Below are 72,089 nucleotides of genomic sequence, written 5' to 3'. Positions count from 1 at the left end.
TGCTTCCAGGGACTCTTTACCCCATCAAGATCATTTCAGGTAGTTAGAACACCATCAGAGGTCTGGAGACGCAGAAGACCTTGGTGTCTTCAGAGATGGGTGTAGCTGGACAGATTCATTTTAGGAGCTGAGATCCTTTCCCAATCTGAGATTCTGTATGTCAGTGACTGTCTCTATAGGTCAACCTTGGATAGAGCTCCAAAGGAATGAAGAGACATAATTGAAGTGAAGAGGAGAAAGATCCTAGATCCAGGCCCATACTCTTTATTCAGGTTTGCCTTAGGAATGAAATAAGGCACTTGTATGTCAATCAACAGTTAATACAAGGTTTAAACTGCCAGTAATAAAAAGGCTATTCAATGAGGATACTTGGTACTTAGCTTGTGTAAACTCTCCCTCCCTCATAGGGACAAGTATCTGGTCAGAAGGCATTTGCCAAATCTAAGGGCCCCAACTCCATGTGGGTGAGTCTTTTATGTCCTTAGGTGACCAGGAAGCCCAGACTGTATGGCCAGAGGCTACCAGGAAATTTCATCAGGGGAGGAACAGTTTGAATCTTAACTCTCTAGGCCAATCAAATTCCAGGGACATCTTTGTAAGTTTGTAAATCTAATATGAATAGGGAAGAGTTTAAGAAAATTTTCTCATTACAAAGGATTAGGTAATTTTCTGCAATATTTTGATTAAAGTCAAGTGAAAAAAGTTTTTTGGGGGGGAAAGACAGAGTAAGGAAGGATGGAGGTAAAGATGGTTAATTTTTATTGCATACATTATAAAGATTTTGAAAAATAAAAGCAATACAATTCAAATTAGAAGAAAAGTAAAATACTGGGGAAAATGTTTTCAGCGATTTTTTCTGATAAAAACCCAATCTCTCCTAATACAGAGACAATTGAGCTCAATGTACAAAAAATAAGAGTCATTCCCCAAATGATAAATGGTCAAGGTACAGAAACAGAAAATCTCAGATGAAGTTATAAAAATCATCTACAGTCACATGAAAAAACCCTCCAAATCACCAACAATTAGAGAAATGCAAATAAAAACAACTCCCAAGCACTCTTGTTGAAGTTAGGGGCACAGACTCCCCCAGACTGGGACACCAAAATGATGGGGTACATACAGATGATATCCCAAAAGTATATTGAGGTTACAGGTTATTGTCACAGGTTGATTCAAAAGAATCATAAGCTTAGATATCCTTTAAATCAAGGCACAAAGATTTTATCACATTGCTAAGAACAGGCTAAATCCATAAGTGTTTGTAGAAAGAAAGGGGTTTTAGTAATTATAGAGGAGAAAGACAAGTTCCCTGATGGAGATAACATTAAGGCTTGACTCCTAAAAGGAGTTTAGAGTCCTAATAGGTGTTAGCTATTGTGACACTTAGCAAGCAGACTAATCCCATAAAAGTTAGCTGGGGAGGGGAATTATGCCATTGACAGCATGACTAACCTAAAAGGGATTTTAATGTCTTAAAAAGGTGTTAGTGGGACTTCCGGCCAAGATGGCAGCGTGGAGGCAGACAGCTGCTTGAGCTCCTCGTTTTCTCTCAGAACTTACTTCATGACAAGCCTCTGACTTAATGCTTGACCCAGAAAGAAATCCACAAATTATCACCAAGAGAAGACATCCTTGAAAGTCGCCAGAAAAGGTCTGTGTTTGCTCGGGGGAGGGTCAATCAGACTGGGCGCAGACTGAGGGCAGACAGCCAGAGCAAGACAGGCAGCTCACACAGCTCAGACTGGAGGGGGAGGGGTGTGATCTCTGCTGTTTCTGTGAAAGGGCTTTTGCCCCAGTGTGGATGCTCTGTCTTGGCAGCAAGCCAGGAGCGGTGGAGAGGGTGTAAACACCGGAGGTGAAGATTAAAACCCCAGAAAGCCAGCGTCTCTCAGAGCCTGGCCACCCCCAACCCCCACCTGGACTGACTCGGTGCGTTCTCGGAGCCTCAGAGCGCAGACTCAGTACAGTCATTGCTGTTCTGTTAGTGCCTCTCTGCTGCCCTACCCCCAGTCTGTAGAGGAAGCCCATTAACACCATCCAGCCCAATCCCCCCAAAAACAGACCAATTGTTTCTCTTGTCACTTTGTTTTCTATGATTCCTAGTCTGACAAAATGAACAAAAAATTCAAAAGGGCTCTAACCATTGACAGCTTCTGTGTGGAGAGGGAGCAGACTTCAAATGCTGAGGAGACTAGGAACAGACTGTCCCCAGATGTATCCCCTGGGAGGGATATAAGCTGCTCCTCAATACAAAAGAACCTCATAGAGGAAATCAAAAAGGCTCTCACAAGAGAGCTGGAAGAGAAATGGGAAAAGGAAAGGGAAGCTTGGCAAGAGAGCCTGGAGAAGTCATCCCATGCATTCAAAGACAGAGTGCATAAAGAAATCAAATCATTGAGAAACAAGATTAGTGAGCTGGAAAAAGAAATCAGCTCTCTTAAAAATAAAATGGATAAAATGGAAAAAAATTCCATAGAAGATAAAAACTCAATTGGACAATTACAAAGAGATATAAAAAAAGTGAGTGAAGAAAATACATCATTGAAAATTAGACTGGAACAAGTAGAAAGGAATGACTCAAGGAGAAACCAAGAGGGAGTCAAGCAAAACCAGAGAAATGAAACAATTGAAAAGACGGTCAAGTACCTTACCAGAAAGACAACAGACCTGGAAAACAGATCCAGGAGAGACAATTTGAGAATAATCGGACTCCCTGAAAAATGGGAGGAAAAAAAGAGCTTGGACACCATTTTCGAGGAAATTATCAAAGAGAACTGCCCAGACGTTTTGGAAACAGAGGGTAAAATAGACATTGAAAAAATTCATCGATCACCTACTGAAAGGGACCCTAAAATCAAAACGCCAAGAAATATAGTGGCCAAGTTCAAGAACCATCAGACAAAGGAAAAGATATTGGAAGCTGCTAGAAAAAAACAATTCAGATATGGAGGATCCACAATAAGGATAACCCAGGATCTAGCAGCGTCCACATTAAAAGAACGCAGGGCCTGGAACATGATATTCCGAAAGGCTAAGGAACTTGGTATGCAGCCAAGAATAACTTACCCAGCAAGAATGAGCATCGTTTTCCAGGGAAGAAGATGGACATTTAACGAAATAAATGAATTCCATCTATTTTTGATGAAAAAACCAGACCTACATAAAAGGTTTGATCTTCAAATACAGAACTCAAGAGATTTCTAAAAAGGTAAAAAGAAATCTTGAGAACTATACTTCTGTCAAAAAAATATGTAAAGAACATATGTACAATTTGTCTTAGAAACTAGAGGTGGAAAGGAGATTATATCATAAAAAAGTGTAAAGTGGTGGTACTACATCTCATGAAGAGGCAAAGGTAACCTATTATATCTGAGAGAAAGAAAGGAGGGAGATGAACATAGCGTGTATCAATAGACATATTCGATTTATGGTGAAACTTCTTCCACTTCATTGAAAAGTGAAAGGGAAGGAGTAAGCTAAGGGGAAGGGAATACAGTAATTTTGAGGAAAAGGGGTAAAATAAGGGGAGGATCTTTAAGGTGGGGGAGGGATCCTAAAAAGGGAGGGCTGTGAAAAGCAAGTGGTGTTCACCAGTTTAATACTGGACAGGAGGGTAAAAGGGAAGGAAAGGGGAAAAGCATAAGCAGGGGTTAATAGGATGGCAAGCAATATAGAATTAGTCCTTCTAACCATAAAAGTGAATGGGGCAAACTGCCTCATAAAGAGGAAGCAGTTAGCAGACTGGATTAAAAGTCACAATCCTCCTATATGTTGTTTACAGGAAACACACCTGAAACAGGATGAGACATTCAAACTAAAAGTAAAAGGGTGGAGCAGAATCTATTATGCTTCAGGCAAAACCAAAAAAGCAGGAGTAGCCATCCTCATCTCAGATCAAGCAAAAACAAAAATTGATCTAATTAAAAGAGATAAGGAAGGGCATTATATCCTGCTAAAGGGAAGCATCAATAGTGAAGCAGTATCAATATTAAACATCTATGCACCAAGTGGTGCAGCATCTAAATTCTTAAAAGAGAAATTAAGAGAGCTGCAAGAGGAAATAGATAGCAAAACTATAATAGCGGGAGATCTCAACCTTGCACTCTCAGAATTAGATAAATCAAACCACAAAATAAATAAGAAAGAAGTCAAAGAGGTAAATAGAATACTAGAAAAGTTTGATATGATAGATCTGTGGCGAAAGCTAAATGGAGACAGAAAGGAATATACTTTCTTCTCAGCAGTTCATGGAACCTATACAAAAATTGATCATATACTAGGGCATAAAAACCTCAAAATCAAATGCAGTAAGGCAGAAATAGTAAATGCATCTTTTTCAGACCATAATGCAATCAAAATAACATTTAATAAAAAGCCAGGGGAAAATAGACCAAAAAATAATTGGAAACTAAATAATCTTATACTAAAGAATGATTGGGTAAAACAGCAAATCATAGACATAATTAATAACTTCACCCAAGAAAATGACAATAATGAGACATCATACCAAAATGTGTGGGATACAGCCAAAGCAGTAATAAGGGGAAGTTTTATATCTCTACAGGCCTACTTGCATAAAATAGAGAAAGAGAGGGCCAACGAATTGGGCTTACAACTAAAATTGCTAGAAAAGGAACAAATTAAAAACCCCCAGACAAACACAAAACTTGAAATTCTAAAAATAAAAGGTGAGATTAATAAAATTGAAAGTAAAAAAACTATTGAATTAATTAATAAAACTAAGAGTTGGTTTTATGAAAAAACCAACAAAATAGACAAACCCTTAGTAAACCTGATTAAAAAAAGGAAAGAGAAAAAGCAAATTGATAGTCTTGAAAATGAAAAGGGTGAACTCACCACTAATGAAGAGGAAATTAGAACAATAGTTAGGAACTACTTTGCTCAACTTTATGCCGATAAATTCGATAACTTAAATGAAATGGAAGAATACCTTCAAAAATATAGCTTGCCCAGATTAACAGAGGAAGAAGTAAGTAGTCTAAATAGTCCCATCTCAGAAAAAGAAATAGACCAAGCTATTAACCAACTTCCTAAGAAAAAGTCCCCAGGACCAGATGGATTTACAGGTGAATTCTACCAAACATTGAAAGAACAACTAACTCCAATGCTATGAAAACTATTTGAAAAAATAGGGATTGAAGGAGTCCTACCAAATTCCTTCTATGACACAGACATGGTACTGATACCTAAACCAGGTAGATCGAAAACTGAGAAAGAAAACTATAGACCAATTTCCTTAATGAATATTGATGCTAAAATCTTAAATAAGATATTAGCAAATAGACTTCAGAAAATCATCCCCAGGATAATACACTATGACCAAGTGGGATTTATACCAGGAATGCAGGGCTGGTTTAATATTAGGAAAACTATTAGTATAATTGACCATATTAATAATCAAATTAATAAAAACCATATGATCATCTCAATAGATGCAGAAAAGGCATTTGATAAAATCCAACATCCATTCCTACTAAAAACGCTTGAGAGTATAGGAATAAATGGACTATTCCTTAAAATAATAAGGAGCATATATTTAAAACCTTCAGTAAACATCATATGTAATGGTGATAAACTAGAACCTTTCCCTGTAAGATCAGGAGTGAAACAAGGTTGCCCACTATCACCATTACTATTCAATATAGTACTAGAAACTCTAGCCTTGGCAATAAGAGCCGAGAAAGAGATCCAAGGAATTAGAGTAGGAAATGAAGAAATCAAATAGTCACTTTTCGCAGATGACATGATGGTATACTTAGAGAACCCCAAAGACTCTGCTAAAAAGCTATTAGAAATAATTCAGAATTTTAGCAAAGTCGCAGGATACAAAATAAATCCACATAAATCCTCAGCATTTTTATACATTACCAACACAATCCAACAGCAAGAGATACAAAGAGAAATTCCATTCAAAATAACAGTCGATAGTATAAAATATTTGGGAATATATCTACCAAAGGAGAGTCAGGAATTATATGAGCAAAATTACAAAACACTTGCCACAAAAATAAAGTCAGATTTAAATAATTGGAAAGACATTCAGTGTTCTTGGATAGGCCGAGCGAATATAATAAAGATGACAATACTCCCCAAACTAATCTATTTATTTAGTGCTATACCAATCAGACTCCCAAGAAACTATTTTAATGACCTAGAAAAAATAACAACAAAATTCATATGGAAGAATAAAAGGTCGAGAATTGCAAGGGAACTAATGAAAAAAAAGTCAGAGGAAGGTGGTCTAAGTGTACCTGATTTAAAGCTATATTATAAAGCAACAGTCACCAAAACCATTTGGTATTGGCTAAGAAATAGACTAGGTGATCAGTGGCATAGGTTAGGTTCACAGGGCAAGATAGTGAATAAAAATAGCAATCTAATCTTTGACAAACCCAAAGATCCCAAATTTTGGGATAAGAATTCATTATTTGACAAAAACTGCTGGGAAAACTGGAAATTAGTATGGCAGAAACTAGGCATGGACCCACATTTAACACCACATACTAAGATTAGATCAAAATGGGTCCAAGATTTAGGCATAAAGAATGAAATCATAAATAAATTGGAGGAACATGGGATGGTTTACCTCTCAGACTTGTGGAGGAGGAAGGAGTTTGTGTCCAAGGGAGAACTAGAGACCATTATTGATCACAAAATAGAACATTTTGATTACACCAAATTAAAAAGTTTCTGCACAAACAAAACTAATGCAAACAAGATTAGAAGGGAAGTAACAAATTGGGAAAACATTTTTACAGTTAAAGGTTCTGATAAAGGCCTCATCTCCAAAATATACAGAGAATTGACTTTAATTTATAAGAAATCAAGCCATTCTCCAATTGATAAATGGTCAAAGGATATGAACAGACAATTTTCAGATGATGAAATTAAAACGATTTCCACTCATATGAGAGAGTGTTCCAAATCACTATTGATCAGAGAAATGCAAATTAAGACAACTGTGAGGTATCATTACACACCTGTCAGATTGGCTAAGATGACAGGAACAAATAACGATGAATGTTGGAGGGGCTGTGGGAAAACTGGGACACTGATGCATTGTTGGTGGAGTTGTGAAAGAATCCAACCATTCTGGAGAGCAATCTGGAATTATGCCCAAAAAGTTATCAAAATGTGCATACCCTTTGATTTAGCCATACTACTACTGGGCTTATACCCCAAGGAACTACTAAAGAAGGGAAAGGGTCCTGTATGTGCCAAAATGTTTGTGGCAGCCCTTTTCATAGTGGCTAGAAGCTGGAAGATGAATGGATGTCCATCAATTGGAGAATGGTTGGGTAAACTATGGTATATGAATGTTATGGAATATTATTGTTCTATAAGAAATGACCAACAGGAGAAATACAGAGAGGCTTGGAGAGACGTACATCAACTGATGCTGAGTGAAACGAGCAGAACCAGAAGATCATTATACACTTCAACAATGATACTGTACGAGGATGTATGCTGATGGAAGTGGATTTCTTCAACATAGAGAAGAGCTAATCCAATTCCAATTGATTAATGATGGACAGAACCAGCTACATCCAGAAAAGGAACACTGGGAAATGAATGTAAACTGTTATTTTTACCTTCTGAATCCAATTCTTCCTGTGCAACAAAAAATTCGGTTCTACACACATATATTGTATCTAGAATATACTGTAATATATTTAACATATATAAGACTGCTTGCCATCTGGGGGAGGGGGTTGGGGGAGGAAGGGAAAAAATCTGAATAGAAGTAAGTGCAAGGGATAATGTTGTAAAAAATTACCCATGTATATGTACTGTCAAAAAAATGTTATAATTATAAAAAAAAAAAAAATTAAAAAAAAAAAAAGGTGTTAGTAAGAGAATTACTGTGGAGTAAGTCTTTTAAAGGGGAAATATAACCTCAGGGGCTTGACATCATAATTAGGCTTTCTAATTAGATACTGTAACTGTGGAGTTTTGTTGGTGGTGTCTATGCAAGGTATTTAGGTTAGAATTCTGCCAGAGACCTCCATCTGGGATGGGGCCATAATAAAGGTCCTATTTAACAAAAGACCTAATCAAAATTAAAAAGTCCACTTATAATCTCATTAGCCCTCTTTGGAACTGGAAGCCTGTAGTATCTAGGCTTCCAGATTATTTACTGTAATTCTGGCTCTTTTGGTCAACACCCATGCCCATCTAGCTACCTAGAACCTTATTACTACCTCACATCATTAGATTGGCCAGTTTAATAGAAAAGGAAAATGACAAATATGTGAAAAAATAAGTGCACCAATTCACTCCTGTTGGAACCAGGAACCATTTCAGTCACTCTGGATAGCAATCTGGAACCATGCCCCAAAAGCCACCAAACTGCACATACCTTTCCACCCAATAATAAAAGACAAAAAAGAGACTCTTCCATAAGAGAAAGTAGGCCAGCTGGGGTGGAAATGAACATTATGAAGAGTATAATGAAGTGATAAGGAAGATTGGAACAGATTGTAAAAGGTTTTAAAAACCAGAGAACTCTGTTATTTTTCTTAGAGGCAATAGGAAGCCATAGGAGTTTTTATTGTGTGTGTGTGTGTGTGTGTGTGTGTGTGTGTGTGTGTGTGTGTGTGTGTGTTTGTGTGTGTGTAACAAACAGAGAGTCTGATCAAATCGGTGCTTCAGGAATTTGGCAGCACCAAATAAGGTAGTCAGGGAGGTCTTCATTGGATTTTTTCAAGCTAAACTAGGTATTGTAACTATTTCTCAAAGATGATATAACAAGGGATTTCTTTCTGGGAATGGGATAGATTAAATGGTTCATCCAACTCTGAAATTCTTTAATTCTGTAATGTGTAACGAGCTGTCGTCTCTAGAAGCTGCCAGATCGCTCTCTGGGAAGAGATATGCTGTGTCTACTCAAATCTTTCAGACAGATTCTTCTTCCTGTAGTGAACCGTTGTCTTCAGGCAGTTGCTGTTAACTCTTGTCCTTAGAGGTGACTTCCCTTCCTGCAGAGAGCCCCGTCAGGGCTGATGTAATGCAGAGTCTCTTTCTTGAATCCTGGCTCTGAATCTCCTCCAGCTCTTATCTTTCTCCAGGCCGATCTGCTCTCTGCGCCCAGTGCTGTCTCTTTTATCCTCCCAGAGAATGGGCGTGGGATAATGCAAGGGCTTCTGGGAAGAACCACCCCAGCCAATGAGCTTGCCCCCTCTATCAAGTCAACCTGAGTTCTCACCTTGTAATTGTCCAGAAAACCTGAATTCTCACCTTGTCACTATCCAAACAACCTCAGTTCTCACTTAGTAATCCTAACAGTAATGAATGTAATTAAATGAATAAAATTAATTTCTGAATGAAAAGATACAATTGGGCTAGTAACATGTTAGAATAAATTATGAGATTCCTTAACAGGGCCTTGAAGGAAAAATCCAGATCATTTTTGATGTGGGTACAAGGTATTTCATTGCAGCTAAGTAGTTCAAGCTCAGTAGATGAATGTTAGGTGTAGAATCAGGAAGTCCTCTTCCTGAGTTCAAATCTGACCTTAGGTACTTATTAGCTGTGTGATCCTGTACAAGTCACGTAACCCTGTTTATCTCAGTTTCTCCTCTACAAAATGAGCTGGAGAAGGAAATATCAAACTACTTCAGTATCTTTGTCAAGAAAAATCCAAATGGGGTCAGGAAGAGTCAGAGATAACTGAAAGATGTAGCATGCCCTCCTTACAGTTACAATTACTAGTCTGTCCTAGGCCAACAGAGTACCTTTGACCACTAACCTTTGCAGTGTCAACTCTACCCGGCTCGCCTCCTCTGAGGCCTTCAAAGGTCTCTGGCCACAATCTCTTAAATCTCTATAGTTAATAACCAGTAGCATGCTCAAGAACAGCCACGTGTAATCTTAAAGCTAGCCTTTATTATACCTACTCACATAATGCCCTGACTTGATGCTCTGACTTGTTGGTTCCCTAGTGAACACCTGGTCAGAAGACCCACCATGTTCACTACCAAACTCCTTACCTCTCTGGGCTATCCATCTGCTTGGCTCAGGGAACCAGGTTAAAGAGCGCCAGGTTAAAGAAAGAGCAACTGCTGTCTGCAGTGGGCTTATATAGGGCCTGTGAGGTCACACACACAGCCAATCAGCAAGAGAGTCACCCATTACGAAGCTATCTCAATGTGGCCAAGATCCCACCTACTGGGCAGTCCTAATATCCACAGAGAATACTTCAGGGTCTCAATCTCCCCTTGCACTGTGGCACTGCCCATTTAAAAGGCCCTTACAATTCCTTTCTCTTGTTTTGCAGGAACCGCATCCTTACAGAGAGTGACTGAATAACATTATTTATGTTTCACTATTTTATTTTCATGGAGAATTTTGGGTCCCAGAAGTTACCCAAGAGAAAGATAGAATTAACACAATTTGTGACATACTGTAAAAGGAGACTTCCTTGACTCTCTAAGACAATGCAGGCCCCCCCCCCCATCCAATTTGCAACACAAGGCAACTGAGGTAGACCTCCTTTTGTTAGGAAGACTTGTGGGCTTTTAGCAACTGAATTTAAAATTTTCTTGATCAAGGACTTTCTGTTTGGACTCCAACTCTTTTTATAGACATTGAGAAATCACTAAAAATAGAATCACTAAAAAATAGAAGAGGTACAATTTATGATTGGTCTATTCCGTGATATAGTCAGCAGATTCAGATGATTGGTTAAGGGGGAGAAATGGAGGAAATTCATCCCATTTTTGGTCAAAGGAAAAAAAAAAATCCTATATTTTGTCAAGGGAGATGTCCACCAATCATTACTGGTTTATCTGCAGTATTCTTGGGCCTCAACAATCCATCTTTGCAGGGGCCTTCTACAGGACAAACATCAGTTATCAATATCCTGTGGAAGGATAATTGACAGGGACTTTCTACAGGCTGTTAAGAACATTAGGTGTAAAAGAACAGAAGAATAAGGAAACTGTGTTTTTTTGTTTTTTGTTTTTTTTTTGTTTAACTTTGTTCTCAAAAGAGTTGGGGGAGGACAGTATAGCAAAACTCTATATTAATATAGGCCCAGTTTATAAACTATAAATCTATAAGTATAAATTTATTCCTTAATCCAAATATAAATAGCATAACCATCATCAACACATAGTAAATGAATTAATTCTAACCTATTATAACTCTTATTCTTACTAAATCAAATAATTCTATTCTATTTTAGTCACTGATACCCAAATCCCAATGAACTGACTAAATACTGATTAAATTGAGTAGGAGTATCAAAATTACCTTCACCACAGAAAGAAAACAAGGAAGCTACACTGCCCCAAAAGTGTTTGGGGACCGAAAGTGACATCTGTAGTTAGCTGCTTCTTTCTCCTTTGCTGAGAGTAGGACTTCCTGATTGCCTAGAAGGCAGCTGCTACTACTGCTATGACTAAAGACTCTCAGTCACTGACTTGGTTGCTGGAGATGAACACTGAAAAAGACATTCTGATTCTGAAAAGTTAGAGGAAGGAACTGAGACAATGACCCATTCTGAGTGCTCAGACTGCCATCTATTACAGATCTGGTTAGGCTGGTGAGCTGCAGGGGAAAAGTGTTTTTTTTGGGTTTTTTTTTTTTTTAAAGTTCTCCTCTACTATTTTCTCCTATTATAAACTGTGAGCATAAGATGAGATCAGAGACATTATAAAATCCTTTCTGTTATTCCTTTCCATGAGCAGTATTTGGATATTCCTTCCCCTTATTACCAGGTAAGTAGGTAATAAGCATTGCAAGTACTTTCTACATGCTGGAAACTATGATTAAAAACTAATGATCAAATAGAAACACAAAGAAATTCAGTCTGCATAGTCAAGGAATAAATATTCTAAAGAAGGAAGATGACACATTAAAGTGGAGAGGAGGGAAAGAGGAGAGAGGATAAAAGGATACTTAGATGGGAGCATAACAAAGCCATTAGAATCAAAAGCACATTTTAGAAGGAAATGAAACCTAGCTGGACTAGGCCTAAAATGGGGGTCTCTAAAAGGAACTATCATGGTAAGAAGAAGGTTGTTGTAGAGAGAGACAGTTCTGGGCAAGTAGGGGGAGAATTTTAAGTGAAGACTGCATGCAGATGGCTCTGTATAGGAGAATAGATCCTATCTCCTCTCATTTTCACTATATTCAATAACCTATGTTAATCATCTGAGTCTTGTGGATGTGAAGCAAATTATATCTAGAGAGGAGTTTAGAAATGTACAGGAGCAATTATATGAGTTGTATACATATCATAGATTTAATATTTTAATATGTTGAATAATAGTCCATTTTTCACTTATTAGAATGAAAACTTTTTGAAGGCAAGATGTATTTCCTTTTTGTCTTTGTGCCTCCAACACTCTTCACAATTCTTAGCATAAAGTGCTTAATGCTAATTGATGTTATTGCTTGCAGTCTAGGATGTAATGGCAGGGGGAGTAATTTAACTGAGCATCCTCTGGTGGCTGGTAGGGATATTGCAATCTTTTGAGAATGAGCCCCAAGGAAGAATCCACTAGGATCATAGGTATTACTAATATTATTTTTTATAAATGTAAACTTTTTTAAAATAGTATTTTATTATTCCAATTATGTGTAAAGATATTTTAAACATTGATTTTTGTAAGATTTTTGAGTTCCAAATTTTTTTTCTTCCCTTTTTTCCCTTCCCCCTCCCTGACAGGAAACAATCTGACATACATAGGTACACATTTTCCATGCCAGAAATTTCTGCTTCTATGACACAAACATTTATGTTGTCAAATTTAGTTACATTTAATCCTTAGAATCTGTGAGAGAAAACAATATACAAGGACTGTACTTTCCAGTCTTGCCTAGGGGCATACAAATATGTTGTTCAGGCTCTGAGGAAACCACGTTGGGAAGAGGAAGGAAAGCCAAAAAAAAAAAAAAAAAAAAAAAAATTTAGATAGGACATATGGCAAGGGGAAGCTAAAGTTCCACTTTCTGCCCTTTCCAATCCTCCTGAATCTTAGTGCCTTCTGACTGAGATCACTTCCAATTAATCCTGTCTTTTTCTCTCAGTCTTGTTTGTACATAGTTATTAGTGTATTATCTTCCTCATTAGACTGTCAGCAACTTCAGAGCATATTAAGTCTCCTTCAAATGCCTCTTAAATCTAGAGGGTCTTCTATTTATATCATATTTATCCTGTATAGATCTTGCTTTAGATTTGTTATTTTCCCCAGTAGACATGACTATTTGACCAATTGTTCAGTTCTTCAATCTTGTCCAATTCTTTTTTTTTTTTAATTAATAGTATTTTATTTTTTCCAAATACATGCAAAGATCATTTTCAACAATCATCTTTGCAAAACCTTATGTTCTTCCTCTCCTCTTTTGTTCAACTCTTTATGACCCCATAGACCATAGACACCAGGACCTTTTATCTTCTAGTGTCTCTCTCTTTTTATTTTTTTCCTGAGGCTGGGGTTAAGTGACTTGCCCAGGGTCACAGAGCTAGTTAGTGTTAAGTGAGATCAGATTTGAACTCCAGTCCTCCTGAATTCAAGGCTGGTGCTCTATCCATTGCGCCATCTAGCTGCCCCCTATTCTAGTGTCTCTCAAAGTCTGACCAAGTTCAAGTTCACATTTGTTGTTTCCAAGATACTTTTTATTCATCACAACCTCTGCCATTTCCTTTTTCCTTTGCCTTCATTTCCTAACACCAGGGTCTTTTCCAATGAACCCTGACTTCTCATCATGTGGCCAAAGTATTTAAATTTTAGCTTCTGTCTGAATTAATTTCTTTAAGTATTGATTGATTTTACCTTATTGCTATACAAGGGACTCTTAAAAATGGTCTCTAGCACAATTAGAAAGCACATGTTCTTTGGAGCTTAGTTGTCTTTATAATCCAACTCTCACTGCCATACATTGCTACTAGTAAAACCACAGCTTTGATTACATGGACTTTTGTTGGCAGGGTGGCATCTTCAGTGATCTTTGAGTCCAAGAACATAAAATCTGTCAAGGCTTCCATTTCTTTTCTCTCTATTTGTCAGGAAGTGATGGGACCAATTGTTGGGATCCTGGTTTTTTTGTTTTTTTATGTTAAACTTTTATACTTTTCTTTCACACTTATCAAGAGGCTTCTTAATTTCTTCAGCACTTTATTATCAGAGTGGTATCAACTATGTATCTGATACTGTTGATAGATGAAGGGATTAGTTTATGACTTTTTGTATACTTAATGCTTTAGTACAGTACAAACTATTTAATAAATGTTTACTGATTGATCCACAATTTTTCATTTGGCTTATTTTTGTTCTTGAATTTTCTTTATGCCCCTAGTTCTTAGCATAATGCGCAGCACATAGTAGGCATTTAATATTTATCTTTTTAACCCATAGTAGGTATTTAATAAATGTTTCTTTTAGCTTTTTAGTACATAGTATTTAAGAAATGTTTATCTTTTAGCTTTTTAGCCCATAGTAGGTATTTAATAAATGTTTATCTTTTAGCTTTTTAGCCCATAGTAGGTATTTAATACATATTTATCTTTTAGCTTTTTAGCCCATAGTAGGTATTTAATACATATTTATCTTTATCCCCAGTTCTTAGCACACACACAGAGGAGATTAATCAGTGCCTGTTGGCCTGACTTGAGAGAAAGGAGAAGAAATGACTGCAGTAAGGAGTGAGGGACAGAGGGGCAACGGAAGGGAGAAAAATGAAGGAATGTGAGAAGCAAATAAAGAAGGAAGAGAGAAGCAGAGAAACCGACGGAGGTGGGTAGATGGGATTAAAGGAAGGAGACAGAAAATCCACAGAAAGGAAAGGACAAAAGGAGGAGATGAGGCGGAAAGAGATTCAGAAGGGAAAGAAATGGAGAATGAGAGACTGGGCAGAAAAGGGGGATGAGATGAAAACAGAAAGAAAAAGGAAGAGGAGGTAAGAGAAAAAGAGAAGGCAGCCTTAGGGCGGGGCCACGCAGGCGCGCTGGGGCGGTGTGAAAGGTAAAAGGTTAGAGGTGCCCGGTGTCATGGCGGCCTCCGCTCTTGCTGTGGGTATGGGCCCGCTCCGCCTCGGCTCCAGCTGCAGCTTTCGTGGTCGAGTTGTGCCTCGGGGGCTGAGCGCCCACGGGTGGGGGCTTCCGGCACCCGTGGTCTTGGGACGAAGCGCGACCGCGTCCAGTCGGACGGAAGCCCCCGGCAGTGACCTGTATTGCGTGGAGTTGCTCCGGTGAGCTCCGGTCCGAGGCCGCCGCCCCCAGATTCCGGCAGTGTCCGGGTTCGCGGAGAGGGAGGGCAGGGAGAGACCGGCCCCGGGGGAGGGATGAGCGGGGCCGCAGAAGTGACTCTCTAGCCGCCCCGCCTGTGACCTTGGTCTCTGCTTCACTTCAGTGCCACAAACATTCACTTATTTGTTTTAAAATAAGTTCTTATTGCTGCCTTTTGCCATTCACGTCGCCCTGGTTCCCCACAGTGTCCTTCCCTTTCCTCTACTCAGACACTAAAGAAAAAGAGCATAACTGATTCCCTGACAGAACGTCCGAGAACACACGGGGGCCTCTGCTCCGCCCAGGAAGGCTCGGAGGAGAGCGAGCCTTCTTTGAGCCCTTGTTTCTTCTAAGTCTGCCGAGCTCGCTTGGCGTTTTGTGGGTGGTCCCTTCTGTCTGCATTTTGGTCATCACTAAATGTATTTTCCCATGTCTCGGCTTACGACAGCATCGGTTTCTCATTTCCGTCCGTGCTTCTCTTCATTCCTCCTATTGGGCCTTTCTTACGGCACAGCCACGTTGGATTATAGCCATTTGCCGAAATGGGTTAGGCAATCAGTGGGCATCTTATTTTAATAAGCATCCTTTAACAAGCACTTATTAAGTGCCCAATGTGTGCCTCTCTTCAGGGTAGCTCTTGGGAATATAGAAGTAAGAAACCAAACAAATAGGTGCTGCGCTCCCTAAACTTCCTTTTTAATAGAGGACTTTGGCAAAGGGTCACAGGAACAAGCAAATGTAAAATATTTACAAAGGGGACGGAGATCTGGAAAAGGCTTAGTTTGAGCTCAACTTCGGAGGAACTAGGGATTCTAAGAGGGTTGATGGGAGAAGCAATGCATTCTAGGTCTGGAGGCAGGAGCACGCAGTGGTAGGGAGAGAATTGTTCAAAGACTTGGAGATACTAATTGTAATAATTGCCTGCATTTATATTTTTTTACCTGGCATCTGAAACATGCTAGATTGTGATAAGTGATTTACAGATTTGAACATCATAACATCCATGCAAGCTAAATGCTGTTATCTCCATTTTTACAGTTGGGGAAACTGAGGCAGGCCTCCGTTAAGCGACTTGCCTGGAATTACAACAGCTAGTAAGTAGACAAGACCATCCCGTTTAGTCCCAATTTGAGGGGGAGTAACACATTATCATCTTGAAAAGACAGGTTGAACTCATTGTAAAGGGTTTTTAATGATGAAGTTTCTATTTTTTCCTAGAGATATAGTCGCTGTATCTTTTTCAATAGGAGAGTGACTCGGTCACTTTCATACTTTGGGAATACCCTTTTTGGTAGCTATGATGAATTGGAGAGGGACTGTTCCTGCAGGATTATGAGGGGTGGAATTAGACTGTTTTTGTAGAGTAACTGGAGAGAAAGGTGAGATATGAGGGTTCATGTAGAAATAGAATTTAGAAGATATAGCATTTGTGGCAATGTCTTCCATTCATTTAAGCAGGACTGTTTGCTACTACCAGGTTATCCACATTAAGACCCTACTTTACTATGATCAATTTTGGGGAAGGAAGGGCTAAATCAAGCAGTCAGTGAACACTTCTAAAACCTACTATGTACCAGGCACTGTGCTAAGGACTGGGGATACAGAAAAAAGGCAAAAGACAGCTCTCATAGAATTCACAATTTAATGGAGATCATAATCAAATGAAAAGTCACAAACCAGCAAGATATATACAGGATAAATAGAAAATAATTAACAGAGGAAAGGCACAAGAATTAAGAAGAGTTAGGAAAGACTTCCTGAAGATGATGAGATTTTAATTGGGACTTGAGGAGGGCCTTCAATCTCATCATGCAATTGAAGCTGCTCTAGCCAAAATTATTAATAATTTCTTAATTGTTAAATATACTAGCCTTTTTCTAATCATCATCCTTGTTGACTTCTCTGCTTGTTAATCACCATTTCCTCTTGGATATTTTCTCCTAAATTTTTATGGCTTTGTTCTATCTTGGTTGTTCTCTCACCTGACTTTAATGCTTTTCATTTTTTTTTGCTGACTCCTCATTCAGATCATATCTATTGGCTTTGGTGTCCTTATAGGCTCTGCCCTATGCCTTTTCATTTCTCTTCATACTGTCTTGCTTGATGATCTCATCAATAGCACTGGGTTCAACCATCATCTCTGCAGATGATTCCCAGATCTATATATCCAGTCCCTACTTCTCTCCTGATTGATAGTCACAATCAACTGACATTTAGATGTTTTAAATTACATGTTCTAAAGGCATCTCAAATATAACATATCTATCCCCTCTCAAAATTTCTTAATGAGTCAACACCACCCTTCCAGTCACCTAGGTTTATAACTTCAATGTGATCTATGATTCTATGCTTTCACTCCATATAGCCAATCTGTTGCCAGATTTTGTTGTTTTTACCTTTACAACATCTTTTGTTTATGTTCCTTCTCTTCAGTTAAGCAGGGCCCTAATGTGGGCCCTCATCTTGTCATACCTAGATTATCCCTGTAGCCTTCTGATTAGTCTCCCTGCTTCAGATCTCTCCCCATTCCAATTCATCTTCCATTCAGCAGCCATAAAAATATTCCTGAAATGCAGCCTTCATAATGTTATCTACCTGATTGATAAACTCCATTGGCTTCCAATTACATACAAGGTTAAATATAAACTCCTTTCTTTGGTGCTTAAAGCCTTTTGCGACGCTTTTGGTCCCTTCTTTGATTTAGTTAAGACACTATATTTCCTAAATTTGTGTCTTTCTGGTTGTCCTGATTGAATTGAATGAACTCCCATCCTTAATACTTTTTCCACTTTCTCATGCTTCTTTCAAGATTCAAGATTTCAATTCTTCTAAACATTTCCACATTTATTATGCTGCACAAGAAAAATCAGATCAAAAAGAAAAAAAAAACAAGGAAAAAAAAAAAGCAAGCAAACAATGAAAAATTGAAAATATATGTTGTGATCCACATTCAGTCCCCATAGTTCTCTTTCTGGATTTAGATGGCTCTCTCCATCACAAGTCTATTGGAATTGACCCGAATCACCTCATTGTTGAAAAGAGCCAAATCCATCAGAATTGGTCATTGTATAATCTTGCTGTTACCATGTACAATGTTCTCCTGGTTCTACTTTATTTAGCATCAGTTTATGTAAGTCTCTCCAGGCTTTTCTGAAATTATCTTGCTGATCATTTCTTAAAGAACAATAATATTCCATTATATTGATAAACCATAATCTGTTTAAGCCTTCCCTAACTGATGGGAATCCATGCAGTTTCCATTTCTTTGTCACTACAAAAAGAGTTGCTGTAAACATTTTTGCACATTGGATCCTTTTCCCTTTTTTATAATCTGTTTAAGATACAGGCCTAGTAGAGACACTGCTGGATCAAAGGGTATATACAGTTTGATAGTCCTTTGGGTAGAGTTACAAATTGCTTTGAGATTATTTTCCATTTAAATTGTTATGTACATGGTTATTTGCATGTTGTTTCTATCATTAGAATAAGAAACATCCAGGAAAGGGACCATAGTTTTGTATTTCTTTGTATACCCCAGTACTTAGGGCAGTGTTTGGCAAATAGGAAGTTTTTTGACTTATTATAACATACTATCCTTTTTTAAATGAAAGCCTTTTGATAGGGACTTATATTATAACAAGGTTAATTTAAGCAAAAATCAATACTTTTGAGTATTGCTGAGATAATTGAAGTTAAGTGACTTGCCCATCTAGGAAGTATTAAGTAACTAAGGCCAGACTAGAACTCAGGTCCTTCTGACTAGGTCCTTCTGACTTTAGGGCTGGCACTCTATCCACTGCACCATCTAGCTGCTCCCCCAAACCAATACTTAAACACTACTGCATGCTCTTATCTTAGACATATTTTTCCCTGTGTTTTTAAAAAAATATTTATTGAATACATTTTTTATTATTATTTTATTGACTGTTACTAAGTGTAGTTCAGTGTGCTAGCTACTGGGGTAAGTAAGTATTAGGATGAGTTGACCCCTGCCTTTATAGAGTTCATAATCTGATTCAGCAGACATTTATTAAAAAACATTTTTATATAAAACTTTTTGATTTCCTAATTTTTTTCTTGCATCTCTCCTTCTCTTCTGCCCTCCTTGAGATGGTAAGCAGTCTGATAAAGGTTATACAAATGCAATTATGTAACCCTATTATCCAGTCTATCACCAAATCTTGTCATCCTACTTTATACATTCTCTCATATTAGTTTTGGTAGGATTTTTTTTCTGTCTATTCAATTAATTAATTAATCAGGCTATCCTTTTACTTTTTCGTTTCCTTTCACTTGAACTACTTAATGCTCTTCTAGTCAAATTAATATTCATAAAGCATAGATCTGACCATTTCATTCCCCTAGTTCAGTGACAACCTTTTGCCTCTAGAATATTATATTCATCTTAATTTAACAAACATTTAATAAGTGTCTCCTACACAATCCTGCCTCCACTGATTTATTTACTATATATACTTTGAACTTGACTTACTCTTTTTTTCTTCCCTTCACTCCTCTATGTAAGTTCCATTTTTTTTTACTTTGTATTCCCAATACATATTGCAATTCATAGTAGGTTTATTGAATTGGATTGAACAAAGAAGTAGATTGAAGCGATACTTTTTTTATTGTTCAGTCATTTTTCAGTCATGTGCTACTTTTCATGACCACTTTGGGGATTTCTTTGGCAAAGATACAGGAGTGGTTGGCCATTTCCTTCTCCAGCTCATTTTATAGATGAGGAAACTGAGGCAAACAGGGTTAAGTAACTAAACAGAGTCACAAAACTAATAAGTATCTGAGACTGCATTTGAACCCAGGAAGAAGAATCTTCCTCTCCTGAGACTGCATTTGAACTCAGGAAGAAAAATCTTCTTCTCCGCAGGTCTGATACTATTCATTGTGCCACATTGCTGCCTGAGATACTTACACACATAATTATAATACTAAATAGAAACTCAGAGAATAATTCAATAAGTGACATTCAAGCTAGTTTTTGAAAGATAAATATTTCAACAGGCAAGGGGTAAGATGTGTTAAAGGGCATTCCAAGTTCAGGAAACAGCTTGAGCAAAAACCATCTAATTATATTTTTACAAATTACAAGTAATTTAATCTAGTTGTGGTGATGTTCAGAAGAGCCAAGAAATTTGAAGAGAGGATCAGCTTTTGTAACTACTAGAAATCCCAGTCCAGTTAAACTATTAAGTGGATACCATGTGTGAAGTCCTAACTTCATACAACAAGTATGCTTAGGGGTGGTGGTGGGGAGGCAAATTTGAGATTGTAATGGCACTTGGACTAAGTAGGTGGAATATGATCTAACATATAAATAGGCAAGTATTTCCCTGAAAATTTGAAGAGGGAGAAAGTTCTAACAGTTGTAGGAATCAAAAAAAGCTTTATTTCAGAGATTGCATGTAAACTGAACTTTTAAGAAATTCAGGGATTCTCTTGCATTCCGGGCAAGGACATGAATAACTGAGAAAAGACACAAAGGTGCAAAATATAATTCCATGTTCAGGAAACTGCAGATGTCCAGTTTGAGACATAAGAGTATGTGAAGATTGGGGGGAGGGGGAGGATAAAATAAAGCTAGAGAGGTAAACTAGAACCAAATTTTGAAGAGCTTTAAATTCCAAACGAAGGAATTTGTATTTTATCCTTCATCAGGAGACTTACATAGATTTGTGCTTTAAGAAGATTATTTTTATAGCTGTGTGGAGGATAGTGAAGAAAGACACTGGAAGCCAGGAGTCCAATTAGGAGACTGCTTTAATAGTCACAGGATCACAGATCATAGAATCATAGATTTGAATGATTGAATCTTGGAAATCACTTGAGTCTCCTCATTTTACAAATGAGGTCAAGAAAAGTTAATCAACTTACCCAGGATCATATAGCTAGTATATCTGGGGTGGTGCTCAAAGATTTTCTGACTACATGTTTACTGCTATTTTCACTTCACCATGCTGCCCAGATGAGATGGGGCCTCAAAAAGGTGATAATATTAGTAGAGGGAAGTGAACCAGTGGGAGAGAGATTGTGAAGTAGAATCATCCAGACTTGTTAGATGATTGAGTATTGGAGCGAAGGGAGAAGGAAAGAAGGCTGAGAATTTTGGAGAATAGAAATATCTTGTGCCTTTAACAGAAAGAGTCAAGATTGGAGGAGGGAATGGATTTTTACAGAGGAAGAACTAGAGTTCTTTTTGGTCATGTTGAGTTTGAGATACCTGTGAGATATTCAGGAGATAGTTGGTGATGTGAGAATGAAACTTGAAAGAGAGACTAGAACTAGATATATAAATGATATTTGAGCACATGGGAAGTAGTAGCAACAAGAGAATATAGGAAGAAAAGAAAAGAATAACCAGCGTAAAGCTCTGGAGGACTCCAGTGGTTAGGAGATGAGATGTGAATGATGGTCTACCAGAAGAGGCTGAGGAGTTCTGAAAGGTAGGGAGAAGACACAGGAGAGAGTAGTTTCTCAAGAGAGAAGAGAGTAGAGAACAGTTCACATTGTTACGTGGTATGGAGAGATTAAGAAGGATGAAGCCTGAGAGGCCATTGGATTGAGCAGTTATGATTGTTGATAACATTATAGAGATCATTTTCTTTTCTTTTTTCTTTTCTTTTCTTTTCTTTTTTTTAGAATAAAGCAAGAGATCATTTTTCTTGAAAAGTGATGTCCATAGCCAGAATTCAATGGTTTGGGAAGTAAGTGGGAGAAGAGGAAATGAAGAAAGACAAAGAAGATAGATGACAATATTTGGAATTTGGCTGTGATGAGAGAAATGTAGATGCTGGTCTGAGGGAGTGGTGGGTTTTAAAAAGTAGAGCTTTTAAAAATGTAATGAAGGTAGAGCATACTCATAGGTCCTGGAACTGAGCAGCATACACTCTGCCATATGTAGGCAGCCACTATAGCTACATTTCCCTGCTTCCCTTCTCCCAAGAAGTTCCAGAAAGAGTTTCATGCCACACTTTATGGAGAAGAGAGAGAGAGGGGCGGGATCTCTTCACCCTTTAAAATTTCCTGACTGGCTGGTTCTTCCTGACTTAGTGGCCATTCCTCTTTGATAAAGTCCCCTCCCTGCTGCCATCACTGGATTTTGTTTCATCCCAGAGTCCTTTATTGCTAAGCCTGTGTCCCTGAAAGTTATTAGGATGTTATAGAACACCCCAAGAATGTTCTATAAGAGTGCATTCTATCCTCATTGCATAAGAGAGTAGGAAGAAGATCTGGGCATCATTGAGTTTTTAGGTTACATTGGAATTCATAGGTTATATAGAGAAAGAACGAACTAGCAAATCAAGGCAACATTGGCTCCAGGAGAGAAGGCACAGAGGCAACTTTAACATGACATGGAAAAATTGGATTTGTCAACAAATTCATTCTGTTGAGCCTTAAATGAAAAAATAAGCCTTAATAAAAGGCTGGGAGCAGTCACTAATTTCTTCTGTCACTCAGCAGGTTTGTTGGGATGATACTAAGAAAGAGATAGGAATTGAAATTCGTTAGAGTAGCTTGAGTTAATAAAATGCGAGGTAGCCAAAAAGAATTACTAGATTTGAAGCAGAGACCTCTTGATCTTGTCAGATACTGTACATCTTTGTAAACATTCAGCCATATAAAATGTTTAAAAGATAAGCAGGACAGTAGTGCAACAATGATATGGATTCATGCAATGTTTTCCTTTGAGAAACTTGAAGTATTTCACATGTACCATTAATCTTCTGGAGAACAAGAACAAATAACAGTTCTTATTTGATAACACAAAAGATGTGTGTGATCAGCCAAGCTGGGGGCAAGATTTCAGTCTTCAATTTTCAATTCCTGACACACTGTTTTTGGTTTTGTTTTTTACACCAGATCATTCTGCATCTCAAGTGCCTTAAAAACATTTTTAAAATTCAGAGTCCATGTAAGGGACTACTTCAAATTGAGGCTTAAAGATCAGGAAGTTTTTAGAATATCATAAGAAAAGCCCATAAACTGAAAACATGATTCCCTCGAATCAGTTTAATTCAATTCAGAATTGAATACAGGAGTTTTTTGATTATTTGTATTTGTATCCTCAGTGCAGTGTCTATATATAGTACATGATTAAAAAATGTTTGTTGATTGATTGAACAAATATGTATTAAAGAACTACAAAATATTATTCACAAAATACAAAAAATGAAAAACAATCCTTGTTCTCAAGGATCTTATAATCAAATGGGAATTAAATCCTATACAATGATGAATTGAGCAAAGGAACAACAAAAACACCATTCACAAAATATTCTATAAGAAATTTGTAGAGGAAAATATCACTGGAGGCATTTAGGGTATAAGACATAAATAGGCATTCATTCTCTGTCTCTCCGTCTTCTCTGTCCTGTCTCTTTCTTTGTCCTAATTCTGTCTCTTTCTCTTCTTCCTTCCTTTTTTCCTTCCTTCTTTTCTTCCTCCTTTCTCTCTGGTCTGTCTGTTTAGATCTTTTTCTTTCTCTTTCTCTCTCTTTATCCCCCCTCTTGTCCTTCCTGCCCTCTCCCCAAATCAAACATACAATCACAATTTTTTATTCCCCAGCTAAATTTTTTTTGGGTAAAAGCAATCATTATGTTAATCTTTCCATATCGAGATTGTAAAATCTGTGTTCTTAACCTAGAAATTAGGTTATTTAAGTTATGAACAAAACCCTGTCATTGAGTATCAAATCAGTCTCTATTTGATATTGTGTTGAGTTAGAGAAAAGGAAGATTTTGAAGACAGCTTTCCACTGATAACTTATCGTTGGTAGAGCTTAGGTGACTTAATTTAAATGAATATAATTTTTTACCATATAGTAAATTGCTTTCTTGCGGCATATTGGTTATATCTTAAATATTAATGGTGCTAGGATAACAAATTAAAATAAATGGGAGGAAAATTCTTTACTGTTTGTTAGTTTCACTTTTTCTAGTCTCCTGTTGTAATTATATCACATTAAAGAAAATAATAGAAAAAGGGTCATGAAGCCATACGATGTGACTAGTGCTTCTCTAGTTATTCTGGAAAGGCACATGCATATGGTAGGAGTATGGAATATGATAGATACCTTAGGAAAATAATAACAAACTTTTATCAACAAGCAGAAAAAGCAGGGCAGCTAGATGGCACAGTCAATAGAGCACTGGCCTGAAGTCATGAGGGCCTGATTTCAAATTCTGTTTCAGAAAAACTTAACAATTCCTGGGCAAATCACTTAACTCCAATTGCCTTGCATCCCCTCCCCCCCCAAAAAAAAGAGAAAAAAAAAAGAAAAGAAGTCAGAAAAATATTTCCAGAGCTGGTTGATTTTTCTTTGTGCAAATGACATGAGGATTTGGGGCAAAAATTGCTACATATACTTTTATTAGCAACTAGATGCTAAAAATATCTCAAATTCACTAGCCAAGGGAAAGTTTTTATTAATGTCTGTGAATTCCTGTCTGAAATAACTTACTTGGAGTGAGAATGAGTTCAGCAAATTGTAATTTTACAAGTTTATCCTCCCTACGACCTATCTTAGCAGAAATGCAGATATAAGCCATAACATTTTCTCTTAGGGGTTATCTGGACTCAATCCTGAGGTCTTGAAAATAAGCTTTTTAATGCTTATTTTCAAATGTATCTTATAAAGCACAAAAATTACTTTGGATTAGATAAGTAATTATATAGAACTCTTTATTCTAAGAAACTGAACCCAGAAGTATTTTTGAAATTGATAGCAGATTAAATTCTCCAAGAGAAAAATAGCTGGGCGTGATTCTTTTCTATATTAACATAACATATAAATATATAACATATTTTGCTTGACTTTTTATTTTTAATTTCTTGGCGCCCCCTAGTGGCAGAAGTCACATTGTTGTTTTATGTCACTTGTATTGCCAGTATAATGCTAAAAGGTTTCAGAATTGGACAAAGATTGCTTCCCCTCAGAGTCCATAGAATACTGTATCATGTTGTTGCTGTTTTTTTCTGAAAGAAATAAAAAAGAAAGAAGGAACTCGATGTATAAATTACTTCAAATGATAAAATATAATGGAAAGAGTACTGTAGTATGTTTTTGTAATTTGATTTCTGTTTCTGTAATTATTTGACAATTTAAAACAAAAGTAGTTCTGAAAGAATTTAAATTCTAGGTGCTGTATTAAGACAATCAGAGTATATTGAATATTTTTAAACTTTGTTGTTAAGTTTTTTTCAATTATGTCTGATTCTCTGACCCCATTTGGGATTTTCTTGGTAAAGATACTAGAGTGGTACATTTCCTTCTCTTGCTCATTTTACAGATGAAGAAAGTGAGGCAAATAGGTTTAAGTGACTTACACAAAGTCACACAGCTCGTAAATGTCCAAGACCAGATTTGAACTTTAAAAAAATTGAGTCTTCTTGATTTCAGGTCAGCATCCCACCCACTGTACCCACTTAGCTATCATTAAAAAAACAAACAAACAAACAAAAAAAAACTGGCCTCATAATATCTGGCAATTTCAAAAAACCAAAACACTTGTAATATTTTCCGTGGCACAGTTTCTCTGTATTTGGCCTTGAGAAGTAAAACAAGAAATTTCAATATAGCACTTAAAAAAAAAAAAAAAAAAAAACATTGTGAGACCCCTAATTTGTGTCTGACTTCCATTTGAAAGTTCCCTGTTTATAAATTAACATGCCAGATGTATGATTATGTAGAATTTGGATAGCAACTGATCACTTTTTGTTTGTTTTTCTGTTTGTAGGAAACGAGACTATGAAGGATATTTATGTTGTCTTCTCCTGCCTGCAGAAGCCCGAAGTTCTGCTTTTGCATTGAGAGCCTTCAATGTGGAACTGGCTCAGGCTGGTATTAAAATAATTAAAACAGTCAACTGAAAATGTGAATGTTTTAATTTAAGGTTAAAGTCTGTATAGTAAAAAACACACATATACAAATTAAAATATCTCTACAAGTAATAAAAACTGAAGTAAATTAAATACATAAGTACTTGAGCATCTACTGTATATTCAGATTCAGCCTATTAAGCATTATGGGAATTTAAACATACTTGTAAAGATATTAATTGAAATATGAAAGATAGACTAGAGAACTAATGAACCCAGTGATGAAAATGAAAAGTTACTTTATCAATATTAGCTTATCCTTGCAAATAATGTGTATTGCCAGTGAATTGTTATGATTTCACAAGTTGCTAATAAATAACACTTATCAGGTGTAACACAGCAAAAACAAGAATAAAAAATGATAATATCTAAATTTTTATAGCATTTTCTGTGTGCCCGATACGGTACTAGATACTTTACAATTATTATTTCATTTGATTCTCACAATATTGCTGGGAAGTAGGCATTATCATTCCTATTTTACACATGAAGAATCTCTTGTAGACAGATTAAGTGACTTAACTGTGGTCACACAATGAGTAAGAATCTGAGGCTGGATTCAAACACAGGGCTTCCTGACTCCAGGATTTTGCTCTGTCTTGTGTATCTCCTACCTGCTGATTTATTCCTGGTCATTCAATTTAGCAAAGAAGATGTTATAATAGATATTTTTCAGGAATAAGTGGTTTGTAGTGGTTATACAGGTGTCTTTGAAGTTTGCTTGCTTTCTCCTTCTCTGTCAGTCACAAGATCTGGGATTTATTTTTTTTTCTTTTTGTCCAGAAATGGGATTTTAGTTTCTGGATAGGATGCTTCCTCTGCTGAGGCTAAATGCTGATTCTGTGCTTTACAATCTAGGACAGTTGTCTGAGCCCTCTAGATAGCCAGTGATTTGCCAGGATCACACAGCTCATGAGTGTGTGAGGTATGATTGGAACCCAAGTTTCTGTGGCTCTGAGGCAAGACTTCTATCCATACTTCCTTTCATCTTGGAAATAATACTGAGAAATTGTTTGAGTAAGAAATAATACAGTAAAATGAGCTTAGTTTTTATTATGTGATATTGGGTTTTGTGCTTATTTCTCAGATTGTTTTGTGAAAAGTTTTTGCTGCCATCATGTATATAAGTATGCAGGATTTTTTCTAATATAAAGCCAATAACTACTTGCAGTTTTGAACAAAATTATTAATTCAATTGAACTTTATCCTTTGCATCCTTGATAGAAAAGCTGTATTGACTAATGTAAAGAAATAGTGAAAAATGGGAAACTGTAGGGAGAGTAATTTGCCTCCTAAAATTTAGCAAGCTAGCATCTAACATCACACCATAAAGCGGAGATGTTATATTTGAAGGGAAGTTTTGTTTTATAGGCAACTATTTATCTACAGTTAAGCAACTTGTCCTAAGTTTTGAAAATAAGAATAGGGTTCCCTCCTCCAATTTTAAATGATACGTAATGCCAAATACCAATTATTTGCTGATAGTTTCTCTGAATTTGTGAAAAAGGAGATCTTTATTTTATTCAGGTGCTGAGTAGACTTTGACCTGGAATAGGGCATTTTGGGGTGAATTTTGTATACACTAAAGAATAATTTAAAATTTTCTTTGACAGTGCCCTGGCCGTAGTACTTAATGTCTCCTTAGAACTTGTTTTAAAATGTCATCTTTTATATTCCTCAGAATGTTCCTAATACTTCTTGTCTTCTCTTTTATTCCCTCAAAGTTTATAGTCACCCTAGCTTTAGAAATGGATGGAAATTAGAAAATCTAGGAATATTTGGGAGTCATGTTCAGGAATACAGCTGCTAAGTTGACCCTCCAATGTCCCATTGGTACCAGAGGAATGAAATACTGTGCTGACTAGACTTTGCATTCTCAAGATCTGATAGGAAGACTCTGCTGCAGTCAAAGGACAAGTTGTACCCAAAATAGATTGCAGCATTGCCCAGCTGGTCTCCCAATCTTATTCTATTTAGCTCAGATAAGATTTTGTTGTTGCAGCTCAAGGGCATAAAATAAAGGGAATGGATTCTCTGCCTTGGGCCACAGCTTTTTATTTTTTAACTTCTGTTTTGCAACTATAATCCAGTATACATTGTGTTAAAGTCTACAACAAAACTATTACGGTGTAAAAAGGATTTGTGGCCAAGCTGTGGCTAACAGAAAAATTGCAGATATGGTATTTAAACCATTAAATAGCCTCATGTAGGCCCTCTTTAATAATAATCCACAGGTCTTTCCTGTAGGCTTAGCTCCTTGAAATGCTTTTTTTTTTTTTTTCCCCCTGAGGCTGGGGTTAAGTGACTTGCCTAGAGTCACACAGCTAGGAAGTGTTAAGTGTCTGATACCATATTTGAACTCAGGTTCTCCTGAATTCAGGGCTGGTGCTCTATCCACTGCGCCACCTAGCTGCCCCAGAAATGCTATTCTTTACTATCTTGCAATCAGCCTCTTCAGTTTCAAGAATGAACCTTTTGCTTTAGTCGCTTTTTTTTTGACACAGTGGAGCAGGAAGACTTGAGTTCAAATCCAGCCTCAGAGAGTTACTGGCAAGTCACTTAACCTTTATTTGCCTCCATTTTCTCAACTGTAAAATGGTGAAGATAATAATAGTATCTACTTCCCTGGATTGTTATGAGGGTAATGCTTGTAAAATGTTTAGTTCAGTGTCTTTCATATAATAAATGCAATAGAAATACTTAATTCTCTTTCTCTTCCTCTACTGTCCTTTTCTTTTGGATCCTAAATTAATCCATTTTCTTTCTGACCTAAACTGCATCAGTATGCAGTTTATAGCTATCCACCTGACAAATTCAATCAGTATCCCTTAAGCTACTCTTACTAGAAATCTTGCTTTCTGTCTGTAACTAACTACTTATTAAGTGCCTACTTTGTGCCAAGAATTGTGCTTGGTGCTGGTGGTAGTTAGTCCCTACTTTTAAGATTACAATTTATCAGGCAAGTGATACAAACAAATCAATAAAGACAAGGTATTTCTGTGAAATGTAGAGGCGAAGATGGAATATATTCCAGGTGTTTTGGATAGTCAATGCGGAGTCAAAGAGATGGAAGTTAGTATTGTGGGTGAGGAAGAAGAAGGCCAAGTTTTTTTTGGGGGGGGGACCAAAGAGTACATACCAAAGAGTAATGTATAAGAAGTTTGTAAACATTGGGAGTAAGGTTAGTGGCATTAAGTGCCAAACAACAGTTTGCTCTTGATTTTATAATTAATAGAGAACTGCTAGAATTTATTGAGCTTATGAGTGAAATGGCCAGATTTGCACTTAGAAATTGCTTGATAATGTGAAGGCTGGATTGGAGAAAAAGAAGTTTCAAAACAAGGAGACTAATTAGGAGGTTATTAAAGTAGTCCAAGCCAGAGATGATTAGGTCCTGGATTAAAGTGGTAGACATGTGGGTCTAGAGTAGATTGATGTAAAGATGTGGGAGTAGAAATGAAATTGTTTGGCAACTGATTAACCAATTTGTGGTATGAAGAAGGAGAAGAATGAGGATGACACCAAGATTGGGTGACTTGAAAGATGGTAGTATCCTTGACAGTAATAGTGAAATTCTGATGAAGGAAGTGATAGATTTGGTGGGGAGGGGGAAAGGGAAAAAGAGAGAGTTTTATTTCAGACACTGAATTTGAAATTCCTCTAGGACATCCAGTTTGAAATGAAAAATAATTAATTGGTGATATAGGACTCCATTTCAAGAGAGAGATTAGAAATGTATATCTGAATCTTCAGTTCATCTGAATAGAGATAATAATTAAAGCCAAAGGGGAAAGAGAAGTTAATTATTTGTTCCTGGGAGATACCTATTTCCTCCCATTAAAACATTTAAAATATTCAGTTGTCCCACACTTAAATTTTTTTTTCCTTTTTTCTTTTTAATTGTTTTATTTTCAATTCTGAATTCTCTTCTTCCTTTCCTTTGTACTCATTCAAGAGGGCAAGAAAAGCAAAACACATTACAAACGTGAAGTTATGCAAGACCGATTCTCATTAGCCAAATCAAAAAAGAAGAAAACGTGCTTCAATTTGGATTCTAAGCCTGACCTTTATCATTAGTTCTTTGGAGTAGTGATTGATCATTGTGTCTGTCAGAGTTACTAAATCATTGAGTTATCTTTTTTTTTTTTTTTTTCTTTTTTCTTTCTGAGGCTGGGGTTAAGTGACTTGCCCAGGGTCACACAGCTAGGAAGTGTTAAATGTCTGAGACCAGACTTTTAACTCCTGAATTCAGGGCTGGTGCTCTATCCACTTCGCCACCTAGCTGCCCCTCATTCAGTTATCTTTACAACATTGCTATTATTCTCCTCCTCTGCTTAGTTACTCTTTTTTTTTTTTAAAGATGTATATTTTCCCCAATTACATGTAAAAATAATTAACATTTTTTTTCTCCTTACCTTCCCCCTCCCTGAGACAGTGAGCATTAATTGATCTCCTGGTTAGGCTTATTTTTCTTTGTATTAGTTCATACAAATTTCCCAGGCTTTTCTGAAACCTTTTCCTTCATTATTTCTTACACTGCAGTAGTATTATATCACATTATATCACATTCATACACCACATCCTGTTTAGCCATTCCCTAATTGATGGGTCCATATTTATCAGTTAATAAATAAATCTTTGAGCTTCATATTCAATCTCCAATCACATTTGGGACTTGCTATCTTGGTGTTTATTCACAAATATCTGAGGACTACACCAACTATCAGTTGAGAATAGGTACATATCTAATTTTCCTAAATAGTGATTTTGCTAAAATTATCTACCATTGTTGCTGCTTTAATCAGTTAAGGCAGATAGAGTCGTCTAGCATTCTCTTACATGTGAGCTAAATTCTTTTCTAGTACCCTGAGAGCCATGAGGCTGACAGTTTATTAGAGAGAACATGAGGTACTATTCCTTAGGGCTGTTATTTAGATGGAAAAATGCATTTACCAGCAGCTGGCAAATGCATGTTTCCTTCATACTACTTTAATTATAAAATATAGACTTCAGTGATTTTTCTGATAGAAAATAAAATTGTCTAAATCTAAGGCTTTAGATTGCTAATAGTGATAAAAATTTAACTGATACAAGTTTGAGTTAAAATCAGAAACAGATGTGTAGAACCAATTGTGATTTTGACCTGAATCATTATCTGATTATCTCCACAGCTGCATACTTAAATATATCTATAAATAGTGCATTTTAAACTCTCTTCATAGGTTAAAGATTCAATCTCTCAGAAAACAATTGGCCAAATGCGAATGCAGTTTTGGAAGAAAGCTGTGGAAGATATATATTCTGATAGCCCACCTCATCAGCCAGTAGCCATTGAACTATGGAAGGTAAAAAAAATTCTTATTCCTTTTAATATAGACTGGAAGAAAATATTATAAACTTCTACATGAATAGTTATTGGAAATTGCAAAGGGGCAAATTTAGGTTTAATGTTATTTTCAAAAAATTCCAACAGAATTATCCAGAGGTTGAATGAACTTCATTGGGAGGCAGTAGGGTCAACCTATTGAAGGTCTTTAGACAAAGGCTGAATGACTACTTGTTGGATCTGTTGTAATGGGGATTCTTTTTGGCATAAAAGTTGAATAGATGGCCCTTGAGGTCCTTTTCAACTCCAGAATTCTGTGATTCTGCTCCAGTTGCTTGATTGTAGAGTTAAATCCTGGGAAACATTTTTTTTTTAACTTTTTGTTTATTATCATCTTTTATAAGCTTGTTAATCCATCCTTGATTTTAGTAGGTTGAAATATGTCTTTTTTTTTTATGATAGGACTAATTTGTTTTCATCATTGATTTGAGACAGGAGCCACTTTATGCACTTTAATAAAAACTATCTATTTAGAGATTAATTCTAGGTATCACACAAATCCATGGATTGAGTTTCTGTTAATAACCTAATATCTATGTTATATTCAGTACTGGTCACTTGAACATTTCCACATTGAGCTCCTCTGTGTTTTTGTTGCTGCTGATGTTCATTTGTGTCTAATTCTTTGAGACTCCATGGTGTTTTCTTGGAGAAGATAGTGGAGTGATTTGCCATTTCCTTCTCCAGTTTTAGGCAAGGGGTTTAGTTATTTGCCCAGGGTCACACAGCTAATAAGTATCTGATGTTAGATTTGAACTCTGGTCTTTCTGTTCTATCTGCCTCTAGACCTCTAGACTCTGTCCACTGCCCCTCTGTATATATCATATTTAAGACACAGGAACCTCTAGTTGAGAGTAACTTTATAAGTTATGTAAAGAGAAAGGAAATTCTATTGATTTGCATTACTTACCTGTAATGTAACTAAAGTGTAATCGGACCTAAATGTATATTCTACAGAATTGGCAGAAATTTTTTCAAGTCTTAAGCACCATCAAGGATAGGCCATAGTTTTGATGTCCCACTAGGGAGTGGAAAACTAGGTCTTCCCATATCAGGGACTAAGGAGGAAAAAATGGATGGGAAACCATAGGTGTTAGATTTGTTCACCCCTATATTTTAATCTCCTTTTAAGAAACTGGACCTTATCAGTTCCCAGTAAGAGCACTGACTCTTCAACCTCTGGCAGACTCGTTAGCTTATACTTAGGCTACATAAAGGATTTTTTAGTCTTTTTCAGTTTTTCTGAAAAATGTAGAGGAAATGAGGATATGCTTTAGGAGGCGAATCATTTTTTTATCTGCCTTTCTTAGAAAGCTAGATGTATTTGAAATAGAAAATAAAATGTTACCCTTTATACCAGTTTATAGTTGCCAGTTTATCAAGTTCTCTTTAGAGCGACTTAAACTGTGATCATGATTATTTCTTCAGCTTTTCAATTTGACTAATTTTGAAGGTTATTCTGAGTATCTGGAAGAAATTGGTGACCTTCAGGATAGTTATATATATATATTTAATGGGATTTATTTGTGATGAAATATTATCCTTTTCTGGGAAATGCTCTCAGGAGGAAAAAAAAAAACAACCTGGAAAGTTCTCCATGAACAAAGTGAAATGTACTGTATATAAAGTAATAATGTTCTGGAATGACCAGCTGTAAATGATTTTGTTGTTCTCAGTAATATAATCATCCACAATTATTCTGAAGGACTTATAATGAAAAATCCTATTCATACACAGAGAAGGAACTGATTGTTTCTGAATCGAAGCATTCTTTCTTTCTCTATCCTTCTCTCTCTTTTTAACTAAATTTTTCTTGAGGGTTTTTATTTTCATTAAGGTGGGAGATCTGTTTTCTTTCACAACTTAATTTTCATCGAAATGTTTTACATAATTTCATGTATTTTCTTATTTGTGGGTGGGAATAAAGGAGAGAACATCTTAAAAATAAATGTAAAAAAAAAGTGTTTTCAGTGTAATTGGAGAAAAATATTCAGTAAATAAGAAAGTATAGCATAGAAGCAGTGCAGATATATTATCCAGATATCAATTGTTACTAAAATTGTTTAATTTCTTTCTTATAGTTGAAGAGTTCTAGACAGTTCTAGACTAGAAGTGAGAGACTTAGCATCTAATCCAGATTCCATCATCTTGAACAAGTCACTTAATTTCTTGGGCTTAATTTTCTCATCTATAAAATAGGGAAGATGCTTGTCCTACTTTATCTCACAGGATTATTGTGAAGATGAGGATATATTTGTGAAAATGTTTTATAAATTGTAAAACATTACACAAGTCAAACTGATGATGATGGTAATTCATCATTAGAATTAAGAATAGAAGAACAATTATAAAATAATTGTATTACATATTCACATAAGAATTCCCCTATGAATGCATTTTGGATGTAGTTTGTGTATGAATTTAAATTTCATTTTAAATAATTATACATAGTCATGGTTTTTATTTCTCTTTCCATGATTTCTTGAATTTATTTGTAATTGATATAGTCTAAATTTGTTTGGTTTTTTGAGTTTTTTTGATGAGATGATTGGGATTAAGTGACTTGCCCGTCACACAGCTAGGAAGTGTTAAGTGTTTGAGGCCAGAGTTGAATTCAAGTCCTCCTGACTTCAGGGCTGGTGCTCTATCCACTGCACCACCTAGCTGCTAAATTTTTTTTTTTTTTTTTTTTTTTTTTAATATTTATTGTTTGATTTCCTTCAACTGAAAACAGAGTTATGATAACTTGGTGTTGGGTTCAAATGCTACTGGTCTGGGATTCATTCAGCTATTTGGAAAGGTTTTTTCTCCCTGTCACTGTAGGATTACAATGTGAGGTCTTGAAATGACTCTTGTAATCTAATAGTATTTGTAACTGCTTGGCCATAGCAGTTTGTGCACTACAATTCCTTGGCAGGTTTTGGCTAGCTATGTGGGGCCTGTCCCACAATATACACATCTCCTTAGCATATGTCATGAGTAGACTATTTTAAATAAGTTAATGATTTAGCTTTTAAAATTTATTCCTGGCTCTGGGAAAATGTTATGTAAGTGTAAGAGTCTTAAACCAAGAAAAGAGTTTCCAAAGTCCTTAGCTTTTTCTGTTCTTTGAATCACTATAAGAATGCATCAGTTAAGTATTGACTTCCATGACAGCTAATTAAACTACAATGTTCTACAGTGAGGATAGATCAGATTTGGAAAGAAGGACTATAATACATTTAGAGGGGTAACTTGAAAAAGTATATAAAATGAATATGAAAAGTATATCAAAATATCTTTGACTAGAAAATATTTAAACTCCTTTGTATAGGTAAACCAAAGTGACCCATAATTCATATTTTTCTTTTGGTTCTTTAGGATGTGCAATTTTCATTTTTAAGGAAATAGTTTTGTCTTCAAAGAGACCAACTATATATTTTAGAAGTGAAGTACTCAATAACAGGATAGCCTTAAAATACCAGCTACAACGAAGCCAGGGTGCTTCAGGTAAATAAAAAACCTTTTTTGGGGGGGATTTTACTAGTAGACGGACCATTTAAATTATTAAATAGTTCAGGAAAGCAGACAGTTAGTGGAAAAGTACTAGGAAAATTCTTCACTTAGAAATACTTTGAAGTATTTTCCACTGATTTTTTTTTCTTCCCTGTTGTGTTTTCTAGCACTGTTTCTTTAATAATGTACTATTATAAATGTTTTTCTTTTAACCACTATTTTTGTTGGATTTTATTTTATTAAAATTTTTGCTACTTTTTAATTTGTTAGTATTTTTAAAATGATTCTCTTCTTTTAGGCAGTCAAGAGACATAATCTAACTAAAAGATGGCTTATGAAAATCATTGATGAAAGGGTAAGTTGAAAATGCCACAATCTTCTTTTCCTTTTTTTAAGATAATAGCTTTTTATTTTCAAAACACATACAAAGATAGCTTTCAACATTCACCTTTGTAAAACCTTGTGTTCCAAAATTTTTTTCCTCCGTTCTCCTAATCCTCCTCTCCTAGACAGCAGGCAATTCAATATAGGTAAACCATATGCGATTCTTCTATACATATTTCCACATTTATCATACTGTACAATAAAAACCAAATCAAAATGGGAGAAAAAATTCTTCATTTCTTATCATAAAAGTAATGTTTCTGTTAAAGAAATCTCATGGAGAAGAAACTTTATCAATATCTATGTATAAACTGGTGGGTTTTTTTTTTTTTTGAGGGAGGTTCGGTCTATATGGACTTAAAAGAGAACTCTCATCCCTCATCACTTTAATATACATAGTCATGTTCCATCCTCTATTACTAGCCTGTGATCTAGAAATATAGTAATAGCACAGATTCAACAATTTAACAGTCACAGTTGATAAAATCCCATCCATACTGAGTCAGTAAAACTGGATTTAGGTTCAGTTCTGATTCCAAATTATCTTGCAATTTAGGCTAAAACATCTAAATTTTCTGATTCATCATTGTCTAGGTTTTCTCATTTGTCTCCTTTTCTCACAATTGTCCTATAAAAACTAAATTGAGTTTATCTGAAAAAAAAATCCATTCACAAATATGTAGTTGTAAGGTTCAGAGTAGAAGATATATTTAGTTCACTATACAAAATCTAGATAATTGGCGCACTAGTAACAGAGGTTCAATACTGGATGGTATTTCTCAGAATTTCTTCTTTGTCCTCTTTCTCCAAATCTAAAAATTTTAAAAATTTTCAGGCAGAACATTTCCTAACTTAATGAACAGCAGAAAATGAAGGATTGTGAGCCAGAAATAAGACAGTCAGTTTTTATATATGTAATAGTATGTAGCAGTTTCAAAAGCTTGATCTTTCTTGTTTTTTCTGCAGTGTTTGACAGTATTGACAAATTGCTTTGACATTATTGACAAATTGCTCTTCCTAGATATTCTTTTCCTCTGGCCTTCATGATACTATTTTCTCCTGACTCTATTTATCTGACTTTCCTTTTCAGATTCCTCTAATTGGATTATCATCCACATCCTGCCCCCTAACTTTGAGTAAACTGAGCCTTTATCTTTTTTTCTGTCGGCACACTTTTTTGATGATTTTATCAGTTTCAATTATCATCTCTTTTCTGAGCTCACTTCACCTTTCTCCCATTTTCACATTGCCACTTGCTGATTGGACAGCTCTACCTGAATATCTCATTGCTTTTCACATCAAAATATTCCAGTGATACTTATTTTCTTTTGTCTTAAATTTCCCTCTCAGAACTTTTCCCTTTTTGTTTGGGTACCCCCATCCTTTCATTTACTCATTTTAAAGTCCCACAATTACCTCTACCTCTTCTTTAATAATGTCTTGTTGATTCTGCCACTGAGTCATCTCTTACATTTGCCCTTTCTCCTCTTGTCCAGCTTTCACCCTGATTAAGGTAATCATTATCCCTCACCTTGACTATTGCCTCTCAATTGATCTTCTTTCTGCTAAAGCTTTTTTGTCTTTTCCAATATGTCTTATTACATAACTCCTGTGCTTGACATTTAAGTCCCTTCATTTGGCATCCCTTTCTAGCCTTACTTCATATTTCCTGTACTGATCTCTGTCAGACTGGATTACTTGGTATTACCTGAACTTGGTGTCCCTCCTTTTTATAACATTACATTTTCTGCCTTCATGGATTTGCACAGCCTGTTCTCTGATGGCTAGAGTGCCCTCCTTCCATATTCCTACCTTTTTGTATCCTTAACTTTCAAGTCTTAGCTCTGGTGTCAACTCCTATGGGAAGCCTTTCCTTAACTAGTTATTTGTGCTTTCTCTCTCCCTGTTCACATTATTTTGTGTTTGCTTGTCTTTTTACACATTTCATCTCTTTAGAAGAACAGGGTCTTTTTCAATCATGACTTTGTATCCCTACCATCTAGCATAGGTGTTTGCACAAAGTAGCTGTTTAATAAATATGTACTAAATTGAATTGAAATTAGGATCTTAGAAAGTGCCACTTAATTTTTTTTTTTTTTTTTTTTTCTGGGACCTCTAGTGACAGATCTGGGATCAGTTCTTCCTGGTTCAAAAAAAAAGTTAAAAAGATTTTGTCTATTCTGTATTTTGGGAGTATACTTGATTCTTGTCCCTGACAATTCATTCCTATCAAAAGGTGAAGGATTATTAACTTGATCTAAAAAGTATTGCTAAGCATTCCTAAATATATTACCAAGATGGACAATTAAAGGAAGAAAACAAATTTACTAACTGGAAATGATCAAAACTTGATTATGGTTATGAGCCATACATAGGAAAGTTGTTCTATATAAAATATTCCCATATCTTGAATTTTTCCCTCCTTTTCAAGATTTTCAGATTACTGACAAAGCAATTATTTTTGTTATCTAACTCTCTGCCAGATTAACAACTAGTTATCAGGAAATAATCCTTATCTACATACATAATTTAGAATGTATTTTTCTTACTTGCTGTGTATCTGAAAATTTGTGTCAATGTAATTTTTGATATTTCATAATTTAAAAATAAATGTAAATTGAATTATTTAAAATGCTCTAGGGATGACTTTTTTTTTTTTTTTTTTTTTTGCTGAGGGTCACACAGCTAGGAAGTGTTAAGTGTCTGAAGTCAGATTTGAATTCAGGTGCTCCTGAATTCAGGGCTGGTGCTCTATCTACTGCACCACCTAGCTGCCCCGTAATCTTTATTTTAAATGAAAATAAAGTTCCTTGAAAACTTTCAAGGTCAGTAATTATTTTTGGGTTTTTGCCTTTGTATTTTCACCAGCCAGCACATAATAGATGCTGAGTAAATGCTTATTGTATTGAAAACTTGTTGAATCTTGCTTCTGGACATCTAGATTTTTGTGGATCCAGTTTTCTTAAAGTAAAACATAGCTAATTGAAGAAACATCCTTCACGTTGAAAAAGAAGATTTTGATGGAGAAATTATGAAATCAAGAATATAATTTTTGAAGTAATTGCAATTTTCTTTCCATTCAGAATAGTTTAATATTCTAATAATTACTACTGATACTTTTATTACGCAAAACACTTCACATATATCTTTTAAATTTTTTCTTGAATATCCCTATGAAATTTAAATATTCTTATTCCTTTTTAAATAATAAATAAGAAAAATTGAAAAAAATTGAAGTAAAGTACAATTAAAAAGCACTCAGGGTCCTTGGTAGGATCAAGAACAGATTTAGATTTTTTTTTGATACCCAGTTCAAGGTTTTTCCTACTCTGATATCTCTATTGTTATAGGCACTATTAAGTTAGCTTAGTATTTGATTAGAAACAACTAAAGCCCTATCAGTAAGGTGGTTCCCAAAAGTTGTAATGATGTGTTTTTCTGATTTCCAAATGCCTACTGAAGAAATGTCTTTTTCTTTTTCTTTAAAAAAATTTTTTAAAATTAATTTTATAATTATAAAATTATAAATTTTTTTGACAGTACATATGCATGAGTAATTTTTTTTTATAACATTATCCCTTGTATTCATTTTTCCAAATTTTCCCCTCCTTCCCTCTACTCCCTCCCCTAGATGACAGGCAATCCCATATATATTACATGTGTTACAGTATAACCTAGATACAATATATATGTGTAAATCCAATTTTCTTGTTGCACGTTAAGAATTGGATTCCGAAGGTATAAGTAACCTGGGTAGAAAGACACTAGTGCTAACAGTTTACATTCAATTCCCAGTGTTCTTTCTCTGGGTGTAGTTGTTTCTGTCCATCATTGATCAACTGGAAGTGAGTTGGATCTTCTTTATGTTGAAGATACCCACTTCCATCAGAATATAACTTCATACAGTATTGTTGTTGAAGTGTATAGTGAGTTTCTGGTTTTGTTCATTTCACTCAGCATCAGTTGATTTAAGTCTCTCCAAACCTTTCTGTATTCATCCTGCTGGTCATTTCTTACAGAGCAATAATATTCCATAACATTCATATACCATAATTTACCCAACCATTCTCCAATTGATGGACATCCATTCATTTTCTATTTTATAGCCACTACAAAAAGAGCTGCCACAAACATTTTGGCACATACAGGTCCCTTTCCCTTCTTTAGTATTTCTTTGGGATATAAGCCTAGTAGTAGCACTGCTGGATCAAAGGGTATGCACAGTTTGATAACTTTTTGGGCATAGTTCCAAATTGCTCTCCAGAATGGTTGGATTCTTTCACAACTCTACCAACAATGCATCAGTGTCCCAGTTTTCCCACATCCCCTCCAACATTCATCATTATTTGTTCCTGTCATCTTAGCCAGTCTGACAGGTGTGTAGTGGTATCTCAGAGTTGTCTTAATTTGCATTTCTCTGATCAGTAGTGATTTGGAATACTCTTTCATATGAGTGGATATAGTTTCAATTTCATCATCTGAGAATTGTCTGTTCATATCCTTCGACCATTTATCAATTGGAGAATGGTTTGATTTCTTATAGATTAGGGTCAGTTCTCTATATATTTTGGAAATGAGGCCTTTATCAGAACTTTTAACTATAAAAATATTTTTCCAATTTGTTATTTCCCTTCTAATCTTGTTTGCATTAGTTTTGTTTGTACAGAAACTTTTTAGTTTGATGTAATCAAAATCTTCTGTTTTGTGATCAATAATGATCTCTAGTTCTCCTCTGGTCATAAATTCCTTCGTCCTCCACAGGTCTGAAAGGTAAACAATCCTCTGTTCCTCTAATCTATTTATGGTCTCATTCTTTATGCCTAAATCATGGACCCATTTTGATCTTAACTTGGTATATGGTTAATGTTTTTTTCTTTTGTAAAAACAGCACTAAAGGATTGAATCCTCTGAGTCAAAAACAAATTAAAAGTTTTTTTTTTTTCCAAATATGGTAATAAGTTGTGCAGAATCTTCCATGTTTTTGCCTGGTTCTCCTTTTGTGCTTTGCATTTTATGAAGTGGTTGATAGGGTTTAGGATTTGTTTCACTGTTAGACCTTCTGTGAGATTAGGTCTGCAACCCTGTCTTCATTAGTGCCATATAGTAACCAAGTAATTTTTGTTATTGAAATTGTTTAAAAAAATTTTAAATATAATAAATACCATATAATTTCCATATATAAAGTAGAGCTGAAAAAAGGATTGTATATAAAATTGCAACTGTAACTCTTACATATAGCTTCTTTTTTTTAAGTATATAATAAATTCAAAGCTTTTATCTTGAACTTTGCTCTCCTCCCCGCCTCTCCTCTTCCCTTATCCCATCTATCTCCATTTAAAAAAAAAAAAAAAAAAAAACTTGTAACTAGCCTTAAAAATAGTCAAGCAAAACAAATTTCTGTATTGTCTATATTCATTCTATACTTTCAGTCTATCATCCATCTTTTGGAATTATGGTTTCTCTTTTCAGTGATCAAAGTTGATTTTCTATGTTGTTGTGTAAATTGTTCTTTTGCTGACCAAATAACCTACCTAGCACAGTTTAACAATGCTCATGTGTATGTTATTTATATTAATTTAGCTGATTTTATTCAATCTCTATTTTTATTTTCGGTATATGTGTAGTAGAGTTAGTTGTGGTTACTGTTTAAGCTACCAGTGAGTGTAATTTTTTTATTTTCCAAATTTGTTATATTCTTTAAACATAATAGTTTTAAGTTTAATCATTTAACTTTTTTTGTATCATCTCTAGAAATCTTGTCTCTTTTCTTTTCATATGTTTATGGTTCCTCTTTCCTCTTCTCTCCCCATCCAAAACCCCCGCCTCCCCTCAAAAAGCCTCACACTCTCCTTGATCTCTTGATCTTTAGACAGAAATAGATGTGAAGCCCTGTGTTGTTCTGTACTGTTCTATTGTTGTCAGTCTGTACTTTAAAATAATTGTGCATGTGTTGTTTTGGTGACAGGTATATATGATATTGACTAGAAGGAAGGTTTAAATTCTTATTTTTTTATTCTTGAGTTGTATGCTAAATATTTTTTATTCTTTAATATTCACTACATAGAATGAAAACAAAATGTTGATAGTTTAGCAAACTTTGTTTATATTTGTGGTCTGACTCTAGGAAAAAAATTTGGATGACAAAGCATATCGAAACATCAAAGAACTGGAAACATATGCTGAAAACACACAAAGTTCTCTTCTTTACTTAACACTGGAAGTATTGGGTATGTTCACTTTCTACTTGATATTTCTCTCTAGTGGGGCAGCTAGGTGGTGCAGTGGATAGAGTACCAGCCCTGAATTCAGGACCTGAGTTCAAATTTGGTCTCAGATACTTAACACTTCCTAGCTGTGCGACCTCAGCCTCAGGGGGAAAAAAAAAGAAGATATTTCTCTCTAGTAAAACCAGTTTTATTTTTAGTTGAGAATTTCTCTTAGTAGCTTCAGTAATAAGTTTTTTTTTTTTTTTTTTCCTAAGGAGAAAAAGGGTTGCTGAACAAATTGCTAGAATCGGCTTTTTAGTAATTAAGACCATCAAATGTTAAAGCACTTGTAACAGTGCATTGGCATCATCATTTCTTTTTGTTGTTAGAAATCTGCTCATTATAAATGATTAGTAACTAATTTTTTTTGAGGGGAAGGAGTTGATTGCTGATTTTTTTGTCAGTGTGAATCAGCAACTCATTCCTAACTTTTAGTCAAAGTTGCCTGACACACAGAGAAATTAAATTTATATCTATCGGAGGAAGGAGTTGAATATATATCATTCTTGACTGTTTACTTACTCTAATATGTTACTTCTCAACTTAATCACTAAAGTATTTTTATAAGATTTTTCAAAGACTCATAATTTGGTTTATTCATCTTTGTGTCTTTTGTAATATTTTTATATGTACTGATGAGTAACAGAAGAGCATTTTTTTCCTTAAATACTATTTTGTTTTTCAAATTCATGCAAAGATAGTTTTCAGCATTCACCTTTGCAAAACCTTATTTTCAAATTTTTTTCCTTCTCTTCCCCCTCCTCCCCAAGAGAGCAAGCAATCTGATATAGGTTAAACATGTGGTATTTTTCTAAATATATTTCCATACACAAAAAAAAAATCAGATCAAAAGAGAAAAAAAAAAAGCAAGCAAACAGCAACAAAAAGGTGAAAATACTATACTGTGATCCACATTCAGTCTCCATTGTTCTTTCTCTGGATGTATATGGCACTTGCTATCACAAGTCTATTGGAATTGTGTCAACTCTTGGTATGCACTCTTTTTTATTATTATTATTATAACTTTTTATTGAACATATGCATGGGTAATTTTTCAACATTGACCTTTGCAAATACTTCTGTTCCAGCTTTTCCCCTCCTTCTCTCCACTTCCTCCCCTAGATGGAAGGCAATCCCATACATGTTAAACACGTTAAAGCACATGTTAAATACAATATATGTTGGTGTACACACCTAATATTTGTTAAATTTGAATTTTGTTAACCATATGAATAGGTGTGAGTAGCAATGAATATAAAAAGAATACTAGGAAAGGGAGATAATTCATTATTATTCCCTCTGTTAGTAATGTTAACTTATTATTTTCTTTATTGTGTCTTTTAATGTGTACTTGCTACTGCTTCTCCTTATACAATCTGTTATTCTCCCTATCCTTAATCTTTCTACTTTTTTTCCCCTTATTGTGTCTTTTTTTTCTTTCTTAAGCTTTTCAGCTTTCTTCTGAAGATATTTATTATTTTTTGACACTGCTAACTAATCAGAGCACTATTTCTTTTATATCTGTAAAGCAGGCTTATTGTAGTATTGGGTGATATCCCTAAGAAGAGCATCTCTTAAAATATTTTTGCAATTTGATGGTTTTTTTTTTAAACTAATTTAGTAGAATTTTCTCTCTCTGACCTTATGTTCCAGATTATTGAGTTCTTATTATAATTATTAAGTTCTTTAAGCTAAGGACAATGTATTATAATTATTTTTTAAAGAAAACTGTCACTATGGTACTCTAGGTAATAAAAATTATTGCTCTATTTTTTCTTAAAAACACATCCAGAGCCTTGACTTCTATCCATTTCTTGTCAGTACCTGAGTATATCCTGGCCTTTCCATTTTCCATGAATTGAACCTTTTTTATATATTGTCTCCCCCAATTACAGTATGAGCTTCTTGAAAGCAAAGATTGTCTCACATTTTTATTTGTATTCTTAGCTCTTAGAAGAGTGCTTGACATATATTAAGTGCTTAAGAAAGGCTTTTCCATTTTTATATGTATGTGAATTTACACATACATATACATGTATTTATCCATCTCAATTTTTTCTTATTATGGTTCTATATCTTATAGAATCATCTCATATTTTGACAAATATAGGAAAGACATATTGTATGAAAAGAATCTTTAAAGTATATCTTGTTTTGTTGATATACATATATCCCTGTAATATATATGTTCTTTTGGTATACATACATATTGTACACATGGTTATTCTGTATGTGTATTTTCCCCCAAAATAAAGCAGTAGAACAAGGAAAAAACCCCACACTCAAAGATAGTTATTATAATAAATTAAAGAATAGAATTATTTACTTGCAAAGCATATTCCTTAGAATGAGATTATCTGGGACATTATACTGAAAAGAAGAGAATGGAAAGATATGCTTTTGATGGAATATAATCTGAGGAAGCTTTTTATTAAGTTGTTTTACTTTTGAAACTCATTGTGTAGTAAAACGATATCTGCTTTATGTGTAATTATTCTTTGAATCTGATCACAGTCTTTTTTCAGGCATAAAATATATACATTACCTATTCAACTTATGAAATTAAAATAAAGGTAACCCAACTTTATTTCTATTTGTAAAAAAAAAAAAAAAAAAAAAAATAGGTGTAAGGGACCTCCATGCAGATCATGCTGCAAGTCATATTGGAAAAGCACAAGGAATTGTTACCTGCTTGAGAGCAACTCCTTATCATATCAGTAGGCGAAAGGTGTTTCTTCCCATGGACATTTGCATGTTGGTAAGAAATTCTAAGAACAGTAACAATAAGCTGCAAACTAAAAATAAATGTTTTCTCTTCTAAAAACTATAAAATTTTAAGTATGCATGTAATGTGAATTTCCTGTAATTCTATGTAACAAAGACAAGTGACTTAGTTTGAAAAAAAAAAAGTGTACTTCTTTCCATGTCATTTCCCAAATATCTTCAGGGTTTTATCCTATCAGGCATTTATTTTTGATGATTGAGTGAGGAAGGGCAGTTCAAATTACTTATTTTCGTTTGTCATCTCTTTACCCTAGGCAGTCATCTAATGGGTTAGCTTTTCCTAAAGGCTGGGCACAATTAGTAAGAGGAAAAAAATACATTTAAAGTTAAGAAAAGCATTTTACTTTGTAAGAAATATAAGCTTTAAGTTTTGGGAAAGAAATTGCTGTTGTCTGTTCTCTTAAGACTTTATTGCTATTATAGTTTTCTTGTTCAATGATTTTACATTGAACCAGTGAAGTTGTTATTGTATGATGAATAATTAACCATATATTATCTCAGGAGCTTATTTTATGCTGGTAAATTAGGTTTAGTTATATTAAGAGCACCCTAATTTGGATTTTCTTTTATAGCATAGTGTTTCACAAGAAGATTTTTTACGTAAGAACCAAGACAAAAATCTGAGGGATGTAATATATGACATTGCCAGCCAGGGACATCTTCATTTAAAACATGTAAGTTTCCTTTTTTAGATTAATGAATAAAGTGTGTTTTAATCCCTAGATTTTTTTTTTTTTAATGTTATTTTGGTGTCAGTGGCTTGGAATTCTTTAGATTCATCTTGTATTGAGTGACCCTTCACACAGCTCCCTTTGAAAGCTCTTTACAAGCTTCTCTAGCCAGTTTCTCTGCTCTCAGGAGATGGCCTCATATCTTCACTGAGAAAAGCTGACATTAGTTTTTTTAATCCTCCCTCTTTAAAGTATGCCTTTATATTTATCTTCTTCTTTATCCTATTTCAGGGAACATATATTATTTTCTCTTTGACTAATTTCTCTCTATACCTATTCTATCAACTCTATGCCACACTGATTACTTCATGACTTTGCTCCATTAGTAATACTCTTAAATATTATCAGTCCACTAAATAGCACCTTTTCCACTGAGTTGTTTTCTTCATGAGCAGAAGTTTCCCCCAACTTGAAAAACAAACTTTTTTTTTTTTTTTAACTCTGTAGCTTCCCCTCAAATAACTCTATTCTGTTTTTACCAGAAGAGTTGGAATCACTTGGTGAAATGCTTTTAATTTTGTGATTCTTAGAAAGATTACAAATTGTTTTTCAGGACAGTTGAAGAGTTTCACAGCCTATTTTCCTATAGTTCTATGTTAACTGCTTCTTTTATCATCTCTGCCAATTTGCTGAATGTGAAGTGTGAAACCTTAATTATTTTAATTTGCATTTCTTATTAATTTGGAAGGTTTGTTTTTTAAAAATATGCTTGTTAATATTTTGCATTTATTTTACACAAAGTAATATTTATACATAAGTCTAATTATGTTATCACTCGGCTTAAAAATTTTTCATAACTTACTGTTGTCACATAGATAAAATATACATCCCATTACTTGGTGAAGCTTTCCATAATCTTTGGAGTCTCCAGTTACTGCTGTTTTTTCTTTTCCTTTTTAAAAACTTAAGAAATTAATCATCAACAAAAATAAATATTCCAGTATTGTTCAGTTGTTTTCAATCGTTTCCAATTCTCTATGATCCTATTTGGTTTCTTTTTGGCAAAGATACTAAACTAGTTTGCCATTTCCTTCTCCAATTCATTTTACAAATGAAGAAATTGAGACAGGGTCACACAGCTAGTAAGTGGTGTGAGACCAGATTCAAAAGATTGACCACATCAGAAAAGGTATGTGTCATTATATACATCTGGGCTATCATTTCTCTGTCAAGAGGCCAGAGGTATGCTTCATTATCAGTCTTGAAGTCTCAGATAGTTTTAATTTTAACATAGTTTTATACCATAATAACCAACATTTATATGTGATTTGCAAGTCATTTTATATATTAGCTTTCTCATATGGTCATTTATAAAATTGAGAAGCAGTGGTTTAGTTTGATAAATTAGTTTGCCAGGTCATACAACTAGTATGAGGTAATATTTGAACCCAAATCTGACTTCAAGTTGCCTTACTGTCTCTCACTTTTACTCTGTATCTGCATAGTGAGCTATTACCTGCTCTTCTCTTTTCTTCTGCTTACATGTCATTGCTAATGCTATCTGCTATATGTGTAATGGAAATTTCTTCTGTTGAAATACTTTTCCTTTTCCTAAGGCCCCATAGAGACATCACTTTCTCCACAAAGTAATTATTGATTTTCTTAATGTAGAAGTGATCAATCCATTAAATGTCATATAATATTATGATTCATATGCTTTTCACATTCTGATTTTTGTTATAATTAGGATATAGGACATTCAAACTGGGATGAGTTTGGTTGTGATCAGTCTATCTTTTTTATATAAAAGATAAGGAAACTGAGGCAAGAGAAGTTATTTGCCCAAGAAAAGATGAATAATAAGAAATATAGCAAAGCTTATCCATAGAACAAAAAAGATTTCCTAAAATCTTTGTCTTTTTTTTTTTTTTTCTGGATTTTGTAGCTGTAAAAGTTTTTAATTCTTGTTTGAACAGAAAAATTTAATTTTCTTTTTTTTCAGAGAATATCTAGCCGGGAAGTGGATAAAAATAACAAAATGTGTCAATATAAAAAGATACTTCTTAATAATTGTAGTTGCCCAGACATGCACTGGGTTGCCTTTGAGTGTCAGAAGACTCCCCAACCCCAAGCATCTTGAAGCAAAGGCTCTGATATCACTGTTTTGGTCAGAGATGTTCTAGAGGAGGTTCTGTATTACTTATAGGTTAAACTAGAGAAACTCTTACCACCCTCCTTGTTCTGAAATCCCACAATTTTGTGACTTTTTTTGATAGGTTTGTTTTGTGTATTTGGAGCTATTTGTTTACTTTAAGAGTTAGTATTTTTTTAGGGTCATCAAATCTGTTTCTTCTTGTTCTTTTTAGGCCAGATCCTTCCAGGAAAGCGTTCCTGTGAAAGCATTTCCTGCTTTTCTTCTGACTGTAAGTAGCATAACAGACAGAGTCAATAGTACTTAAGGAACTAGATATATATAATTTTACATATTTTAAATTGCTGCAAATTTATGTCTGCAATATTGGGGGGTCTTGGTTTATATTTTTCTTTGTTTTTCTAAGTTTTAAAAATGATGTTCTTCCTATAGTATATAAAGAAATAAAAAACTTTGTCTCCCTAAAAGAATGTTTTAAAACATCATTTCCTCGTTCTGTTTCCCAAGATTTAGTTCTATGTTTTCTATAGAGGATATAATAAAAATCAATGTAGAAATCTATAATTTATCAATGTAGAAATCTATAATTTAAGTATTAAATTATAGTATTTCGTTTTGTGTGTTTGAATGGATATATAACTATATATTGATTGAAGAAAATTTTATACTATATACTGATCAATCTTAAATATAGGAAGTCCTTAGCCTAAAGAAAAATCTTTTATCAATGACGTAGATAAAACTACACTCTTTTGAAACTTGTAAGCAACACAAAGCTGGAGGAGATAACTATTTTCCTGAGAAATAGAATCAAGAAAGATTTGGATTTACAAGTTGGAAAAATGAGATTCATCTTCATAGCTAAGCCCTTAACAATATCTTTTACATGAGACATTACCTTGTTCTTATAGCTACTAGGTTCCTCTTCTCTCCAATTAATTCATTTATTTTACACATAATTATGTATGTGTATATGGTCTTCTTCCAGTAGATTGTAACTCCCTTGACGGAAGGTGTAATGTGCCCTCCTGGCAGTTACAATTACTAGTCTGCTCTAGGCCCAACAGAGTACCTTTGACCACTGACCTCTGCAGTGTGAACTCTACCCGGCTCGCCTCCTCTGAGGCCTTCAAAGGTCTCTGGCCACAATCTCTTGAATCTATAGCTTAACAACCGGTAGCACATTCAAGAACAGCCACATGTAATCTTAAAAGCCTTTATTATACCTACTCACATAATGCCCTGACTGATGCCCTGATTTGTTGGTTCCCTAGTGAACACCTGGTCAGAAGACCCACATGTTCACTACCAAACTCCTTACCTCTTTTGGTTACCCATCTTGGCTTGGCCACCCAGGCTAGAGAGCCAGGGTGAAGAGCGCTAGGTTAAAGAGAGCGACTGCTGCCTGCAGTGGGCTTATAAAGGGTCTGTGAGGTCACACACACAGCCAATCAGCGAGAGAGTCACCCATTACGAAGCTATCTCAAAATGGACAGGATCCCACCTACAAGGCAGTCCTAATATCCACAGAAATTACTTCTGAGCCTCAATCTCCCAATGCACGGTGTCCGCCCATTTAAAGGGCCCTTACAGGAAGGAACTATTTCCTTTTTGCCTTTATATCATAGTGCTTAGCATATGCTATGTGCATAATAAAAATTTATTGAATAATTATTTGTGAAGTAATTGTATGAGATAAGTTCCCCAAAATATAGGCTGTATGAATAGAATTAGTGAGAGATAATTGAGATAATTATCGTCTTCTACTGTCTCCTGATTTGAACACATCTAAAGTATTTTACTTTGTGCTGCACACTGTTTTAAGGTGGATATTAATAAATTGGGATAGAAACTAAAGAAATCTCAGTAAAGGTTGTGAAGGATATAGAAAGCATGTCCTATTTAGTAAATATTTGTTGAGCTTAATTTAATAGAGATTAAGAGCTTAAGAGCTAGAAAGTATCTGAGGCAGAATTTGAATTTAGGCCTTTCAAACTTTAGGACCAATGAACTCCCCACTGAGCCACCTAGTTACTTATACAAATAAGGACATTTCTTCTTTAATAACAACTCTTGATTCAAATTTTATTTACATACTTTGTTTTTATATCACCTTCACTTCTAAATGTATTCTTCTCTGCCAAGAGAGACATCCCTTGTAACAAAATATTTAAAAGGAAAGAAAAGCAAATCCTCAAAGTATCTTATTTAAAAGCAGAAGTTCAACCAGCTAAGAGAACAGGAGTCTTTTTTTTCTTTTTCTTTTCTTTTTTTTTTTTTTTTTTTTAAAGAAAACCCCAAATTATTTATTTATTTAATGTTTGTTTTCCCCACCTCAGTTTCATTTAAAACAATTTTTTTTTTAAATTTGTGTTTAAAACTTATGAGGTCCAGATATTCTACCATCAGTCCCCATTCAAAAAACACATGTGAAGATAGGCAAACATTTCTATAAGTCATGTTGTGGGGGGGGGGCGGGAACAGATTGCCCACCCTAAAAAACACACACACACACACAAGAAAAATTTAAAAAATGACAAAGAGAAAGTATACTTTAATTTGGATTCAAACACAATCAGTTTCTTCTCTGGGTATAGATAGCATTTTTCATCATAGGCCTTCAGAGTAGTTATGGATCATTGTATTGTTGAGAATAGCAAAGTAATTCACAGCTGATCATCCCACAATGTTATTATTACTTTGTACATTTTACTTTGCTTGATTTCATGGAAGACTTTCCAAGTTAGAATATAACAGTCTTCAACAAAATCATTAACAAATCATTGTTCATTCTTGATGATTTTTTGGTGAAAAAAGATTTACTATTTCACTAAGGCAGGGACTATTTTAATGAATTTTTTTTTTTAACTATTATAATGATTGAGAACTTTTTCTTTATATCAGTCTTAAATCTATTCGCTACCTCTTTGAACTAGTCCTAGATCAGAGGATTTGAGTTCAGATCTCAGCCCTGACCTTTAGTACCTATGTGACCTAGTGTGCTTACTCACACTAACTGTGATCACTTAGCCTCACTTAGTTTCCTTATCTGAAAAGGAAAGCTTCTGAGTTCTCTTCCAGCTTTTTCTATGCTCCTATGACTTTCTGCTTATTGTTCTTCCTCTGAAACCAACCTGAAAGTATAATACCACTTTCACATGACAACCCTTTAAATATTAGAAAACAAAGTTTTCTCTTTGTCATTTGCTAGCTTCATCTGCAATGAATATTCTAATTTACCTGTAAGTGTTGGTTATACATAGGGGAGAAGTAGTGAGAGGTGAGAGCAGAAAAGGTATATTGAGGCCAAATTTTGGAGGGTCTCCAAGACCCTACAGAGGAGTAAGTCTATTCCCAAGTTACATAAACTGCATTATAAACAAATTGTTTTTCTTAAGTATACAACAAATTCAGCATGCAATTTTTAAAGCTATGTACTTACTGCTCATGTCTGATTCCTTCTGATCTTCCCTCTCTTAAGTACATTTTAAAAAAATGCTCTAGTCATTTCTTAATCTCTAAAATGGTGCCTTTGATGACTGGAAAGTAATTTGGTTATATAATTATATATACCAAATGATCATCTACAAGATTTTGCTTATTTCAGTTTTCAGTAACTAACTTATAACCTTTTGGTTTGAGTTGTTTAGTAATAACCTTATAACAATGTAATCACAAATAGTTACAGTTCTTTGTATGTAATCTATAATTCTCACATAGATGAAATAGATATGTGATGCCTTAGACTTGCTATTTTACTACATTTAAGCAAAAGATTCCCACCCCCAAATAGCTTCATCATTTTATAAAATTTCATCATAGTCTAGAGAGAATATTTTCTTTACCAGAGAAATGTATTATAAAAAGCCACATTTAGAGGAGGTCATTGTTTCAGAAAGGCCTCTTATAGATTGTGAAATCTGAGCTGACTCCTGAAGGAAGCAGATCAAATTGAATTTGAAAGGACAGAGCATTCCATGTCAGGGAGTCAATACAAAGGCTGAGAAAAAGAGAGGAGATAGGTGAGTGTCAAATTTGAGAACTACAAAGTAAGCCAATATTAGCTGGATATTAAGAGTATATAAAGAAAATCAGGGTATAAGAAAGTAGGAAAGGGCCAGGTTAAAAAAAAAACAACAACAAAAACTTTAAATTCCTTCTTGAAGTAGTAGGAAACTGTTGAAGTTCATTGAGTTTGGGATTGAAGCTGATGGGTCTGATTTATGCTTTGGGAAAAATCACCTTGGAAGCTAAGTAGAGAATTGATTGGAGTAGACAAGGACTTAAGGCCAATTAGAAGGCTGTTGAAATGGTCTAGTTGAGATATAATGAAGGCCTGAATGAGGGTCATGACTTTATGAATGGAGAGAAGGAGATGTGTATAAAAAGAAGGAAGAAATGTTTTGGTAATGGATTAAAGATGTGGGGTTGAGTGAGAGTGAGGGGTCAAGGATTACATGAATTTATAAAACTAGATGAGTAAAAGATGCCAGTATACTTGATAGCAATAGCAAAGTGTGGAAGAGAGGAAATGAGTTCTCTTTTGAATTTCAGATACTTATATTTGTTTATTATTATTTTTTTAATTAAATGTTTTTTATTTTCAAAATATATACATGGATAATTTTAAACATTCATCCTTATAAAACCTTGAATTCTAATTTTTTCCTTCCTTTTCCCCCCACCTTCTCCCCTGGCTAGCAAATGATCCAATATATGTTAAACATGTACAAACATATCTTTAGATTAGCAGTGAGATTTCCAAGAAGCAATTCAAGATGTGTGATGACAGTAGTTCAGAAGGTAACTTAAGGTTGAATATGCTGATCAAGAAATCATTTGCATAGAGATGGTAATTGAACTCTTGGGAGCTAATAAGGTGACCAGAGAAGACCCTATTTAAAAAAAAAAAAAAAAAAAAATTAGTGCTGGGCCTGGAGTCAGGAAGACTTCTGAGTTCGGATCTAATCTCACACACTTACTAACTGTGTGACTCTGAACAGGTCACTTAATTCTGGTTCATTTTCTCCATCTGTAAAATGAGCTGGGAAAGGAATAACAAACTACTCCAGTATATTTATTAAGAAAATCTCAAATTGAGTTATGAAGAGTTGGACATGACTGAAAAACAAGAGAAACGGGCTCAGGACAGACCAGGGATTAGTTGTCATAACATGAAAAACCATCAAAGAAGACTGAGAAGGCAATTGGGCTTAATGGATTTGAGATCAGCTTTGAGAAGAGAGTATGCAAGAAGAGGTGACTGACAATGTAAGATGCTGCAGAGTGCTTATGTGTTAGGATTCTTACAAGGTGCTAAGTCACTGGAATGAATAGAGACAATAATTATCTAATTTAGCATGGTTCAGTATGATTGATCTGATCCTACAAGGAGATATTATGGGTCAGAACTTGAGACAAGGTAATAATATACTTAGTTCACACCTTTAAAGGAGTTCATATCTTTAAAGGAGTTCATTCATAGGTTCACACATTAGATTTCACACCTTTAAGAAAGCATATAAAAGGACAAGCTCACTCATGGACTTCCAGGAGATTCAGAACTAGGATTGATTTCTGGAGATTCACAAGGCAGAAACCCACAATCCCACACTCTTTTGGAGGCAGAGTCTGATTCATTCCATTTTCCATCTTTGTGCCGGCTGGAGACATTTGGGTAAGAGCTCTCGGGAACCAAGGAGAGGAAGGCCTCCAGAAAACTAGCTGAGCCCCAAGTGAAGGAGATAAAATTTGGAAAGAGAAAATAAAGGATTTGGACTTTAACTCCTGGCTGCATTTGAGGTGATTAAGCTGAACTAAAGTCAAGGCTGCCTCCAGAAGCACCCCAAGAAAATGATTATAACTTAGACAAGAGAACATTACACTTATGGAAGATGAAAAATTTTAAAAATCCATTAGATTTAACAATTAAGAGATCACTGATGAGTTCAGAGGCATTTTCAGTTTAATTATGAAGTTAGAAACTAGAGAAGGTATAGAGAGAGGAAAAGGAGGGACTGTCAGTAGAATGCTTTCTCAGTAAGGTTTGCCAAAAGGGAAGGAGACTTACAGATTAATTACTAGACAGGAAAGTTGGATCATCTTGTAGGCAACAGAAAAGGAATAAGTAAATACAGAGAAAGTGAAGATCAGAGAAGAGTGTGAGTGATAGATTGTGGCATATGCAGTTTGCTGAAAAAGAATATAATGGGCTAAGATCAATTGTAGATAGTTTTATCATGGCAAGAAGAATCATTTCTTTGGAAGCATATTTAAAGGAGGAAATAGAAGGAAAATTTTGAGTGATGGGAAATGAGAAACTAACTAGTTTTTTGCTTATTTTATAGTAAAGTAGGAGACAAAGTTCTTGACTGAGAGGATGAGAGAATTCTGTGGGAGGTTTGAGGAGAGACAAAGTCTGAAAGAGCCACTGAGAATTGTAATACACGGGAGCCACCTGACAGTAGCTTCTGAAGATCCATTCCAGACCCTAAGAATGGATCTCCTCATGTGAGAGGATGATACAAGGAGACTGAGAGGCAGTTGCTGTTCTCTGACCTCTCTGAGTGAGAGGCCGTTGCATTGTCTGATCTCTCTCCTTTTCCCCTCTGTCTCCAATTTATCTCATTCCCAGTCCACAACACTTGCATTAGCAAAGGCTGCCCTGCAACTCCTTCAGATGCTATGATCCATAGCTGTGGAGGTTCTAGGAGAATTGACCTGTCCCTTAACAAAGAATGGCACAGTTTTCAGTTAGTGAGGAATAAAATGTCTGCACTATTTTTCTGAGATTAGATAATATAAATTTCTAGTGGGTCAGTGAAGATAGATAACATAGATTTGTAGAAGACCCAGTTAGAATAGCTTTGCGATTTCTTAGACTTTGTACAAGTGATTATGAGCAAGACGTGGATTTGGGAGTGATCTGCTGTTAGAGTTTGACAAGATTGGAAATAGCACAAGAGGGTAAGGGTATCTTGAAGCTAGAAAATAAGTATGGTTGCTTCCCTTAGAGTTTGAAATAGGGTGGAGAGTGAGGAACAGAGATTTCTATATAAACAGTTAGGTTCAAAATCATGAGGTGGAGTGAGTGTAAGAGGCTGGGAGTAATAAACAGTGAGTCCAGGAATAGTGTCAGTGATTAAAGGGAAGTTCATTAAGGGAAGCCTAATATTGCTCATCAGAACTCCCCCCTCTCTTTTTTATTATAGCTTTTTATTTACAAGATATCTGCATGGGTAATTTTTCAGCATTGACAATTGCAAAATCTTTTGTGCCAACTTTTCCCCTCCTTCCCCCCCCACCCTTTCCCCTAGATGGCAGGTTGACCAATACATGTTAAATATGTTAAAGTATAAGTTAAATACAATATATGTATACATGTCCAAACAGTTATTTTGCTGCACAAAAAGAATCAGACTTTGAAATAGTGTACAACTAGACTGTGAAGGAAATAAAAAATGCAGGTGGGAAAAAATAGAGGAATTGGAAATTCTATGTAGTGGTTCATAGTCATCTCCCAGAGCAAAACCCTCTCTTTAGTCTCCTGCCAAATGGAGATGTGCCCTAGGAAGACCTAAGGCAACCTGCTTACAGTAGGCAGGGGGATCATTTGTAGTTTGGGGGACGGCAGCTAAGCTAGAGAACATCATGAATCAGGACTCTACTGGGGCAAGAGAACTCCTGGGAGCTTGTCAGAGGCGCTGGGGTGGGGATACAAAATCCCTGTGTGTCCCAATGTGCCCTGAAGTGCATGAGAAGCCACAGCTGATGAGTAGGCGAGGCTCAGGGCTGGGCAGGAAGGAGCCAGCAGGGTGCACAAAGGCCTCTGGTAAGCCTGGGTGAATGAGGCTGTTTAGCAGAACTGTAGATTAGAGACTAGGATGAGGATTAAAAGCTGAGACCTGAGATTTCATTGGTACCTCCCAGAGGAAGAAACTCTTTTTTTTTTTTTTTTTTAAACTATTTTTTTAAATTTTATAATTATAAATTTTTTCTTTGACAGTATATATGCATGAGTAATTTTTTAAAATAATATTATCCCTTGTATTCATTTTTCCAAATTATCCCCTCCCTCCCTCTACTCCCTCCCCTAGATGACAGGCAATCCTATACATTTTACATGTGTTACAATATAACCTAGATACAATATATGTGTATAAATCCCATTTTCTTGTTGCACATTAAGTATTAGATTCCGAAGGTATAAGTAACCTGGGTAGATAGACAGTAGTGCTAACAATTTACATTCACTTGCCAGTGTTCCTTCTCTGGGTGTAGTTGTTTCTGTCCATCATTGATCAACTGGAAGTGAGTTGAATCTTCTTTATGTTGAAGATATCCACAGGAAGAAACTCTTACTACTGATGCAGGTTACCACTTTTTCTGTAACTTCCAGTTTTAGAGAATTATTTAGAACTCTTAAGTGATCTCACAGCCAGGATATGGTATAGAGAAGACTTCAGTTCACAGCTTCCTGGCTTTGGAAACCAGCTCAGTCACACATCAAACTGATTTTCATATCATTAAATAAAGCTATTTAAATCATCTGTGTTCTTGCCTAAGAGCCAGAAAGTTGTAATCCTGCCTCTGATATATCCTGGTGAATCTAGATCAGTCATTTAATTGGTCAGTGCCCTAAGCAACTTTCAAAGTTTCAGAGAAGGTATTGCATCAATAAAAGGAGTTTCCTTATGTAAGAGTTCCCTATTCCAAAGAAATCTTGGAACTAATTCCTATCTCTATCCAAGTTTAGGTTAGAGAAAAACCTGGCCAACTTTCATCATCTGTTCTGCTAACTTTTTTCATTTATATAATTGACTTTCAGATTTCATTGATCTCATTGACCTTCATCTCACATTTTATGATATTTTTCCTTTATTCTTTTTCAGATTCTAATATAATATAGTTGGTACAGTTCTTAATATTATTCCCATCTTAGCTGATTACTTCATTAAAAGGATCTCCACAAATTGTAAACAAAAAAGCATTTTTGTTAAATTCAAGTTTGCTCTAACTATAGTTCCTCAAAATATTCATGGCTTAATCAATGTAGATGTTTTTTTCCATAAACAAAGATCACAATCCTTTTATACCTTAGATAATTGTTGTGACAAAGAAATTTATCCAGTAGCCAGGTTACTGATGAGTATCTTTTACTAATTATTTGTATAAGTTCAGTATCTCTGAAGTAGAATATAATCTTCTTGAATTTTTTTTTTTTTTTTTTTTTTTTTTGTCAATGTATATCTAGTATGTGATAGCTCCATCCACACAGCAGACATTTAATAAGTACTTGTTGAATAAAAGAAAAGCATAGAACTGGTGGTGTTTTTTCATTTAAAAATTATTTCTATAACAATATTTCAGAGAGAAGGGATATGTAAGCTTCTTTTATTACCAAAACAGTTTTTATCATCATCATAATAGTTTGCATTTATATAGTGCTTATTTAGGATTTGCAAGTATTTTATATATATATATGCCCAGGGTGATTCAGCTGTTAAATATATGAGGCAAGCATTGAATTCAGGTTATCTTGATGCTAGGTCAAGCACTATATCTACATTACTCTCTGCCATTAAAATAATCATTGGAATTTCTCTCAAGCTTCTTTCACGTGATTAATATTGTACTAACTAAACTCTCTTCTTCATTTTCAGGTTGCCCTAGATGACTATTTAGAAAAAATTCAAAGAGTGGATTTTGATGTGTTCCACCCACGATTACAGCAGAAGAATACATTATTAGCGTTGCATCTCTATATTCGTTCTTGGAAAAAAAGATATTAAAATCAGTTTATAGTATTAAGATGGCTCATATTTCCTTGATTATTCAGAAAGAAATAATATTTAAATATTCCATAACATATATTTATCTTTTTGCAAAAATTTTAATTTAATATGAATCACAGTATGGAAAAACTAAAGATAGAGCCTATAACTCAGTTGTTTAGGAACAGACTACACCTCTCATGTGATTCTCTTTGTTAAAAAATTATTAATAATATTTTGTTTCAAATACATGCAAAGATAGTTTTCAACATTTACCTTTGCAAAACGTTGTGTTTCAGATTTTTCTCCCTCTTTCCCTCCTATTCTCTCTCCAAGACAGTAAGCAATCTAGTATGGGTTAAACATGTGCTATTCCTCTAACATATTTTCATATTTGTCATGTTGCATAAGAAAAATCTGATCAAACAGGCTGATTTCAGAAAATCCTGAAGGGATTAACATGGATTGATGGTAAGTGAAGTGAGTAGAACCAAGAGAACATTGTATATGGCAACAACAAGATTATGTGATGATCAACTGTGATGGACTTGACTCGTCAATAATAAGTAATTCGGGGAAATTCTAATATATTTGTGATAGAGAGAGCCATCAGTATTCAGAAAGAGGACTATGGAATGAGAATCACAACATAGTATTTTCACCTTTTTTGTTATTGCTTGCTTGTTTTTTTCCCTTTTGATCTGATTTTTCTCATGTAGTATAATAAATGTGAAAATATGTTTAGAAGAATGGCATATGTTTTACCTATATCGAATTATTTGCTGTCTAAAAGAGGAGGATTGGGAGAAGGGAGGGAAAAAAATTAGAAACACAAGGTTTTACAAGGGTGAATGTTCAAAACTATCTTTGCATATATTTTGAAAAATAAAACGCTTTTATTAAAAAAGAAAAATTGAATCAAAATGGAAAAAAAAATATGAAAGGGAAAAAAAGCCCAAGCAAATAAACAACAGAAAAAGATCCACTTTGATCCACATTCAGTCTCCATAGTTCTCTTTCTGAATTCGGATGACACTTTCCATCACAAGTTTATTGGAATTGCCTTGAATCACTTCACTGTTGAAAAGAGCCACAATTGATCATAACATAATCTTCTTGTTATTATATACATTGTTCTCTTGGTTCTATTCACTTCAGTTAGCATTAGTTCTTGTAAGTCTTTCCAGGCTTTTCTGAAATCAGCTTCATTATTTCTTACAGATCAGTAATATTCTATTATATCCATATGTCACAACTTAGCCATTCTCCATTTGATGGGCATCCACTCAACCTCCAGTTCCTTGCCACTATGAAAATGTTACAAACATTTTTGCACATGTAGTTCCTTTTCCCTCTTTTATCTTATGTGATTTTCTGTATGAGCTTTCTAACTCTATAGATCAGTATCACTTATGGTATGAGACTCCTACAAAATGTTCATGATTTTGATGAAAGAATTGTTTTGTTATATGTTGATTAAGAGCATCTAGTCTTGTCCCCTCAAAGATAAGTTTGAGTCTCAGTGAAGTTTTATTAGTCATACAACTAGTAAAGCTATAAACTGAGGATGCTTAGTTCTGCTGTGTGAAGATTGGTTGAAGAATTTAAATATATTAAGCTGTCTTCAAATATTTGATGGCTGTTATTTTAAAGATGGGTTGTTTTAAAGATGGGTTAGATTTCTGCTTGGTCACCACATGCAGAACTAGAAGCAATGAGCATAAGTTATAGAGAAGTAGATTTCAGTTGGAAGGAAGGATAGTTTCTTCAGTCATTTGGAGCCATCAAGAGTGGAAGGAACTGTTTTAGATGATGATGAGCTTTGCCCTTAGAGGTTTTTAAGTTATTAGCTGGACAGATTTTCACTAAAAAGGGGATTCCCAACTCAAATATAGGTTCAATTAACATTGTCACTCTGCTGTTCACCCTGGCTTCCCAGCCTGGGTGGCCAAGCCAAGATGGGTAGCCGAAAGAGGTAAGGATTTTGGTAGTGAACACGTGGGTCTTCTGACCAGGTGTTCACCAGGGAACCAACAAGTCAGGGCATCAGTTAGGGCATTATGTGAGTAGGTATAATAAAGGCTTTTAAGATTAAAAAAAAAAAAAAAAAAAAACATTGTCACTGAAATCCTTTCTGACAAATTCTGTGATCTGAGCAGGAAAGGGAGGTGGCTAGCCATGTAGTAAGGTTGTGGGACAATAGATAACTGAAGGGCTTGTTTGCTTTAAGTAGTCCTGAGATAGCAAAAGAACCAGAGGAAGACACTTTTAACCCAAATCAAACCCTCTGAAGCAGTGATCTCAAACATGCTTACATGTAAGGATCGTTGCAGGCTACACATTGACATATTTTTAAAATATATTATCTATTGTGTACATTTATTTCATTAAATATTTCCCAGATACATTTAAATTTGTTTTGGATTGTATTCAGAAGTATAATGGGCCAGACAAATTGCTCTGGAGGATTTGCAGAAGGGTATGGACAAGAATCAGAAAGGACAGAAAACATGGAAAGATGGAGATTTTTTTTTTATTAATTTTATAATTATAACATTTTTTTTGACAGTACATATGCATAGGTAATTTTTTTTTTTTTATAACATTATCCCTTGTACTCCCTTCTGTTCCAAATTTTACCCCTCCTTCCCTCCACCCCCTCCCCTAGATGGCAGGCATTCCCATACATATTAGATATCTTATAGTATATCCTAGGTACAATATATATGTGCAGAACCGAATTTTGTTGTTGTTATTGTTGCAAAGGAAGAATTGTATTCGGAAGGTAAAAATAATCTGGGAAGAAAAAAAAAAATGCTCACAGTTTACACTCATTTCCCAGTGTTCCTTCTCTGGGTGTAACTGATTCTGTCCATCATTGATCAATTGGAATTGGATTAGCTCTTCTCTATGTTGAAGATATCCACTTCCATCAGAATACATCCTCATACAGTATCATTGTTGAAGTGTATAATGATCTTCTGGTTCTGCTCGTTTCACTCAGCATCAGTTGATGTAAGTCTCTCCAAGCCTCTCTGTATCCATCCTGTTGGTCATTTCTTACAGAACAATAATATTCCATAACATTCATATACCATAATTTACCCAACCATTCTCCAATTGATGGACATCCATTCATTTTCCAGTTTCTAGCCACTACCAAAAGGGCTGCCACAAACATTTTGGCACAGGTCCCTTTCCCTTCTTTAATATTTCATTGGGATATAAGCCCAGTAGTAGCACTACTGGGTCAAAGGGTATGCACATTTTGATAACTTTTTGGGCATAATTCCAGATTGCTCTCCAGAATGGTTGGATTCTTTCACAACTCCACCAACAATGCATCAGTGTCCCAGTTTTCCCACATCCTCTCAACATTAATCATTATTTGTTCCTGTCATCTTAGCCAATCTGACAGGTGTGTAATGATATCTCAGAGTTGTCTTAATTTGCATTTCTCCACTTCTGGCCAAGATGGCAGCGTGGAGGCAGACAGCTGCTTGAGCTCCTCGTTTTCTCTCAGAACTTACTTCATGACAAGCCTCAGACTTAATGCTTGACCCAGAAAGAAATCCACAAATAATCACCAAGAGAAGACATCCTTGAAAGTCGGCAGAAAAGGTCTGTGTTTGCTCGGGGGAGGGTCAATCAAACTGGGTGCAGACTGAGGGCAGACAGCCAGTGCAAGACAGGCAGCTCACACAGCTCAGACCGGAGGGGGAGGGGTGTGATCTCTGCCATTTCTGTGAAAGGGCTTTTGCCCCAGTGTGGATGCTCCGTCTTGGCAGCAAGCCAGGAGCGGCTGAGAGGGTGTAAACACCAGAGGTGAAGATTAAAACCCCAGAAAGCCAGCTTCTCTCAGAGCCCGGCCACCCCCAACCCCAACCTGGACTGACTCGGTGCGTTCTCGGAGCCTCAGAGCGCAGACTCAGTACAGTCATTGCTGTTCTGTTAGTGGCTCTCTGCTGCCCTACCCCCAGTCTGTAGAGGAAGCCCATTAATACCATCCAGCCCCATCCCCCACAAAAAAATCTCTTGTCAGTTTGTTTTCTATGATTTCTACTCTGACAAAATGAACAAAAAATTCAAAAGGGCTCTAACCATTGACAGCTTCTGTGTGGAGAGGGAGCAGACTTCAAATGCTGAGGAGACTAGGAACAGACTGTCCCCAGATGTATCCCCTGGGAGGGATATAAACTGCTCCTCAATACAAAAGAACCTCATAGAGGAAATCAAAAAGGCTCTCACAAGAGAGCTGGAAGAGAAATGGGAAAAGGAAAGGGAAGCTTGGCAAGAGAGCCTGGAGAAGTCATCCCATGCATTCAAAGACAGAGTGCATAAAGAAATCAAATCATTGAGAAACAAGATTAGTGAGCTGGAAAAGGTAAACAACTCCAAGGAAAACAGGATTAGTGAGCTGGAAAAAGAAATCAGCTCTCTAAAAAATAAAATGGATAAAATGGAAAAAAAATTCCATAGAAGATAAAAACTCAATTGGACAATTACAAAGAGATATAAAAAAAGTGAGTGAAGAAAATACATCATTGAAAATTAGACTGGAACAAGTAGAAAGGAATGACTCAAGGAGAAACCAAGAGGGAGTCAAGCAAAACCAGAGAAATGAAACAATTGAAAAGACGGTCAAGTACCTTACCAGAAAGACAACAGACCTGGAAAACAGATCCAGGAGAGACAATTTGAGAATAATCGGACTCCCTGAAAAATGGGAGGAAAAAAAGAGCTTGGACACCATTTTCGAGGAAATTATCAAAGAGAACTGCCCAGACATTCTGGAAACAGAGGGTAAAATAGACATTGAAAAAATTCATCGATCACCTACTGAAAGGGACCCTAAAATCAAAACGCCAAGAAATATAGTGGCCAAGTTCAAGAACCATCAGACAAAGGAAAAGATATTGGAAGCTGCTAGAAAAAAGCAATTCAGATATGGAGGATCCACAATAAGGATAACCCAGGATCTAGCAGCGTCCACATTAAAAGAACGCAGGGCCTGGAACATGATATTCCGAAAGGCTAAGGAACTTGGTATGCAGCCAAGAATAACTTACCCAGCAAGAATGAGCATTGTCTTCCAGGGAAGAAGATGGACATTTAACGAAATAAATGAATTCCATCTATTTTTGATGAAAAAACCAGACCTACATAAAAGGTTTGATCTTCAAATACAGAACTCAAGAGATTTCTAAAAAGGTAAAAAGAAATCTTGAGAACTATACTTCTGTCAAAAAAATATGTAAAGAACAGATGTACAATTTGTCTTAGAAACTAGAAGTGGAAAGGAGATTATATCATAAAAAAGTGTAAAGTGGTGGTACTACATCTCATGAAGAGGCAAAGGTAACCTATTATATCTGAGAGAAAGAAAAGAGGGAGATGAACATAGCGTGTATCAATAGACATATTCGATTTATGGTGAAACTTCTTCCACTTCATTGAAAAGTGAAAGGGAAGGAGTAAGCTAAGGGGAAGGGAATACAGTAATTTCGAGGAAAAGGGGTAAAATAAGGGGAGGATCTTTAAGGTGGGGGAGGGATCCTAAAAAGGGAGGGCTGTGAAAAGCAAGTGTTCACCAGTTTAATACTGGATAGGAGGGTAAAAGGGAAGGAAAGGGGAAAAGCATAAGCAGGGGTTAATAAGATGGCAAGCAATATAGAATAAGTCCTTCTAACCATAAATGTGAATGGGGCAAACTGCCTCATAAAGAGGAAGCAGTTAGCAGACTGGATTAAAAGTCAGAATCCTACTACATGTTGTTTACAAGAAACACACCTGAAACAGGGTGAGACATTCAAACTAAAAGTAAAAGGGTGGAGCAGAATCTATTATGCCTCAGGCAAAACCAAAAAAGCAGGAGTAGCCATCCTCATCTCAGATCAAGCAAAAACAAAAATTGATCTAATTAAAAGAGATAAGGAAGGGCATTATATCCTGCTAAAGGGCAGCATCAATAATGAAGCAGTATCAATATTAAACATATGCACCAAGTGGTGCAGCATCTAAATTCTTAAAAGAGAAATTAAGAGAGCTGCAAGAGGAAATAGATAGCAAAACTATAATAGCGGGAGATCTCAACCTTGCACTCTCAGAATTAGATAAATCAAACCACAAAATAAATAAGAAAGAAGTCAAAGAGGTAAATAGAATACTAGAAAAGTTTGATATGATAGATCTTTGGCGAAAGCTAAATGGAGACAGAAAGGAATATACTTTCTTCTCAGCAGTTCATGGAACCTATACAAAAATTGATCATATACTAGGGCATAAAAACCTCAAAATCAAATGCAGTAAGGCAGAAATAGTAAATGCATCCTTTTCAGACCATAATGCAATCAAAATAACATTTAATAAAAAGCCAGGGGAAAATAGACCAAAAAATAATTGGAAACTAAATAATCTTATACTAAAGAATGATTGGGTAAAACAGCAAATCATAGACATAATTAATAACTTCACCCAAGAAAATGACAATAATGAGACATCATACCAAAATGTGTGGGATACAGCCAAAGCAGTAATAAGGGGAAGTTTTATATCTCTACAGGCCTACTTGCATAAAATAGAGAAAGAGAGGGCCAATGAATTGGGCTTACAACTAAAATAGCTAGAAAAGGAACAAATTAAAAACCCCCAGACAAACACAAAACTTGAAATTCTAAAAATAAAAGGTGAAATTAATAAAATTGAAAGTAAAAAAACTATTGAATTAATTAATAAAACTAAGAGTTGGTTTTATGAAAAAACCAACAAAATAGACAAACCCTTAGTAAACCTGATTAAAAAAAGGAAAGAGAAAAAGCAAATTGATAGTCTTGAAAATGAAAAGGGTGAACTCACCACTAATGAAGAGGAAATTAGAACAAGAGTTAGGAACTACTTTGCTCAACTTTATGCCGATAAATTCGATAACTTAAATGAAATGGAAGAATACCTTCAAAAATATAGCTTGCCCAGATTAACAGAGGAAGAAGTAAGTAGTCTAAATAGTCCCATCTCAGAAAAAGAAATAGACCAAGCTATTAACCAACTTCCTAAGAAAAAGTCCCCAGGACCAGATGGATTTACATGTGAATTCTACCAAACATTGAAAGAACAACTAACTCCAATGCTATGTAAACTATTTGAAAAAATAGGGATTGAAGGAGTCCTACCAAATTCCTTCTATGACACAGACATGGTACTGATACCTAAACCAGGTAGATCGAAAACTGAGAAAGAAAACTATAGACCAATTTCCTTAATGAATATTGATGCTAAAATCTTAAATAAGATATTAGCAAATAGACTTCAGAAAATCATCCCCAGGATAATACACTATGACCAAGTGGGATTTATACCAGGAATGCAGGGCTGCTTTAATATTAGGAAAACTATTAGTATAATTGACCATATTAATAATCAAATTACTAAAAACCATATGATCATCTCAATAGATGCAGAAAAGGCATTTGATAAAATCCAACATCCATTCCTACTAAAAACGCTTGAGAGTATAGGAATAAATGGACTATTCCTTAAAATAATAAGGAGCATATATTTAAAACCTTCAGTAAACATCATATGTAATGGTGATACACTAGAACCTTTCCCTGTAAGATCAGGAGTGAAACAAGGTTGCCCACTATCACCATTACTATTCAATATAGTACTAGAAACTCTAGCCTCGGCAATAAGAGCCGAGAAAGAGATTCAAGGAATTAGAGTAGGAAATGAAGAAATCAAATTGTCACTTTTCGCAGATGACATGATGGTATACTTAGAGAACCCCAAAGACTCTGCTAAAAAGCTATTAGAAATAATTCAGAATTTTAGCAAAGTCGCAGGATACAAAATAAATCCACATAAATCCTCAGGATTTTTATACATTACCAACACAATCCAACAGCAAGAGATACAAAGAGAAATTCCATTCAAAATAACAGTCGATAGTATAAAATATTTGGGAATATATCTACCAAAGGAGAGTCAGGAATTATATGAGCAAAATTACAAAACACTTGCCACAAAAATAAAGTCAGATTTAAATAATTGGAAAGACATTCAGTGTTCTTGGATAGGCCGAGCGAATATAATAAAGATGACAATACTCCCCAAACAAATCTATTTATATAGTGCTATACCAATCAGACTCCCAAGAAACTATTTTAATGACCTAGAAAAAATAACAACAAAATTCATATGGAAGACTAAAAGGTCGAGAATTGCAAGGGAACTAATGAAAAAAAAGTCAGAGGAAGGTGGTCTAAGTGTACCTGATTTAAAGCTATATTATAAAGCAACAGTCACCAAAACCATTTGGTATTGGCTAAGAAATAGACTAGTTGATCAGTGGCATAGGTTAGGTTCACAGGGCAAGATAGTGAATAAAAATAGCAATCTAATCTTTGACAAACCCAAAGATCCCAAATTTTGGGATAAGAATTCATTATTTGACAAAAACTGCTGGGAAAACTGGAAATTAGTATGGCAGAAACTAGGCATGGACCCACATTTAACACCACATACTAAGATTAGATCAAAATGGGTCCAAGATTTAGGCATAAAGAACGAAATCATAAATAAATTGGAGGAACATGGGATGGTTTACCTCTCAGACTTGTGGAGGATGGAGGAGTTTGTGTCCAAGGGAGAACTAGAGACCATTATTGATCACAAAATAGAACATTTTGATTACACCAAATTAAAAAGTTTCTGCACAAACAAAACTAATGCAAACAAGATTAGAAGGGAAGTAACAAATTGGGAAAAAAATTTTACAGTTAAAGGTTCTGATAAAGGCCTCATCTCCAAAATATACAGAGAATTGACTTTAATTTATAAGAAATCAAGCCATGCTCCAATTGATAAATGGTCAAAGGATATGAACAGACAATTTTCAGATGATGAAATTAAAACTATTTCCACTCATATGAAAGAGTGTTCCAAATCACTATTGATCAGAGAAATGCAAATTAAGACAACTGTGAGGTATCATTACACACCTGTCAGATTGGCTAAGATGACAGGAACAAATAACGATGAATGTTGGAGGGGCTGTGGGAAAACTGGGACACTGATGCATTGTTGGTGGAGTTGTGAAAGAATCCAACCATTCTGGAGAGCAATCTGGAACTATGCCCAAAAAGTTATCAAAATGTGCATACCCTTTGACCCAGCCATACTACTACTGGGCTTATACCCCAAGGAACTACTAAAGAAGGGAAAGGGACCTGTATGTGCCAAAATGTTTGTGGCAGCCCTTTTCATAGTGGCTAGAAGCTGGAAGATGAATGGATGTTCATCAATTGGAGAATGGTTGGGTAAACTATGGTATATGAATGTTATGGAATATTATTGTTCTATAAGAAATGACCAACAGGAGAAATACAGAGAGGCTTGGAGAGACTTACATCAACTGATGCTGAGTGAAACGAGCAGAACCAGAAGATCATTATACACTTCAACAATGATACTGTACGAGGATGTATGCTGATGGAAGTGGATTTCTTCAACATAGAGAAGAGCTAATCCAATTCCAATTGATTAATGATGGACAGAACCAGCTACATCCAGAAAAGGAACACTGGGAAATGAATGTAAACTGTTATTTTTACCTTCTGAATACAATTCTTCCTGTGCAACAAAAAATTCGGTTCTACACACATATATTGTATCTAGAATATACTGTAATATATTTAACATATATAAGACTGCTTGCCATCTGGGGGAGGGGGTTGGGGGAGGAAGGGAAAAAATCTGAATAGAAGTAAGTGCAAGGGATAATGTTGTAAAAAATTACCCATGTATATGTACTGTCAAAAAATGTTATAATTATAAAATAAAATAAAAATTTAAAAAAAAATTTGCATTTCTCTGATCAATAGTGATTTGGAACACTCTTTCATATGAGTGGAAATAGTTTTAATTTCATCATCTGAAAATTGTCTGTTCATATCCTTTGACCATTTATCAATTGGAGAATGGCTTGATTTCTTATAAATTAAAGTCAATTCTCTGTATATTTTGGAGATGAGGCCTTTATCAGAACCTTTAACTGTAGAAATGTTTTCCCAATTTGCTACTTCCCTTCTAATCTTGTTTGCATTGGTTTTGTTTGTGCAAAAACTTTTTAATTTGATGTAATCAAAATGTTCTATTTTGTGATCAATAATGATCTCCAGTTCTTCTTTGGACACACATTCCTTCCTCCTCCACAAGGTAAACTATCCTATGTTCCTCTAATTTATTTATGATCTCGTTCTTTATGCCTAAATCTTGGACCCATTTTGATCTAATCTTAGTATGTGGTGTTAAATGTGGGTCCATGCCTAGTTTCTGCCATGCTAATTTCCAGTTTTCCCAGCAGTTTTTGTCAAATACTGAATTCTTATCCCAAAAGTTGAGATCTTTGGGTTTGTCAAACACTAGATTGCTATTTTTATTCACTATCTTGCCCTGTGAACCTAACCTATTCCACTGATCAACTAGTCTATTTCTTAGCCAATACCAAATGGTTTTGGTGACTGTTGCTTTATAATATAGTTCTAGATCAAGTACAAATAGGCCACCTTCATTTGATTATTTTTCATTAATTCCCTTGAAATTCTCGACCTTTTGTTCTTCCATATGAATTCTGTTGTTATTTTTTCTAGGTCATTAAAATAGTTTCTTGGGAGTCTGATTGGTATAGCACTAAATAAATAGATTAGTTTAGGGAGTATTGTCATCTTAATTATATTCACTCGGCCTATCCAAGAGCACTGAATGTCTTTCCAGTTATTTAAATCTGACTTTATTTTTGTGGCAAGTGTTTTGTAATTTTGCTCACATAATTCCTGACTCTCCTTTGGTAGATATATTCCCAAGTATTTTATAGTATCGACTGTTATTTTGAATGGAATTTCTCTTTGTATCTCTTGCTGTTGGATTGTGTTGGTAATGTATAAAAATCCTGAGGATTTATGTGGATTTATTTTGTATCCTGCGACTTTGATAAAATTCTGAATTATTTCTAATAGCTTTTTAGCAGAGTCTTTGGGGATCTCTATGTATACCATCATGTCATCTGCAAAGAATGATAGTTTGATTTCCTCATTTTCTACTCTAATTCCTTGAATCTCTTTCTCGGTTCTTATTGCTGAGGCTAGCGTTTCTAGTACTATATTGAATAGTAATGGTGATAGTGGGCAACCTTGTTTCACTCCTGATCTTACTGGGAAAGGTTCCAGTTTATCGCCATTACATATGATGTTTACTGACAGTTTTAAATATATATGCTCCTTATTATTTTAAGGAATAGTCCATTTATTCCTATACTCTCAAGCGTTTTTAGTAGGAATGGATGTTGGATTTTATCAAATGCTTTTTCTGCATCTATTGAGATGATCATATGGTTTTTAGTAATTTGATTATTAACATGGTCAATTATACTAATAGTTTTCCTAATATTAAACCAGCCCTGCATTCCTGGTATAAATCCTACTTGATCATAGTGTATTATCCTGGGCATGATTTTCTAATGTCTTTTTGCTAATATCTTATTTAAGATTTTAGCATCAGTATTCATTAAGGAGATTGGTCTATAGTTTTCTTTCTCAGTTTTCAATCTACCTGATTTAGGTATCCCCATGTCTGTTTCATAAAAGGAATTTGGTAGGACTCCTTCAATCCCTATTTTTTCAAATAGTTTATATAGCATTGGAGTTAGTTGTTCTTTCAATGTTTGGTAGAATTCACATGTAAATCCATCTGGTCCTGGGGATTTTTTCTTAGGGAGTTGGTTAATAGCTTGTTCTATTTCTTTTTCTGAAATGGGACTATTTAGACTACTTACTTCTTCCTCTGTTAATCTGGGCAAGCTATATTTTTGAAGGTATTCTTCCATTTCATTTAAGTTATCGAATTTATTGGCGTAAAGTTGAGCAAAGTAGCTCCTATTGTTCTAATTTCCTCTTCATTAGTGGTGAGTTCTCCCTTTAAATTTTCAAGACTAACAATTTGCTTTTTCTCTTTCCTTTTTTAAATCAGATTTACTAAGGGTTTGTCTATTTTGTTGGTTTTTTCATAGAACCAATTCTTAGTTTTATTAATTAATTCAATAGGTTTTTTTTTTTTTTGCTTTCAATTTTATTAATCTCACCTTTTATTTTTAGAATTTCAAGTTTTGTGTTTGTCTGGGGGTTTTTAATTTGTTCCTTTTCTAGCAATTTTAGTTGTAAGCCCAATTCGTTGACCCTCTCTTTCTCTATTTTATGCAAGTAGGAGATGGAGATTTCTTAGTGGAAAGAGTGCTCACATGATTAAAACACAGTTTCATTCAAGTGTCTTTTTTATTTATTTTTTTGCTGAGGCAATTGGGGTTAAGTGACTTGCCCAAGATCACACAGCTAAGAAATGTTGTGTCTGAGGTTGGATTTGAACTCGGATTCTCCCGACTTCAGGGTTGATGCTCTATCTACTGCACCATCTAGCTACTCCCAAATGTCTTTTCAAAGCAAGTAAGTACTGGAATAAAGGATTGGATCTATTCAAAATCTTTACACTGAGACTATTGTGAATATTTAGAAAAATTATTCTTGTTAAATTATAAAAGGCATCATAGCTATTGTACTAAGATTGTGAAATCAATGGTTAAGTTAAAAATGTTCAGTCTGATGCCTTGCAGAAGGTTAGTAGCTAGTGATTTTTGGGTTTGGGGTTATTTTATTTATTTAGTTAGTTAGTTTTGCAAGGCAGTGGGGTTAAATGCCTTGCCCAGGGTCACACAATTAGGAAGTGATCTTGTGTTTTTTAATATGGTCTCTATACATTTCAACTACAAACCTTACCTGTGTTAACAAAACACTTCTGTACTAATGATACTCGCACCTTTTCTCTGAAATCTCAAAGCCCCATTCTCAATAACAATTTGAAAAACCTTGTGAAATAAGTTAGAAGCAGATATGACAGTCATTTTGTACCGGTGAGAAAACAGTATTTTGGTTTCTCTGAACACAAATGTGATGTTCTGAATTTGTAATCATTCATGACAACCTATTGTACACTAGGGAACAGAGATGCAATATTGTGTTTTCTAGGAACACTGGCTAAAAAGTTTATCTTATGAAATCATTTTCTACTGTAAAAGCTACAGATAACTTTCTCTTCTTCATCATTGAAAGATAAACCTATAATATTCTAAGAGAAATAGAAAAAGAAAAAAATAAGATCAGTGCTGCTACAGCATGACAAATGTTAAAGAAAATGGATTCAAATCATTTAATTAATAAAATTTGTCTGGCCCATAATTCTAGCTACCAACATTAAAGAATCAAGTGCAAACATACGAATATGCTCAATCCAACTATAAATTTTCATTTTCTTTTTTGTACCAGGAATATATGGAATAGAGAGTTATATAAAATGCTGAGTTTGCTCTCTTGTCTCAGAAGAGAAGTGAAGGAGATAGGCCAGCCACCCTGAACGTCTTTCTTTTCCAGTCTGTATCTTCCCAGATCCCTTAGCTCTTATATACTCTCTTAGGAATCCATCATTGTAGATGGGGTTCTTGTAGAGCAGGTGTCAACACTATACTAAGTACTAAGGACTTGTAAGCTGGATAACCACTGTCTTGGCACTTCCACTGAGTTAACACCTCGATGGAGGGTGAAGTCAATCAATCTGAGACTTCCCTAGATTTCTCCAGACTTCTTGCCCTTTCCACCTCTAGATGTCCCTTGATTTTCTACATACTTCTCTTTCCCATGTCTTTCTTGAGATGCAGATGATGTCTTTCTTCATAGATCTTTCATACTATTATAAGAATGGTATTTCACTTTCTTTTTCTGAAGATCCTAGGGTGAGAGTAGTTAAAAGGTAAAAGTTTCCCAACTTGCTTATTTAGGTGTTTCCCTCATCCCAAAGATTTCTTGTGAAAACTTTTGGTTCCTTTTCCCTTTTGCCAACTGAATGGGACATTTCTTTCTAGCCTTGCTAAGCTATAGACACACAAATCTCTAGAAACACAGATGCGTCTCTATACATCCATCCATCCATCCATCCATACACACATCTGTTTATATATGCGTGTGAAGGATTGGGGAGTTTCTTGGCAGTGGGGATCTAGAGTGTGGGAACTTCTTTCACCAGCGGAGAACCCCCCCTATGATTTAATGGTACATGAGTGATTTTGGGTATGTCACATACACCGTTTCCATGGATAAAACAAGACCATTGCATTCTATAGGATTCTATACAGAAAGGCTAAGGAACCGCCTGAGCCACTTCAAGATTCAAGTGTCCCAAACAAGAGTTGACCTTCAATGTTTGTGATTCAGACCCACCATTCCATCCCACTAAGCCATGCTAACTTTTCCAAACCAAACTTGAATAGAATTGTCATGTGTTTTCCAGATGGTGGGCTCCATTGGATTCCTTACTGATTAGCATGCTTTCATTTGGTCTCTTCTTCAAAATGTAGATTATCCTTTGCTTTGAGTTATACAGGGGAGAAAAATTCATCAGTTGAGAAAGTCCAATGACTTCCTATTCCACCCAGAAAACAAGTGTGATAGAGAAGCATCTTTTAATTCTCAGTGAGAATGGGATTTGAATGGCCTGAGGTGTGTTTCCTTTCCTCAGGCTGTCTAAGATACAGAGCTCTTGGCCTGGAACAAGGAAGACTGATCTCCAGGAGTTCAAATCTGGCCCCAGAAAGTAGAGGTATGACTGTGATCACCTCACTTAATTCTGTTTGTTTTTCTTTCCTCAAGTCTAAAATCAGCTGGAAAAGGAAAGGTCAAACCACTCTACCCTTTTTGCCAAGAAATTCCCAAATGGAATCAGCTGAGCCACCGCCATAAAAGGAATATTCTTTTGATCAATATTTGTTCTCAGAATGGCAGAGTAGCCAAAGCACTAGATTTGGAGTCAAAGGACCAAGCTAGAGCTTTGTTCTTAAACCAGAGCAGGGAAGATCATGTTCCTCAAGGTCATTCAAAGATAGAACTCCAACTCCAACCCAGGATCTGTGACAAGGCTTCTTAGCCTTTCAA

General features: G+C 35.2%; 1 protein-coding gene across 6 annotated transcripts; it reads left to right on the top strand.

Annotated features, from left to right (window-relative positions):
* Positions 1-14,991: 14,991 nt before the first annotated feature.
* Positions 14,992-57,329, top strand: NDUFAF6 (NADH:ubiquinone oxidoreductase complex assembly factor 6). Of its 6 annotated transcripts, none has more exons than XM_074269135.1 (10): positions 15,089-15,219; positions 16,295-16,350; positions 26,008-26,107; positions 31,372-31,494; positions 35,329-35,385; positions 41,539-41,641; positions 44,305-44,438; positions 45,037-45,138; positions 47,502-47,558; positions 56,950-57,329. In XM_074269135.1, exons 4-10 carry the CDS (start codon positions 31,408-31,410, stop codon positions 57,076-57,078), a joined length of 669 nt encoding a protein of 222 aa, XP_074125236.1. In that variant the 5' UTR covers positions 15,089-15,219; positions 16,295-16,350; positions 26,008-26,107; positions 31,372-31,407; the 3' UTR covers positions 57,079-57,329. The 6 variants fall into 6 exon arrangements, with proteins under 6 accessions (XP_074125218.1, XP_074125207.1, XP_074125236.1 ...); XM_074269126.1 differs by having other exon boundaries at positions 26,008-26,111; XM_074269117.1 differs by lacking the exon at positions 16,295-16,350 and having other exon boundaries at positions 14,992-15,219; positions 26,008-26,111.
* Positions 57,330-72,089: the final 14,760 nt, after the last annotated feature.

The sequence above is a fragment of the Sminthopsis crassicaudata genome, chromosome 1, assembly GCF_048593235.1.
Source record: "Sminthopsis crassicaudata isolate SCR6 chromosome 1, ASM4859323v1, whole genome shotgun sequence".
Lineage (NCBI taxonomy): Eukaryota > Metazoa > Chordata > Mammalia > Dasyuromorphia > Dasyuridae > Sminthopsis > Sminthopsis crassicaudata.
This window is presented reverse-complemented; position numbering and strand designations above follow the sequence as displayed.

Excerpts from the sequence above, each read along its gene's own strand:
- NDUFAF6 (XM_074269106.1), top strand. The coding sequence starts at position 15,020 with ATGGCGGCCTCCGCTCTTGCTGTGGGTATGGGCCCGCTCCGCCTCGGC. Across the intron at positions 15,220-26,007 it reads TATTGCGTGGAGTTGCTCCG|GAAACGAGACTATGAAGGAT; the intron begins GTGAGCTCCGGT and ends TTCTGTTTGTAG. Across the intron at positions 45,139-47,501 it reads GACATCTTCATTTAAAACAT|GCCAGATCCTTCCAGGAAAG; the intron begins GTAAGTTTCCTT and ends TGTTCTTTTTAG.